The sequence below is a fragment of the Canis lupus genome, chromosome 18, assembly GCF_003254725.2.
Source record: "Canis lupus dingo isolate Sandy chromosome 18, ASM325472v2, whole genome shotgun sequence".
Taxonomy (NCBI): domain Eukaryota; kingdom Metazoa; phylum Chordata; class Mammalia; order Carnivora; family Canidae; genus Canis; species Canis lupus.
This window is the reverse complement of record NC_064260.1, coordinates 6,167,021-6,239,109: the sequence shown is the minus strand read 5'-3', so window position 1 is coordinate 6,239,109 and position 72,089 is coordinate 6,167,021. Positions and strand designations below refer to the sequence as shown.

Genomic DNA, 72,089 nt, shown 5'->3' with positions numbered 1-72,089 from the left:
TGGAAAAAGAATGATAAAAGCTACCTGGCTTACTTCTGGGGTAGCAGAGGCAACCCGTTCCATTATTACAAACTTCTTTCCTTAGAGAATCACCCCTAATTCAGCTCTAAAGGTGACATTGATTTTGCAAACATTTTTTCTGTGTCAGCTGCTCTGCTCAGATTATTTAATTGCCCCCTAACAACCCCATAAGGAAACACTGAATGCGGCCAAGCCCAGACTAGAACCCAGAGTCTGACATTAGAGACTATTCCTATCTCAGTGCCTGTAAATGTTGATGAGCTACTGAATAAAATGTACCTCCATCTCCCCAAGGCACCTTAATGTTACAGCTTCTCTCTGGGTGTGGAATGCAGGAATTTCAGGTGTCAGCATCCTGTGTATGGTTGACTAGTTTTCAAAGCAGGGGAGGTTGAGTGCGGAAGGAAGGAGGGTGGCTTGCTTTGCAGCTGTCCTGCAGGCCCATTGCAGCTCCCATTTCCTTTCTCTTCCCACCTGCCCTACCCACCCAGCTTCTGCTCTTGTTGACCTTCAGGGTCTCTTCTTTCAGAAATGGCTAATATTTGTGATGATAAAACGATTGAGAAACTCTGGTGTTTTGTAAACACTTGACATTCTTCATTTATGAATTTTCCCATTTGACAAAAATAGTAGGCTTTCCATATGGAACAAAATCACAAAACTAAGATGTTAGCAAGACAATTGAAACCAGAGTGGCCTGGGGCATGCAGGGTAGGAAACAGCGCCCATACTTCACTAGTCCCTGTTTGAACACAAGACAGTGATGCTGACAATTAAGTAGAGGGATGTTTAAATTCTGCTCAATTTGTGATGATTGTGGTTGCTGGGCAGTGCTTAGTATAGTTTAGAAAGAGTCCCAGGAAAATTATGGAGACAAAAACTATTGAGGGATCAAAACCACTGGGCCATTCCTGGCCCCTCAAGCCAGGAAAGTGAAGCTGCAGGGTTGAGGGGCACACTTGGGCTCCCTCCCAAAGTCTACTGGAAAGCAGCCATGCCCTCTCTCCACCCCCAGTGTATTTTCACAAAGAGCATGAGATCAAGAGGGGAAGAAACAGCCACACATTTGGGGAAGCCGAAAAGCAAATGGATGAATGATTAAAGACTGAGCAGAGGAAGGCCAATGGGAGGAAGGAGGGGCAAAGTGAGCCCAGAGCCCCCAGCAAGGAGAGCAAGAGACACCTGGCCAGTCACCCAGACCCCACTCAAGGCTTTGGGACTGACAGCTCCAGGCCCTCTGGATGGCAGTGAGGAGGTTGAGTCTAGTTGGTTTTGACCCCAGTCAGTTTTCTAGATGCCTCCTCCATCTACCCAGTGGCATCACAGCCTCCTCCCCAACTCTAGCACAAAGTTGGAAGCTTCTTTTCTTTTTCTTTTTTTTTTAAAGATTTTATTATTTATTTATTTATTTATTTATTTATTTATTTATTTATTTATGAGAGACACAGAGAGAGAGAGAGAGAGAGGGGCAGAGACACAGGCAGAGGAAGAAGCAGGCTCTGTGCAGGGAGTTTGAAGTGGGACTCCATCCCGGGTCTCCAGGATCAGGCCCTGGGCTGAAGAGGGTGCTAAACCGCTGATCCACCTGGCTGCCCAGAAGCTTCTTTCCAAAAAAAAAAAAAAAAAGTTCTGTCTTTGGCCCAGAGGACACTGGATCTAATTGAAGGTCGGACTATCTGATGAAGATAGCCACTCAGCTCACTGTCCCTACTTCCTTCTGCCACCTGCTGGCAGGAGGTGGGGTCATCTTAGCAGGGATTGAGGAGCCCCAGAAACTGAACTCAGCAGTTCCCCGACTGAGAGGATGATGAGATCGTACCACATGGACCAGAATTTCCATCAGTTTCAGTCTCTTGTCATAACTCAGTAGTTTTGGAGTTGATGGGGTTAAGATGGCACAGTAGTAGGGAGACCCAATGCTTGCTTTGTCCCTCAAACACAGCTGGATAAATATCAGATCATTCTGAACACCCAAGAAATCAGTCTGAGGACTGAGAGAACAAACTGCACAACTAGAGTGAGAAAAGAGACCACATTGTGGAAAACAGGATGTGAGGAGACTCATGATTTGGGGAAGAAAAGGATCATGGGTGCTATAGTGGGGAGAGAGCCCTGATTATTTAGAGAGGAGAGAGAGAGACCGAGATAGCAAGCACAGTGCACAGGGGATTGCACAAGAAAAATAATTCCCCAAAACCCTTGACTGGGAAAGCGAGGGGTTGATTATCACACATTTTTACCACCAGTGGAGCTCAAAGACTGAAGCTTTAGAAGTCTCTGCCACGGCCAGTGGTGTTCCTACAGAGAAAGAGGACAGAAGCCTGGGAACAGACAGCATGGTCTCTGGATCCCCTGGGTCACACTGGAAGGATAGTGCCTTTCTTGGAGTGCATTTGGAGGTGTGGCACTGCCTCTCAAGAGATGAGAGTGGTGGGTGCCATTCATTAGCACAGGGGCAGAGCCACCTGCTGAGGGCAGCTAGCCTGGATGCCTGAGTTTTGCTATACTTTAAGCTCCAACCTCCTGTGTATTGGTATGACTACCCTTCTGGGACAAATTGGCACCAGCTCCAGCATGGTGAGACACCCCCCGCCCCCAGAGGATCACAAGTCCATGCTGCCCTGGGTCCCTAAAATTTGGAGTTTTGAAACTCAGCCTGTATGCCTGAGATAAGACACAAGTGCAGTGCACTGCCAGGCAGGTATGTGGCCCAGACAGAGATGGGGTTAAGGCAGGGATCTGAGGGATGCCTGGGACACATGAGCAGAGATTGCTTGCTCTTCTGTGAGAGCTTTCTGCATGGTGCAGGGTGCAAAATCCTCACTCTGGGGACAAGGGAGCAGGCTGGCACCATTTTTCTCCCCTGCCCATCAGCAGACAGACTTCAGTGAGTAACACAGCACCCAGAGTGGAGGCTTGAGCCTCTTACACCAAGCCATGCCCCCTAAACTCTGCAAGAGCTTTGGTACTAGGGCAAGTTTGCCTGAGAGCTAGAGCAGGAGTGGCCCCCAGCACAAACACCCTACATGCCCCATGTCTACTGATCATAGGGGTGACCAGGTGGCTCAGTTGTTTAAGCATCTGACTCTTGATTTCAGCTCAAGACATGATCTCAGAGTTTTGAGATCAAGCCCTTCATCAGGCTCCATGCTCAGCAGGGAGTCTCCTTGAAAATCTCTCTCTCCCTCTCTCTCTCACCCACCACCTGCTCTCTCTCTCTCTCTCTCTCTCTCCAAGATAAATAAATACGTCATCAAAAAGAAAAAGTCTACCAAGTGTAGACTGCTGCAAAGCTTCAGCTCTAGTGGAAATAGGCCCTGGCTTCTTTTAACAAGCAGACCACAGCACACCTAATTAAAACTTGGCACACACTGGACAAGGTCCAAACACCCCCCACTGCAGGCAAGGAGAAACTCTGCAGAGGACTAACCTGAGGGAAAGAGCAGTCAAAACACAGCAGAGTACACACAGCATATACTAGAAAGACTTCCTGAAGGCCCTAGACAGTATATGACCTCTTTTAATATAACTTCCAGATGCAGGAAACATAACAGGCTTTCCTAACCCAGAGAAGCAGAGACTTACATAAAATGCTAAGATGGAAGAGTTCATCCCCAAAGAAAGAACAAGAGGTCATGGCCAGGGATCTAACTGAAACAAATACAAGTAAATATGCCTTATCCAGACTTTAAAACAAAAATCGTAAGGATTCTAGCTGGGCTTGAGAAAAGCATAGAGGACACCAGGGAATCCCTTATCATAGAGACAAAAGACCTAAAAACTAGTCAGGCCGAAATTTTTAAAAATGCTATAACTGAGATGCAAAATTGACTGAATGAAATGACCATGGGATGGAAAAAGCAGAGGAGTGTGTAAGTGATATAGAAGATAAAATTCTGGAAAATAATGAAGGTGAAAAGAAGAGGAAAAGAAAAATATTGGATCACAAGTGTAGGCTTAGGAAACTCAGTTACTCCATAAAGCATAATAATATTGGTATCATAGAAGTCCCTGAAGAAGAGAGGGAAAAGGGCGGGGAAAGGTTTATTTGAGCAAATTATAGCTGAAAATTTCCTAATCTGGGGAAGGACATAGACATCCAATCCAGGAAGCACAGAGAACTCCCATCAAAATCAACAAAAGCAGGCCAACACTAAGACACATCACAGTAAAATTTGCAAAAATACAAAGATAAGAAAAAAAATCCTAAAAACAGCAAGGGAAAAGAAATCCCTAACTTACAAGGAAAGACAAATTAAGTTAGCAGCAGATCTATCCACAGAAACTTGGCAGGCCAGAAGAAAATGGCGTGATATATTCAACGTGCTGAAGGGGAAAATAGTAGCCAAGAATTCTCTATCCAGCAAGGCTGTTGTTCAGAATAAAGAGAAAGAGTTTCCCACACAAACAAAAATTAAGGAGTTCATGACCTACCACTAAACCAGACCTACAAGAATAATTAAAGTGGACTCTTTGAAAGATCAAAAGTGATAGAAAGAAACAGAAAATCTTCAGAAACAATGACTTTACAGTTAGTACAATGGCACTAAATTCATGTCATATCTATCAATAATCACTCCTACTGTAAATGGACTAAATGTTCCAATCAAAAGGCATAGGGTGTCAGAATGGGTAGAAAAACAAGATCCATCTATATGCTGCTTATGAGAGGGTCATTTTAGACCTAAAGACACCTGCAGATTGAAAGTGAGTGAATGGAGAAACATTTATCATGCTAGTGGGCATCAAAAGAAAGCCAGAGTAGCCATACCTATTATCAGGCAAACTAGATTTTAAACCAAACTAGATTTTATAACAAGAGGTGAAGAAGGGCACTATATCATAATAAAAGTGTCTAGAAGATCTAACACTTGTAAATATTTATGCCCCCAACTTGGGAGCACCAAAATATATAAATCAGTTAATAACAAACATAGAGAAACTCATTGATAATAATACAGTAATAATAGGGGATTTGAACACTCCACTCACAGCATGGAAAGATGATCAAGGCAGAAAACCAACAAGGACAAAAGTCCACACTCTTGTCCCACAGCCTGCATGTGTGCCACCGGGGGCCACTGTCCTTGCGGCTGTGGCCTCTTGCTCTGTGTAAGCCTTCTCTCTGCGCCTGCTGGCCGGCAGGGAGCCGGTGAGCCTGGGTTCCCTGTGGGGTGAGGTGCTCACTGACAATGTGGTGCCAGATGAAGGAAAGCAGTGCCTGGACCCAGGGCCTGGTCAAACTTGGCTTCCCAGGCAACCAGTTCCAACATCAGGAATGCCAGGAAGGAGGAGATCTTGAATTCCCTCAAGTACATCCCACCCCCACACAGGTGGTAGTTGGAGCCCGCCTTTACACTTTTTGAGAAGTGTGAGGTGAACAGAGTACACACACACACCCTCTTCACCTCTCTCTGCCCCCAGTGAAAACACCACTATGCTCATGACCCCTCAAGTTCATCACTTGGTCTAGGATATGGCACAACAATGTTGCTTGGAATTTTGAGAAGTTCCCGGTGGGCCCAAATGGTGTGCTTGTGAACGGATAAAGCCCCTGCTTTCCAACCATTAATACTGAGCCTGATGTCAAAGCCCTGCTGTCCCAGGGGCCCAGCTGTGCCTAAGCAACCCGCCTATTTCTGCTGCTTGGCAGTCACAGCACCACCCTCTGGGGATTTCACCCATGATAGTGTTTCCTGGAAATCTGCTTGGAGGAATGCCCAATTTCCAAGAAAATCCCCTGAGATGAGAGCTTCTTGTCCATCCCAGTACCCTCTCCCCAAGCCAAGTCGTCTCTCTAAAAAACTGTTGGATGTCAGGAAAAAAAAAAGAAAAGAAAAGAAAATCAACAAGGAAATGAGAGCTTTGAATGACACACTGGCCCAGATGGACTTAACAGATATATTCAGAGCATTTCATCCTAAAGCAGCAGAATGCACATTCTTTTAGAGTGCACATGGAACATTCTCCAGGATAGATAACATACTGGTCACAGGTCAGGTCATAACCGGTACAAAAAGATTGAGATCATACCATGCGTATTTTCAGACCACAACACTATGAAACTTGAGGTCAATGAAAAGAATAAATTAGGAAAGAACACAAATACATGGAGGTTAAAATAACATCATACTTAAGAATGAATGGGTTAGCCAGGAAATAAAGAAGAGATTAAAAAAATATATATATACATGGAAACTGGGATGCCTGGGTGGCTCAGCGGTTTAGCGCCACCTTCAGCCCAGGACGTGATCCCGCAGTCCCAGGATCGAGTCCCATGTCGGGATCCCTGCAGGGAGCCTGCTTCTCCCTCTGCCTGTGTCTCTGCCTCTCTGTGTGTGTGTGTCTCTCATGAAAAAATAAATAAAATCTTAAAAAAAATACATGGAAACAAATGAGAATGAAAACACAATAGTCCAAAATGTAGCAAAAGCAGTCGTAAGAGGGAAGCATATAGCAATCCAGGCCTTCCTGAAGAAGCAAGAAAAGTATCAATCAAATACACAACCTACCCTGACACCTATAGGAGCTAGAAAGGGAGCAGCAAATGAAGCTTAAAGCCAGCAGAAGAAGGGAGATAATAAAGACTAGAGCAGAAATAAACTATATAGAAATAAAAAGAAAACAGAATAGATCAATAAAACTAGGAGTAGGTTCTTTGAAAAAATTAATAAAATTGATAAAGTCCTAGGCAGACATAACAAAAGAGGGAGGGAGGGAGGGAGAGAGAGAGAGAGAGAGAGAACCCAAATACTTAAAATCATGAATGAAAGAGGTAAGATCACAACCAACACCACAGAAATACAAACAATTATAAGGGAATATTATGCCAAGAAACTGGGCAATCTGGAAGAAATGGATAAAGTCCTAGAACATACAAACTACTAAAACTGAAACTGAAAGAAATAGAAAACTTTAACAGATCAGTCACCAGTAAAGAAATGGAATCAGCCATCAAAAATCTCCCAGCAAACAACTCTGGGCAGCTCTCTGCTGCATATAATCAGAGGACCCTAAAATTTGAAAGGTAAAAACGAAAGCCAACCAATAGAAAAAAGCAACTCAGCTCAACTAAACTAAAAAGCAGGCTGAATGTGGCAGGAGAAAAACTCCCAGGCCACGGACCGGGGCTCACGAGCCTGTGGCCCTGGGGTGGGGGTGGGGGTGACACGGAGTCCTTGCAGGCATCCTGACTCTGCACCCGAGGAACAGGGCACGATCAGCAGTGTATTTCCTGAAGTGTGGGGTGCCTCGGTCAGCAGCACTGGTGTCGCCCTGGGGCTTGTCAGCAAATTCTCGGACTCCACTCAGGCCTAGTGAATCAGGCACTAGCCCAGCGATCTGTGTGTTAACCGGTCGGTCGCCTCGTGATTTCTGAGCACGTGGCTATTTGGGAGCCACTGATGCCTGTGCCACTCCCCTGGGGAATGTCCCCTTTCTCTCCCCTCGTCCCATCCCAACACTACTGCCTCCTCTATCGTCCCCTCGGCAGATGCCGCCTCATTCCCTACTTCGCTGAGAAGACTGAAGAAGTCGGAAGAGGACTTCCACAGCTGCCACCACCTGCCACCCATGCACCAGCACCTGTGCTCCCCGTGGCCAAGCTCCTGTCCACAGCTTACCTGCGCTCAGGCACTGGCTCCCACCTCGTCCACCTCCTGAGGACATCACTCCAGTGCTGCCCCCGGTCTGTCCAGGGGCACTTTAAAAAAAAAAAATCTACTCAATTGTTCACACTCATCTACTTACAAACATGCTATTATTTTTCTGAACTTAAAAGTTTTTTCTTGATCTTATTTCTCTCACCAACTATGGCCCCATTTCTTTCTTTTACAACAAAACTTCTTTATTTATCTTAATTTTATTTATTTATGAGAGAGAGAGAGAGAGAGAGAGAGAGACAGAATGAGCCCAAGCAGGGGGGAGAGGGAGAAGCAGGCACCCCACTGAGCAGGGAGCCCAACACAGGGCTCGACCCCAGGACCCTGAGATCATGACCTGAGCTGAAGGCAGACGCTTGACCGACTGAGCCACCCAGGCGCACCTACAATAAAACTTCTTCAAAGTACTGTCTACACTGCTGACAAATTCACCAGTGGCCTCTAACTAACGAGTTATGACTATGATCAATTCTTAGCCCTTCTCTTATCAGAAGCACGTGGCTCAGTTGCCCTTTTCCTTCAGCACGCACATCCGTTTTCCTCACCACTTCCGGGAAACACGCTCCCTATCCCAGTGACTGCTGCTTCTCACCGTCTTTGGCTGGTTCTTTCTCTTCTCCCAACTTACTGCTGGTGTGGCCCAAGCTCTTTGGCCTCTTATCCTCTTCCCCAGTCTCTATCCTCCCTTCCTGGGGGAGCTCATCCAGCCCTGTGGCTTTCGGGTAACACTGACCTGACTCCAAAGGGACAGCTCCATCCTGGATTTCTCGCTGAACTCCAGACTTTCCAAGTTTGTCACCTCTAGCTCAATACGCTTAAGATGGAGCCCTCCTCTTCCTGCCTGGCCTCCTCCACCCCTGGGCTTCTGGCCACGCCCCACCTCTGCTTCAGGTTGCTCACCGTGATCACCTCACTTCGGAGCTGTCTTTGTCTGCTCTTTCTACTCTGCCGCTGATTAGAGGGGATACAGGGAGCTCTACCGAGCCTTGCTGCAGGATACATCTGGATTCTGGCCACTTCTCACCAACTCCACTGCTCCCCACCATGACGGGGGGAGCCACCGTCACCATTTCTTTCTTGGACTGGCTGCTGATTTCCCTGCGGCTACCCTGCAGCCTCCCGAATGACCCCTTTAAAGCACAGACCAGATAATGTCCTTCCTTCGCTCAAAACTCCACAGTGGCCCTCTGCCTCGCCTGGAGCGAGAGCCGTACTCCCAGGAACGGCCTTCCTGGCCCAGCCCTCCTGTCCTCTCTCACCTTCCTCCTCACTCTTGCAGCCAGGCCTTCTTGTGTTTCCATGAACATGGGCCGCATGCTCCCACCTGAGGGCCTTTGCACGGGGAAGCCTGTCTGCGTGCCCTCCCACCAACGTTCATCTGGCCGACTTCTTCACTTGCTTCATGTCTTGGCTCAAATGTCACACTCTCTAGTCTTACTCTGATCATCCTGTTTAAAATAGTAACATCTTCTCTCTACCACTGTCAATCCCAATTATTCTGCTTTATCTTTTTTCCATATTATTACCTTAACATGAGACAATTTGCTTATTTGTGTTCATTGTTTATCTCTCTTTGCTATACCTCAAACTCCGCAAGGTAGGCATCTTTGCTTTGTTCACTGATGGATTCCAAGTGCTGAGAGTAGCGTGTCTGGGGTTGAATAAGCTCTTAATGACTATTTGTTGGGATGCCTGGGTGGCTTAGCGGTTGGACATCTGCCTTCAGCCCAGGGTGTGATCCTGGAGACGCCGGATGGAGTCCTACATGGGGCTCCCTGCATGGAGCCTGCTTCTCCCTCTGCCTGCGTCTCTTTCTCTCCCTCTGTGTTTTTCATGAATAAATGAATAAAATCTTAAAAAAAATTACTATTTGTTGAATAAGTTAACATCCTCAGAGAAATAAGAAGACAGTACATATATAAGGTACCTTAAGTACAAGGAAACTCCTGGACATGAAGAAAGGAAATACTCAATGGAAGAAGTGGAAAATAGAGTTGAAATCTCTTGGAAAGTAAAGCAAAAGGACAAGGGGGTGTGAAAGGGAAAAAAAAAAAGCTAGAGACCATCATAGGAGGTTTAAAACCCAAATAACAGGTGTTCAAGAAGAAGACAAGGACATCAGAGGAGGAAAAAACATTAAGAAATAAGAAAAGTTCCTAGAATTGAAAGACACACGTTTCCAGGCTGCAGGGACCTACCAAGAGCCCAGGACCTGCTCATTATTGTGACAGAGAGAAGACAAAATCTGCACCTTGCAAAATGATTATGTACAAAACACAAGATCACGCATAAAGAAAACAGGATTACAGTGGCTATGAAATTCTCAGAGGCAACGCTGGAAACTAGAAGACAGTGCAGCAATGCCTTGAAATTTCAGCAGGAAAGTGATTTCCTGTCCAGAATTCTATAAATAATGTGTGATTTCAGTGTCAGAGCAGAACAAGGACATCTCTCAGGCACGCAAGGTCTCAGAACATTTAGCCCAGGTGCCAAGAGGGAGTGTGGACCTCCCTCCTGCCCCTGGTGAGACTCAGGCCTCCTTGGGGCCGGGAAAGCAGGCCTTGTTCCTTCTCCCCCTCCCCCCTCCCTGTTCCCCATGGCTGATACAGAATTTGAGAACTTCCTCTGTGAAGATATGGTTTGAAAGGCCAGCCTATCCCTTCTGGGGACTGTGGGGAGTATTTATTTGGTTATAACGTGTGATGGCATTGCTCAGGACACATTTTATTCTCTTATGGGCAATACTTTAAAGACTGGTGTGAACTCCCCATTGACATGTGATGGGCACTGCTCTGGTGGATGATCCTGTGAAGGCCACCACGGCCAACCGGGGACAGAACGGAAAGATCTCCGTGGGTCACTAAACAAAGTATAGGCCAGAGAAGTGGAAGACCCAACCTCTCTCAAATCTCAGAGGTTTTTTTGTAGGCCTGAGATTGTGGCTTGGTTACTCCTTGCTCCTATGGTACCTCCTCCCCTTGGAAGACCTTGGGGCAGGGAGGTGTGCACTGCACGCGCACGCACACACACATGCACGCGCATAGCTGGCCGGAAGCTCCAGGCTGCCAGGGGCAGCAGTGATACTGCATTGTCATGAAGCGCGGGATTCTGGAGCTGCACAGATCTGGGTTTCATTCCACTACCTCGGGGAGTGAGCCTGTTTCCTCACGTAAAGCTACTACAGCTTCCTTTCCCCCCACAGAGCACTTACATGTGGCCACGTTCTCAACTTAGCTCATTTTAACCCTCCCACCAACCAAATGAAGCGGTCCTGATTATTGCCCTGATTTCCTGGGGAAAAAACACAAGAAACAACCTTGAGGCTCAGGAAATTTGTCTGAGTTCACACAAGTGATTGAATCAGAGGTAAACACAGGCGTTCAGGTTCGTAACCTCCACTACCTAAGCCCCTTGATGGTGGGGCTTGGCCTCTTCTTCACGCCAGAGGGCGTTACACTGCAAGGCTGGGTGGGCACTTACCTGGAATCTTCACCCGGGAGGCCTACTGCCCCCGCCCCACCATTCGGAGGAGCTCTGTGGTGTCCCGCAAAGTGGGGGGCCTCCCGTGCATCTGACCGGTCAAGGCTACTGACTCCCGACAGGTGTTCAGCAAGCTGGACTGTGAACTCAGAGGACTGTGCCCACGAGTGTCCATCAGGTCACTCTCGGCACCTGGCACAATGCCTGGCACCCTGGAGGTGTGCGACAAACCTGTGCTGAACGAAGGATTCAAGCCTCCCATCTCCAAGTAGCATTTGTGTACAGATCCCCAGCCCTCTGGGATCACTGCTGCTTCCAGTGACCTGACTCCAGGGAGTCAGTCTTGGTGAAACGGGGCCTCGAAGGAGCCTGCAACCTTGCTCTGATAGGGAAGGGCAATGATGCGACACTGACTTCCGGGGCCATGTGCCAGATGACTAGCAGGCTGATGGGCATCAGGAGGGGACAGTGATTTTGAATACTGACATCTGCTCTCCTTAAGTCAACGTGCTATGGAAAAATTGAGAACTGTGGGTGGCATCTTCCACTGTGATTGGGGTTGTCCGATGCCCTTGCCGGGCCAATCTTCCACAGCGTCCCTGTTTCGAAGCCCAGCTTGCGGACATACTTTACTCCAGAATCTGAGTTCTTACCCTTTGGAGTCCAAGACCATGTTGAAGCTCTGAAGAAACTAGGAACGCTCTCTCCGGGTAAATATTCATAGGCAGATGCATATAAACCGTCACACACAATCCAGTGGGCTCCTGGCTCCCCCAAACTACCGTGGCCCCATCCCCACGACAACCCAGCTGCAGGCTGGACTTGAGGCCCATGAAAGGGCCCCTCCAAGCTGCAGCAGAGCCGGGGATGGAGGAAGGGCCGTCTGTCAAAATGTTTAGGGAACCTGGACTCAGGTCGGATCACTGCTTTTGTGAATTCGGCAAATGAAGAAATAGATGCTAACAGCAGTACAGTTACACGGAGTCCCCCCACACCCCCGGCCTGGAGGTGGAGGGCAGGAGGCTGGAGCCGAGGACAGGACAGAGAAAGGGGCCCTGCTGCTCCTGTCCTCGTCACATGCTGCTGCTCAAGGGCTCGCCCAGGTTTCAATTCTTACTTTTGGGGGGCGGGGGGCACCTAGGGGAGGGGTAGTGGGTGCAAGTCGGAGTAGGACCACTGGCGAGAACTGTCCGTGTCTGTCCTCCATCCCAGTGCTAACCCTGGGCCAGGCTGCCCGCCTTCCCACAGTGCTGTGTGCCACCTCCAGTGGCGTGGTCGCCGCGTGTCACCAGAAGGCCCCATACTCTGCACCAGCTGAGCCTGTGCTGCTCTTACCATCACTGTCCAGCTTTCAGGGATCCTTGGGGTTCACAGGGGCTGCACCTGCAGAGACCTTCAGTTACGGTTCCACTGAACGATCAGGACGTCGTAAGGATGGCAGCTGCCCTGCGTTTAAGTGGAGAATGAAATCTTCGCAACCGTGACGGATGCCCCTGAACAAACCTCACTCACATGCGCACAGAGGTGAGAACAAACGAGGAGCCCGCAAGTCATCATCGCAAAACTCTTTACTAACAAGACCAAAGAACCCCACACACTTTTTTGTGGCCATTGGCCTTTTTTTTTCTTTCAAATTTTAAAATGGGATTGTGCATACATTTATTTTTTAAATTAAGACACATTTTGGAGGTCACAGACAAGTCAAGGGATCACTGTGAGAGGTTTCGAGATCTGAATTCCAAACACTTAGAACCGTGAGCCTAGCCGTCTGCTCCTTGAAGGAGCTGCCGTTTTCTGCCCTGCCTTCGGGGACAGACGCTGGGCCTGTCCTGCCGCAGCCACGGGGCAGGCGCTAGGAAGCGGGCCTCGGTACATTCGTCAGAAGGAAGCCTAATGCTTACTTGTCATATGTGGTGAGAGGCTCAGGGAAGTGGGTCACCTGCTGTTTCCGGTCTGGAGATACCTGTCCAGGATCAGGGCTTCCGCGCTCCAGATGGGGCAGGCCGTACGGGGCGTGTCGGGGCGCACCCCTGTGTAGTCCCACCGGCTTCCCCTGTGGAAGGAATGAGGTGGGGCAAAGCTCTCAGCTGCAGCCCCGAGGCAGGCAAGGCCTTGGAGGCGTGTGCGTGGTTTGGGTGAGGCGGGTGCGGAGGGAGGGAGCAGTGCTGTTTGGCTGGGCTGTGGGGTCGGGTGAGCACTCCTGCCTGACAGCCCCCCTCAACGCATTCAGGACGACGGGGGTGGGCTGCCCGACGGGGGTGGGCTGCCAGAGAAGCACAGGAGCAGGCCCCGGGGCTGGCTAACACGTGACCATGAGCGTTTATGCTCTGGAAGCCATCAGCCTACCTTGAGAGAAGGCAATCATCTTAGGAACAGTGTCTGGGGGCCCCCTGGGGGCCCAGCGGTTGAGCGGCTGCCCGCTGCCTTTGCCCAGGGCGTGACCCCGGGAGCCCAGGACTGGGTCCCGCATCGGGCTCCCTGTAGGGAGCCCGCGTCTCTGCCTTTCTCTGTGGGTCTCTCATGAATAAATAAAATCCTTAAAAAATAAAAAAACAAAAACAAAAACCCCAGTGTCTGCAGTGAAGGGATCCGTGAGGCATCATTTAGAGATGGAAGGTCACGTTAGGGTGCCGGCCCCACAGACAGGGCTCAGCAGCAGCCTACGGATTGCATACGCGTGAGATTTGTCTTTTACATCGATTTTCTTGCTCCTTTATGATAGGAGTGGAAACAAGGGCTGACACATGATTAGACCGTCCCTCCTAGACAGGGACCACGCAGCCAGAGAAGCCTGTCTAGGCTCCTAGGACCCATGCCTTAGCTCCCAAGAGGAAAAGTACATGGAAAGTCCTAGGCCACTCGTATCGTGATGACAAAATTTTCTAAAAAGTGAAATCCCCATGAGGGTGTGCTTACACAAATTAATGTCCATCTTTTTACATAAAACATGTCAGACCCACAACTTTCTGGGTTCACGTTTTCCCTATGTATAAATGCAGACTAATCCCGTTTTGGCTTAATAGGTTTCAACAAACGTGAGATTTCAATCACCCAAAAGTAGACCAAAAAAACGACTGTATTCCTCCCAAATTTATAGTGTGACAACTCAGGAAACTTTGCAGTAAGTTTAATTGTAAGGACATGGGAACAGTTGACTATCTGCTTATCGCCACCTGGAATTGCATCCACTGAACTTAATAATGTTATGATGTTGATAAAATTGAGGTGCCGTCAATTTTAATACCATAAACCAAATGTAGAATTCCAAAGCTTCATCACTGCTGCTTGACTTACAATGTGGCCATGAAAGGGCTTCCCTTGAATGTTCTCTGCCACCAAGCCCACTGCCCAGGGTGCTGGGACCAAAGGAGCCCCAGGAGCCCCATACAGGGGCCCGACACTTGTGCTGAGGACAGGGAGCCCCGGGAGAGCTGCCCTGCATGCCCGGTGGCCTCGTAAAAACACTGAGGGTGAACACAAGACACAAAGTGGGAGCGTTCAGCTACCCTGTGCAACGGCTCAACCCGCACCCCCAGCCATTCCAGCAAAAGCCCTCTTATCTGTTCTGTTTCTTTTCAGCGTTTGGAACGGTCTCTGCCTCGTGCTTGTCTGAACGGTACTCACAGGAGCGCTGACAAAGTATCACCAGGACATCACCTTCAAGAAGCTTTCTGACACGTAAGAGAGACACCATTGACTAGTCCCTGCCAATACACAAGACACCTCACTTTAGGTATTATGTACAGAGAAGGGGTTGCTGCCGTGCTCTCGCGTACGGCCAGCTCAGGGCTCATGGCAAGAGCAGGGCTTTCTGTTTGGAACAACTTACACCTACAGACAACAAACACCAAGAAACATGCAAATGCTGCGGAAGGCTGGGTGTGAAGAATTCGTATTTTACACCAGTGAGGGGGACACTGCTACAAAACGTTGATGGGATGGTTTCTGTCGTCCATGCTCGAACACGAGGGTCTCTGCAACACAGGGGCCCGGGAAGGTGTGTGCTTCTCCTTTTTTCCTTCTTCAGGATTCACAGTTGGTTCTGTGTCAGGCACTGAGCAATCTGGCTTCTGGTCCGAACAGGTGTCTTAGGGGTCATTTTATATCTTTCTGTCCCTCTGCGGAGGAGCAAGTTCAAAGGCCGGGAACCGTGAGGTCTCTGGTGCCAGGATGTCGGAGAGAAAGTGAATGGCACCGGCCATGCCTGCAACGTAAATGTGGATCCTCTTACTAAAGGGCACATGGGGAGGGTCGGAAACACACTGACCTTTAATCATTTCCTGTACCAGGGGCTGTGACGCTGATGGAAAAGGCGCTGAGGGGGATCCCTGGGTGGCGCAGCGGTTTGGCGCCTGCCTTTGGCCCAGGGCGCGATCCTGGAGACCCGGGATCGAATCCCACATCAGGCTCCCGGTGCATGGAGCCTGCTTCTCCCTCTGCCTGTGTCTCTGCCTCTCTCTCTCTCTCTCTCTCTGTGACTATCATAAATAAAAATTTAAAAAAAAAAAAGATACAATTGTTTCCCTTAACTATCATTGTTTTAAAAAAAAAAAAAAAAGAAAAGGCGCTGAGGACTTTACGAATGACTTCATAAAAAAAACAAACAAGCAGAAAATGGAACGAAGAAATTCTGATATTAGCACCCAGCAGATAACAGTAAGTTTTCTTCCCTGTCTTATTTTTTTAAAAAAATCTGGGCTTTAATCTCCTAACAGAATGGCTCCCTAAATAGTTATGGGTGCTGCTATCCCTATTTCAACAAGAAACTTTCCTTTCTCAAAGCTTTATTCTTAGTCCATACAAAAGGCTGCATTTTGTATCTTCTTTAGATTTTAAGAATGCTACTTTAATTTTTGAGAAAGTTTGAGTTTTCATTTCAGTATAGTTAACATACACCGTTAGCTCCAGGTACAATTCAGTGATGCGACACTTCATACATTACTCAGCGCTTGTCAAGTGGACCCTTCATCCCCAGCACCTGTTTCCCCTCCTCCTGCCCCTCCCTCTGGTGACCAGCAGTGTGTTCTCTATAGTTACGAGTCTGTTTCTTGGTTTGTTTTTCTTTTTTCCCTTTGTTTTTTCTGTTTCTTAAATTCCACATAGGAGTGAAATCACATGGTGTCTTTCTCTGACTGACTTACTCTGCTTCAGCAGAATTCACTTAGCTCCATCTATGTTGTTACAAATGTTAAGATTTCATTCTTTTTATGGTTGAATAGTATTCCATTATTCACACACTCACACACACGAATGCTACTTTAAAATAAACTTGGTTTTTGGGGTGCCTGGGTGGCTCAATAGGTTAAGCATCTGACTTCAGCACAGGTCATGGTCTCAGAGTCCAGGGATCAAGCCCTGTGTTGAGCTGTGTTCAGTGGGGACTCTGCTTGTCTCTGCCCCTCCTCCTGCTCACGTGCTCATTCTCTCAAATAAATAAAATCTTAAAAAAAAAAAAAAAAAAGAAAGAAAATGAACTTTGTTTTCATCAGAATCCCCATTCCAGGTCACTGCAGTCTGCATTAAGATCAGGCTTTAAACTGACCTACAGGAGGGTGGGCGAGGAAGCCTGTGAGCCGGCTCCAGCCTACAGGCCTCTCATCTCCCTTTTCAATCAGAACAATTCTTCCCTTACTGGATTTTTATTTATACTTTTTCTTTTCTTTTTCTTTAAAAAAAAACACTTGAAAAAAAATTTTTAAGACTTAATTTATTTATTAATGAGAGACAGAGAGAGAAGGCAGAGACACAGGCAGAGAGAGAAACAGGCTCCATGCAGGGAGCCCGACATGGGACTCGATCCTGGGTCTCCAGGGTCATGCCCTGGGCTGAAGGTGGCACTAAACCGCTGAGCCACCCGGGCGGCCCTATACTTTTTCTTTTGATGTAAAATTTACATGCAACGAGACACACAAGTCTTCAGGGGACTCCTCTGAGTTTTGACAAATACATACACTTGTGTAAACCAAAGTCCTCTCAAGAGATATGGAATATTTCCATCACCTCCCCCAAGAAGTTCCTGTGTGTCCTCTGTAGCCTACCTCTGTCGCCATCCCCAGCATGGATTAGTCTGGCTTGTTTCAGAATGTCCTTCGAATGGAACCCCATGATACACAGCCTGTTGTGTCTGGCTTCTGCCCTCAATGATTTTGCAATTCATTCATATTTTGTGTGTGTCACTAGCTGTTTTCCTATATTTGGGTTGTTCCCAAAGTTCCCTATACCTTTTTGTTTGAAGAAAAGGTTCTAGTAGCTTAAGAAATCTGAAAACCACTGACTTATTAGAACCTATTAGAAATAGACAATGACTCATGACACCCTAGAGTGGTCCATGCTGAAATAACCTTTGTTTTCTTCTTTGGTGGGGTGGAGCATGCATCCTTCACGAAAAGATTTAGAAATATTTGAAGGGCACTAACAGGTGCACAATATAGGTAAGGCAGAGAGACTCAATATAGTTTTAGCAATAAACTATTTTGTTCACAGTTATTTTACAGTTGTGGAGTTATTACTCAAGTAAGAGCAGACGTAATCGACCCGGTGCCGAGAGACACAGAAGGACCAAATTCACTCAGGCAGAGAGTTAAACAGTGAGTTTTCTGCTCACTCTTACCTTCAAAGAGAGAATAGGGTCTGTCAGGAATGCGGCACCCGTGTGCTCCATATTCTAGACACCACTCTGCAAACTAAGAAGAAACATATTTAAGAGCAGAGATTTCACTTGGTGAAGAGGCAACAACGAATTCACCAAGAACCCAAGGAAGAAGATTCCTGAGCACCAGAGAGGGATCAACATGCCAAGACAGGCCAGGGGTATGGCTATCCTAGAGACACAGGGGAGACCATGGAGGTGGGAAAAACAGGTTAAGAGGAGAGAAGCTGTATTTTTGGATTTTGTGCATGCTCTGGAGTATTCAAAAGTTGCTGGATAAAGACTCCTTACTTTGCAAGCTCGGTAGAGATACTTTTTATCCTGCGTGAGATGGTACAGGGACAGGAAAGAGTAGCCATTCCCAGCTGTCCCGTGGCAGATCCCATAGCCCTTCCGAAGCAAACCTCGCTGCCAAATGACATCGCTACACTCCATGGCATCTTTCAAGTATTTCTCCTCCTTAAAGACCTGGGCAATGAAAAAGCAAAGCAGTGTTAAAAAGAGGTTTTTAGGGACTTCAGGGACACCTGGGTGGCTCAGTGGATGAGCATCTGCCTTTGGCTCAGGGTGTGATCCCAGAGTCCCGGGATCGAGTCCCATGTCGGGCTCCCTGCAGGGAGCCTGCTTCTCCCTCTGCCTGTGTCTTTGCCTCTCTCTGTGTCTCATGAAAAAATACAATCTTTAAAAAAAAAAAAAAAAAAGAGGTTTTCAGTGATGAGTTAGCAAATAGTTTCTCTTTCTGGTGAGTAAATGATACATTAAGAAACCTGAAATAGTTCTGGGGGCAAAACAAAAACTACCAGGAACATCACAGTACAGCACCTCACAATCTGCCCATCTCTTCTCCTTGTTCTCTTTGTTCGAGGTTTTGCAAAAGCAATTCTAAAATTCAGTTAAAAAATTAAAACAAGGGCACCTGGGTGGCTCAGTCAGTTGAGCGTCTGCCTTCGGCTAAGGTCATGATCTGGGGCCTGGGGTCAAGCCCCACATCAGGCTCCCCGCCCAGGGGAGAATCTGCTTCTCCCTCTGCCTACTGCTCTGCCTGCTTGTGCGCTCTTGTTCTCTCTTTCTTTGTCAAATAAAAAAATAAAATCTTAAAAAAAAAAAATGAAAACAAGAGCTACCAGAAACTCTTTGATTAAGAGGTTACGTCACAAATAACCATTCTGTGCTTCCTAGAGCAATATAACCTGTAGTGCTAAAACCTCTGCTTCTGGTCAACTTCTGAAGTCAACTGAGGGATTGATGATTCTGCAATATCCTGTCACCTAGGTCAAGAATCCTCCATATCCTGGGGCAGCTACATTATCCGTAAGACCCTGAGGGCCTGGCACTCTCCACGTTGGGAGTTGTGTCATAATCCATCCCAGGGAAACCTGCACGACGCCTCCTGCAGTTCCTGGAGCAGACTTGCTGGGCTGCAGGACTCACTGGCACTGCCTCCACTCCGTGGTTTACATGCAGAGACACAAATGAGCTCAGTGAAGACAACTGCCTGGCAGGAGGAAGCGGTTTTCGCCTCCTCAAATTACCTTTTAAATTTTCTTCTCTTTCTCCTCACATTTCATTTATTCTGTGTCTCTAGTCCTTCCTTCAGAATCTATCAGTAATCTCCACTTGCTTCGCTCATTCCATGCTAGTCAGTTTTGGACAATGAATTTGAGGCAAAAAGGTCACCAGAGATGATCTCCTTGGGGGTAGCAAACAGGATTCATCTACCTGTGACTGATTAGTAGTGGCCAAAAAAAAGAAAAAAAAAGGGATGAACTATGTGAATCAGTGTCTGCAGAGGGCAGGAGAAGGGGAAAGAGAGAGACATTTGCGTTTTACCCACTATTCCTGATGCAGAATCTATTCACCAGGGTGGGAAGCAACACTCTAACTCATGAAAGCAACTGAGATGGGGACTCTGGGGTCAGAGCGCCTGAGTTTGAATCTCAGCTCTGTCACCTTTTAACTATGTGGCCTGGCCCTGGACAAGTCGCTCAAGCTATTATGTCTCAGTGTTCTCAACTATAAGAGGATACTACTAGTTCTTCATCTCAGTGGCTTGTTACGAATATTGATGACATCAAATCAATCAAATGGGGGAAAATAAACATCTTTTCAATAAACAATGTAGGAACAATCAGATATCCTGATTAAAAAAAAAAGAATCTCTCTTCTTACCTCACATATAACAACCTAATATATAAAATATACATATAATATACAAAACTTATTCAGAGTTCTGAATCTAAAACCTTGCAGTGTGAAGAATATTAACTGTATAACCTGGGGGTGAGTAAAATTTTGTGACATATAAAGGGAAATCTCACTAAGATGGAGGTGGGAGGTTAGAAGGGAAAGCCCGCCACTCTAGTTAGTTCCATAAAGACTTGTCAATTATAGACCCCAACAGAAGAGGAAACAGAACAGAATCACTGATTATAGGCCCCAATAGGGAAAAAGGTCTACTGAATCTCCTACTAGTCGATTTGACTACCCCTGCAACTCTGCCAATGAGAAACTGTCATGACCCCGAACTCCTTTTTTCCAATGGACTTACATTCAAAACAACCTCTCCCCCCTTTTTCCTTCTCCATAAAATACTGTTTGTCTCCTTTGTTTGTTGGATTGGCCTATGGTTTTGTCACAGCTTGTATATCCCAAATGTACTTCTCTGCTATTCTCAAAGAAGCCCGTTTTGCTGGTAAAATAACTGGCTGTTTTATTTTTTAGGTTAACAGCTTCTTAGACAAGATAATGAAAGAAATTACCATTAAAAACTTGATAAAACATAGACTTTATCAGAATTAAGAACTCTACTCATCAAAAGATACCATAAAGATTATGATTAGCCAAAACATATATGCAAAACAAGTATCTGACAAAGACTTATAACCAGGACATATGAAAGACTCTCACAACTTAATAATAAAAAGATAAAAGAAAGAATAAAACAACATGGGTAAAAGAAATGAACAAACGTTCAACAAAGGAAGATATATGAATGACTCACAAACATAAGCAAAATTACTACCCATTAAAAAGTACAATGAAATATCCACCAGAATAAAATTAAAAAGCCTTTCAGTATCAAGTGCTGCCAAAGATACGAACTTTCTTACATTGCTGATGGAATGTAAAAGGTACAACAACTGTTACTTTTTAAAAAGTAAAAGCAGTTTCTTACAGTTCCTCTCTGATCCAGCAATTCCACTCCTAGTTTTTGGTCCAAAAAAAAATGAAAATGCACGTCTACAAAAAGATCTATACACAACAATGTTCATAGCAGCTTATTTGTTAGAGTAAAAAATGGGAAACAACTGGAAAACAAATTGCTAGAGTGTGGTAGATTTATATAAAAGTGATGCTTAAACTTAGGAAGGCATCAAATCTGGAGGAAGAGGGGAAGAAAGTATAATTTGAAAGAATCTCTCCAGCTGATCCTGATACGCACTCCTAGAAAGACAGTCCATGCTTCAAATAATCAACTTACAAATGAGCTTTGGGAACACAGTTTATATGAAAACGTTTTCTGACATATGGTCAACAGTTAACCATCAGGGAGCATTTCTAATACAGCTCTCCTCTGGGGTTTTCAGCTTGGCCGTGTAGGTATAGGCGTGGGGAAGGCATGGTGGCTTCAGACATTAGCACAGAATCAAAAGATTACATCAGTAGCACTGTGGTTTGACAGACATGGTTCTCCTGGGCAGTAGGTTTGTAAATACCTTCCCAAACACAATTTTCACTTGACCAATGTTAGCATTTGTTTATAGTGCCTGAAGCCACAAAACCTGCTAATGCCAGAGGGCCCATAGTGTGCAGTTAGAAGAAGGTAGAATTTGTTATCATTACCTGTAGTTTACTGTCAGATAATCAAGAACTGCTCAGCAAAATAGCTTCCAGCCATACAGTCCGCAATGGACCTTGTTAGAAAATCATTTGCAATTGATAAAAGTCCTAATATAGCATAGACTATTATTAAAACCTTGACATTTTTTTTCAAGGATCATTTAAAATCCCATATAATTTTAAATTAACAAATAATATATGTTCATACAAAGTAGAGTACACCTAACTACACGAATGATTAGCTATAGGAAGGGAAAACAAATTAAGTGAACCTAGACTCAATTTGCAGTTTTCTTTGTGAAGGATATTAGCATTCTTCCAAATACCTGAAAACCTATGCTTTCATAAACATTCTTGAAGTACTCATGAGTTCACATGCCAGCAAGAGAAACTGTTGAAAACTTATTACATAAAATGTAAGCACTTTGTAATTCTGAGAGAGCTTCAATGAATGCAGATGCTTGTAATTTGAGTTAACAATACCTGAGAGTTGGGACGCCTGGATGGCTCAGTGGTTGAGTGTCTGCCTTGAGCTCAGGACGTGATCCCGGGGTCCTGGGATAGAGTCCCGCATCGGGCTCCTTGCAGGGAGCCTGCTTCTCCCTCTGCCTGTGTCCCTGCCTCTTTCTGTCTCTCTCATGAATAAATAAAATCTTTAAAAAAACATAAAAAACCTCAATAACTTGAGAGAAAAAGGAGCCTTGAGCTGTGTTTCTCTAGCTTTGCATTTCCAATCCTCCACCCACCAACCCTGCCCTGTCTCTGCCCGTACCACCCTCTGCCTTGGTCAAACACGAATCTCATACTTCACTCACACCTCTGATTGTAAAACTACGCCATATATGCCTTTTCATTTTTTTAAAAGACTTTATTCATTCATTCATGAGAGACACAGAGAGAGAGGCAGAGACACAGGCAGAGGGAGAAGCCGGCTCCATGCAGGGAGCCTGATGTGGGACTCGATCCCGGGGCCTCAGGATCACACCCCGGGCTGAAGGCAGGCACCAAACCACTGAGCCACCCAGGGATCCCCCATATATGCATTTCCAAATTAAAATCGATGCCTTCTGCCCCCAGAGATTCTGGTGTTCCTTGCCTTCCTCATGTTTGAGAATCTGGATGTAAATGGACAGAACTGAGCTTCATTGGTCTTAGTATGTCTTTGTTTCATGCTTTCTAGGAGAGAACTTTCTGTTTTGGAGTAAGCAGAGCAGGGACAGAGGTTCAAATGATGTTCTGAGCCAAAGCTGGACAGGTAGCAGCTGGTCTGAGACATCTGTGGCATTGCTAATAGCAGAGCTCTGCTATGTTTGCTCCCGGTGTGACTAGCAGTGGTAGAAACAGATGGCAGTGCTGGTCAGCAGGGCTAGTAGAAATGGACCTCCTTACACTGATGGCCCCACTGGAAGCCCCGGCTCCTGATTACCTGCTTACCACTGGCTCAGGGGTAGGGGTGGGGGAGACCCCCAGAAGGCAAGACTATTAGTCATGCAGGGTGCCTCCTTGTATTGCTTATCCTCTTCAGTGTGAAAGACAAAAACGAGTCTGACAAAAGTTTTTACTTTTTATCAGTTATACAATCTTTTTTGAGTATCAAAGGGTCCTTTTTTTGTCAGCAGTACATTCCTATTATGGTTGGATATGTATGATATTATAGATTTATCTCTGTCGCTGAAATTACAACAATGACTCTAAAGCCTCTAAAAAGGGAGGCAGCAATTTGAACAGAATTCTCTTAATTTAAAAACTGAGGTGCTGTTAAGAAGATGAATCATAAAGTTCTTCTGATTTGCAAAGAGTTTATTTCACTGTGTTTTGCTCTGACTGAATATCATAACTTACTGAGTTATTTTCTTAAATGCTCATGCCTTTTATATTTCAATACTTTAGGTGTTACTGTTGTGGGGGGGGGGGTGAAAAATTCTAAAAAATTAGCCTAAATCATGAGTGGTAATTCCCCACAATTTTTCTAAATAATTTATTATGGTTAGTCACAAAGGGAAAATAAAATTGATTCAGAAACTTTTGTTATTTCCAAGTAGAAATATGAATTCTGCTTCATTAATTCTGTTTATTTCTACAAAACAAAGAGACTTTGCCAAGACTAATCATTCATTGTGGTTACTGTTAGGTACTACTGGGCAGAGGACTTGAAAAGACATTCTTGCAAAGAAAACCTACAGATGGCTAACAGGCAATGAGAAGACATTCCACGTCACTAATCACCAGGGAAATACAAATCAAAACTATAATGAAGTATCATCTCACACCTGTCAGAATGGCTAAACTCAGAAAGACAAGAAATCATAAGTGTTGGAGAGGATATGGAGAAAAAGAAACCCTTGTGCACGATTGATGGGAACGTAAATTGGTTCAGCCACTGTGGAAAACAGTATGGAGGTTCCTCAAAAATTTAAAAATAGAGATAAGCATGTGGTCCAATAATTCCACTACTGGGTACTGACCCAAAGAAAACATAAACACTAATTCAAAAAGATATATGCACCTCTGTTTACTGCAGCATTATTTATAATAGCTGAGATATGGAAGCGACTTAAATTTCCATTGACAGATGAATGGATAAAATGTGGTGTGTGTGTTTATATATATATTACTCAGCCATAAAAAAAGATGAGATCATGCTATTTGGGAAAACATGGATGGACCAAGTGGATATTATGCTAAGTGAAATAAGTCAGACTGAGAAAGGGGCAAATAGCATTAAGACTTCCCCCATATGTATTACCTAAAAAAGAAAAATGAATAAACAAACAAAAAGCAGAATCATACCTGTAAATACAGAGAACAAATTGATGGTTTTGGGAGATGGGTAAAATAGGTGAAGGGGAGTGGGCGACACCGGCTTCCAGTTGTGGAATGAGTAAGTTACGGGAATAAAAGACATAGTGTAAGGAATGTAGTCAATGACACTGTGATAGCCTTGCATGGTGACAGACGGTGGCTACATTTGGGAGCACAGCATAACATAGAAGTTTGTGGAATCACTACACCGTATGCCTGAAATTAATAAAACATTGTGTGTTTAAAAATTTTTTTAAAGATTTTATTCATTTGGGAGCTGGAGTATACAAGTGGGGTGGGGGAACGGCAGAGGGAGGGGTTGAGAAGCAGACTCCCTGCTGAGCACAGAGCCCAAGGATCATGAACTGAGTTGAAGGCCAACACTTAACTGACTGAGCCACCCCAGGTGGGCTCAAATAAGAAATTTAAAAAATAAAATGTGGTAGTTTTCTAAAAAAACTTGCTTGAAAACATGTTTTCATGTTTTACACATTCATTTCTTTTTCCAAGAAAGGATAAAAAAACTTAAATGTTACAGACTATAACAATAAGCCGTTTATAATTTCAACTATGTAAAATGTTAAGAAAACACTTAAAAACATGTGAAAAAAAACTAAGAAGCATTGTTTGCTTTCAACTTACAAGGTTAATTCTTAGTCCAGGAGAAAAATCAAAGTATTCTTAATATTGTGTCTAAATATTATCTTGAGACTACCAAAATTAATCAGTAAAGGTACTGCCTATTTTTCTATAACCCTTCATATGTGTAAAACTTTAAACATCACACTTATCCCTTATGAGTGATTTTATAACAATTTTAAACCCTAATTTAAAAGGCCTTGAATAAGCATCATCATCCAATAATAAAGTCTTGACTCAAGCAAGAAAATAAAATGATCTGAAGTCAAAAAAGCATTTGGTTATAAGAATGCCTCTGCCTTATCGGACAGTCATACTCTGAATAAAATCATCACTATGCTGTCACCCAGGTTTTCTTTTACACATGAATATAATTCCCACTAACACACACACACATACACTTACACTTACAGCTCCAACCACAGGGGTGATAAAGCGAAACAGGGAGACTTTGTTCTGTAAAAACATGAATTCTAAAAGGTTTTTAGTTTGCAATCAAATGTGCTGGCCAGGATCAAACTGCAAACCTAGTAGAGGAAAAAGTGGATTTCTAAACATTAAATGCTTATGATACGTGGAAGTTCTGACCTTGTAAGCTTGCATAAGCATGTGGATGACACCTGGGGCACCGTGACACCAGTGGACCAAGCGATCTGTTTCGTTGCTTAATGATGACGGATAATTCCCAGATCGGAATCTTTTGTGGCGCACATAATCAATACTAGGCTTCACCATTTCTGTCAAGGTTTCTTGGTCCACTTTTGCTGCTGGCTTTAAATAAATAAATAAAAACAGAACAATGAATTTATTTTTTCTTAAGTTTTTTTTTTAAGCCTTTGTATTATAGTTAATATAACAAAGCATCAATTACCTGGGCTACTTGAGAAGCATATAAAATTCAAATTAATTCAATTATCTGGGTATTTAAGACTTGGGCAGGTCTTTTTTTGTTTCAGCTTTTTTTGATGCTGGAGACAGAGACTGAAGGGCATCTGCTGGAGAACTGCCTTGCTCAGCGCAGGTCAGGAATTGCTCCGTCCCACTGCCAGGAGGCTGCACTGTGGACGGGCCCTAAGTGCTCAGCAGGGAAGAAGCTCGAATGAGCCAGCTCCAGCACACCACTGTCTAGTGGTCGCTACAAGAAAACTGACACTGATTTATATAGAGAATCTTGACTAAATAATACTTCCACGTTCTTCACTTTAAAAACAGATAAACGGGACAAACTCACTGGCGTTTCTCTCAGGGAAACCCCTAATATCTAACAAAATTAATCTCAACACCTACATCTAAACTAGGTTACGTCTCACTGGTGTGGTTTCCGTATGGTTATGTTCCCCTAACATTATCATTTAAAAAGAAAGTTTCGAAAGCTAGTGGTAAAACATTTTCCTGGGGAAATAGAAAACACACACAAACCAACTTTCCAGAATAATAATGCTATTTCTAAATGAGATAAGGAATTCTAGTTACTTTGGAAACGTGTTAGAAAATTATGGAAACGTGTTAGGAAATTATGCTAAGTGAAATAAGTCAGAGTGAGAAAGGGGCAAATAGCATTAAGACTTCCCCCTATATAAAAAAAATGTCACAAATTGGAATATATTGTTTTACTGTCTACAACAATAAACAAAGACAACTAAGTACCAGAAAAGGGCACATTAGTCCTGTTTAGATATGAATTTCCTTTACTGACAGAATAGGTTTAAGAAGGGAACTTGAAATAAAAATTTTAAAAAAGGAATATATGAGTTTTTAGTAAAAAAAGATCTAAATTCTAATCCATGCTTCTTGACCAGCTTTGTGAGTCTGAACATTAATGAACTACTCTGTTATGGGTGTGGCAGATAAAGAAAGGTATAATTGAAAAAAAAAGTAGGTTACACGTGTACACAGCAGGGGAGGGAACCGCAGGCCACAAGGCTGGAAGCAGAGTGATGCAGTATTCGGGGTGGAGTCTCTTTCTGCCGCACAGAACAGCAAAGACTCAACCCAGTAGATGTCAAGTATGATTAAGAGACGAGTATACACACAATAATAAACTAGTAAAAATTTAGAATACAACTGATAGCAAGTTGGGGGTACCTGGATACGGAAAGTCTCTGCCCCTGTCTGGATTCTGGAGGCCCTTGTGCTCCCTGAAGGTTCCCCTCTATCCAGAGAGTAACTACTTCAATGAGCAGAAAAACATGGACAAAGAAAAATGTAGGCAACAGATACCTAACCCAGTACAAAGCTGCATGCGGAATGTGCTCTGAGCACCTCCCTGCTTGGGGTTCATGAAGCAGAGCTAAGCATCTATGATTCAATGTAGAATCCTTAGTTTATTCCAACCTGCTTGACTTACACTAGAATTTCAGTCCCCATTTCCTCTTTGGTCAAACACTTCATGCCGCAGTCACTATATTAGTATTTCAGAGCATTCGTACTTACCTGCATTAACATGTAGTAGATTCCAGCCATGCCATGGGCTGCTCCTACATACTGCTTCCTGTGCCACTGATACAGCAGCGGACAGCGCTCAGCCTTCCTTTCTTCCCTTGACAGAGTCTTGCCTGATTCAATAATAGCACAGACCACCTATGGAGATAATGAGACCGTGTCAATCAAGACACGATCCTGCTTTCATCTAATACTAACAATTCTGTATAGATTACCTAATTTAAAAATCCTTAAAGTAGCCAGTAGCCACCACTGTTATCGTTAGTTTACAAACTAATAAATAAAGGCAGAGAGAAATCAGAAGACAATCTCGGAGTAGAAAAAGAAATTAGGAAGTCAAATTAAAAGTTCTTTGTATGAACAGTTTACTGGAATCTAGAAAAACTTCCTTATAAAAATCAGACTGAGTTGCCTTGTCACTGCAACGCTTCCTCCAAGACTGGCCGTACATCTTCTAGGAGAGGCTGGAGGAACTGGCCTTATTTATGAAAGGCTAATGAAATGAGGTCTATTGAGGAAAGCGGATTTTAGTTAAATCAAAAGAATATCATATCTGTAATGACTATGTAGCAAAGACACAAATTGTTTCCTCCTATCGTTTCTCCCTTCATACTTCGGTAACCACGCTCCAAGTTCTAGCTGGGCATCGGGCCTCTTCGCTACAAACAGACACAGTCCTTTGACTAAGTTCTGGAAGTAGGATGTGAGCAGAAGCGAAGCAGACAACTAACTTCTGGATCACAGCCTTAAAAAAGAAGATGCTTATCCTCTACTACCCCCTCCCCCCCAGTCTTGAGCCGAAGGGTGCTCAATTAGCTTTAGTCTTGCAGATAAGGGCATGCCCCTAGGATATGGGAGAGAATGAGAGAAGAACCCAGATCCTTAGCCATATTCACTGGGACGGCCTACCAATTCAGATACTTTATGAAAGAGAACTAAATATTCAATCTTTTTGAAGCTGCTGTTGTTTGGTTCTAGTTAAAATGGGTGAATTATCAGGCTAACAGGACAGATTTTTATTTTTTATTATTTTATTTTATTTTTTTTGAGGACAGATTTTTAAAGAACATTCCTAGAAAGGAAAAAAAAAGGAGCTATTTATTGATTTTATGAGCTGCCTTAAGAAATCACTCGTTCTGGGGCAGTCCCGGTGGCGCAGCGGTTTAGGGCCGCCTGCAGCCCAGGGCGTGGCGTGATCCTGGAGACCCTAAATCAAGTCCCACGTCAGGCTCTCTGCATGGAGCCTGCTTCTCCCTCTGCCTGTGTCTCTGCCTCTCATTTTCTCTCTGTGTTTCTATGAATAAATAAATAAAATCTTAAAAAAAAAAAAGAAAGAAATCACTCGTTCCTATCTAGATGCAGAGTCCAGCCACTAACATAGCTCTGTGCTAACAGACGGGTTGGAATGATAGGGATGGCCCCACAGTTGGCGGCAGCCCCACAGTACCTCTTTAATAGCTGACTCACACACGGTGCCTGGACCGATCTCCGTGTTCAGGTAGAGTAAGGCATACAGATAACCTGCCCGTCCATAAAGCAGCTCATCAGGAAGGTCTGAATCGCGGCACACGATGGTTCTCTGGAGCTGCAAAAGTCTACCCAACAAGAAAAATTCTGTTTTCCCAGAGAATGTCTGAAATACCTCTTCCTAAAGCTGTTGGTAACCTAACACTTTAGAAATTACCTATTATTTGTTTTTAATTTAGAACTGATTTCGAGAAATACAAACAAAACCCAAACAACAAAAACCTATGACACTAATTTCTTTCTCAGATGTCACATTAATAACAATACACCCACCCTCTGTTCAAAATATCTATCTTTATATCAGTTTAAACCATGTAAGAGACGATATTCAATTTTGAAACCCAGAATTAGAAGGAAGTGATTTAAAATTTAAAAGAAAATAGTACTAAAATGTAGTCAATGCTTGGGAAATAGCTCGAGTCGCTCTGTCTTCCAGGCAACATCAACTGAGCAGCATGTGCCAGATACTCCGCCAAACCAAGGGAGTAGGCCCTGATTTCTACCCCTTAAAAAAAGAATGTAAACCAATAGGTGCAATAAAAATTTTATACTTTCTAATTGTTCCAAAACAATAGAACCTAAAAATAACTTGGTTATGGTACTGAATCTAAGGCATATGAGTTAATTTTCACGTGACGAAGACAACCAAAAGTTACTTAGGGAAAAGATTAGAGTAACACGAAGAAACATGTTTATTTGTCCCAAAATTAAGGCCGACACAAGCTTGGATAGAAAGGGAGGCATAGGGGATCCCTGGGTGGTGCAGTGGTTTGGCGCCTGCCTTTGGCCCAGGGCACGATCCTGGGGACCCGGGATCGAGTCCCACGTCGGGCTCCCGGTGAATGGAGCCTGCTTCTCCCTCTGCCTGTGTCTCTGCCTCTCTCTCTCTCTCTCTCTGTGACTATCATAGATAAGTGAAAATTTAAAAAAAAAAAAAAAAAAAAAAAAAAAAAAAAGAAAGGGAGGCATATGATCTTATCATTATGTTTAAGGTTAATATACAAACCTCTTCACTTCCCAGAAAGACCTGTTTGCAACAGCAGATGAATTAAAAAATAATTTCCTTTTTCAATGTCTTTCTACATAAGACCTTGAATGGAGAATTTAGACAAAATACTTCCAGTTTTAAAAACTCACTTTGTGATGCATTCCTGGGACTCGCAATCGCTTTTGAGTTTATGATATACCACAGCTCCTACAGCAAGGGGTCCAGCATCTCCACAGAGGAAAGTGACCCTGCGGCCGTTCAGATTCCGAAGTGTTCTCTTCACGTAATCCAGGGATCGGAGCAGGTAGGTCTGGTCGCATGTAACCCGGTACAACTGTAGGTACAAAAGAGCTATGCCTGCAAAATTCCCCCACCCCCAAAGAAAAGCATTATTACCTTTCTTTTTCACTTTCAGGGCATTATTTTATGATCCTATGAAAAACTTAACCTAAACCCTATGTTTCTGAAGGAGCACCATCAAATAAATTACATATGGTACAACTTTTAAAAACAGAAGAAAAAAAAAGAAAAAAAAACCCTCAGGGTAGAGAAAGCTTAAACCATTTAAATTAAATCCATCACCTTGCCAACAGCTCTGATACAGTGACTCAGTACTTCCTAGACAAGGTAAAACTTAACACTTCCCACGCATCCCCATTTTCTGTACATTCAGTTCAAGATTTTATTCCTTCTCTGGATTGTAAACTAACTTGGATCCTTTTCCTTTTACTTCTCATATAATCATTTCCTCCTATCTTATCCAAGTTAAATAATTACTTTCTAAGTTTTACACCCTCTTTCTAATTTTTATATATTTCTCACAATTTTTCAATTTTTTTTAGTGACTAACCTATCCAAATGACCAACCAACCAGTGAGTCAACTCACTGCCTATGGAAATGCCATATGAGGCAGAGCAGGATAACAAACACACAAGGCAGTTTATCACCTATGCAACCTTCCTATCTTAAAGATTTTATTTATTATTTAGGGAGAGAAAAGACTCCGAAGACTCCGAGCTGAGTGTGAGCCCAACAGGGGGCTTTGATCTCAAGACCCTAAGATCATGACCTGAGCTGAAACCAAGCGCCGGAGGCTTAACTGACTGAGCCATCTAGGCACCCCGCAACCTCCCTATTTTGAAGAACAAATCCGGACACGTAAGTGAACCAGAGAGATCTTTTTCCAAAAATCTACAGAGGATGACCTATATGGCTTCTGAAAGAAGCCTATTATTCTTGGACTCCAGTTACTATGATGGTTACATAAAAAAAAATCCATCTGTATAAATATAAACTTAATAAAACATAAAGTATTGAAGGAAATGTTATGATGGTGAGAAGCGCAAACAGAACGTTTATTCATGTTTGAATTGGGATTCTCTAATATTATGTTGTCTAATATCCTACTCTCACTTCTATTATTTTTCATTTTGCTTTTTATTTTGTTTTGTTTAATTTGAGTATAATTGGCACACATTAGTTTCACATGTACAACATAGCATGTTGTACAACTGGTGAACAAGTCACCATCTATGTTCTGCTATGCGTTTTGCTTTTTAAATTTCTCTAAATAGGTAGCTTCTTTTTTCATTAATTCTCCATTTCAGGGTATCCTCTTTCCCTTTCAGATGCTTAACATCTCTCTCTCTCTCTCTCCATACATTCAGAAAGTCCTTTTCGCATTATGCATTTCCTGGAAGTTGTTAAGTAAGACAGATATAAAAGTACGTGTTGTAAAGCCTTGGAAAAGTATCCTTCCATATGAATTACTTATGGGCTCCTGTATTTGTTTTTGTATTCAAAATATTCAAATTATATACATATAGAAAGCAAGTCAGGGGTGCCTAGGTGGCTCAGTTGGTTAAGCAGCTGCCTTCAGCTTAGGTCATGATCCCAGGGTCATGCCCACTGTGGGGAGCCTGCTTTTCACTCTGCTTCTCCTCCTTGCTCCTGCTCTCTCAAATAAGTAAATAAAAATTAAAAAGTTTAAAAAAAGTAAGTTAAATACCTACAAATTTCAAATGTAGTCATTATAAAAGGTTTACAAATAGGTACTTCATGATTGACTCAGAAATCCCTAAAAAATAGAATGATGATGTGGACAGCCTATGAACCTTAAAACCTATCATTATGTATGTATCAAATCTTAAATATTTTAATTACTACATTAATTTTATAGAGGGAGGAAAGGCAGAAGGGAAGATAAGGAATCTTAAGCAGGCTCCATATCCAGCACAGGGCCCAATGTGAGGCTTGATCTCATAACCCCGAGACCATGACCTGAGCCAAAAACAAGAGTTGGACACTTAACTGACTGAACCATTCAGGCGCCCTATTTATTTTTTTAATGTTTTACAGTCAGGTCTTTTTTTTTTTTTTTTAATTAATTAGTTTGTAAGTAATCTCCACACTCAACATGGGGCTCGAACTCTCAATCCTGAGATCAAGAGTCACATGCTCTTACAACTGAGCCAGCAAGATGCTCCAATGCTCAAGTATTTTAAAGCAAATGATAGGCAAAAATTTTTTTGAAAGATTTTATTTATTCATGAGAGACACACACAAAGAGAGGCAGAGACACAGGCAGAGGGAGAAGCAGGCTCCATGCAGGGAGTCTGACGGAGGACTCGATCTCAGGTCTTTAGGATCAGGCCCTGGGCCGAAGGCAGCGCTAAACCGTTGGGCCACTGGGGCTGCCCCGGCAAAATATTTTTAAAAAAACTCATCCTAACATTTCACCTTTAAATACTTCAGTATGATTATCTAAAATATATAAACCTGTTTCTAGAAGTCAAAATAGCACTATAACTATCGAGTGAATAACTGATAAGTGAAACTGAGCTGTGATTTTTTCTTTTTTAAGGAAATCTTTGTCAGTTTTGGTACCACTATCATCCTTGCTTCATAAAAATAACAGGAACTATTCCTTATTTTCCTAACCTCTGAAACGGTTTATTTATTTTTTTAAAGATTTTATTTATTCACAAGAGACAGAGAGAGAGAGAGAGAGTCAGAGATATAGAGAGAGGGAGAAACAGGCTCCCTGTGGGGAGCCTGATGAGGGATTCAATCCCAGAACCCTGGAATCATTCCCTGAGCCAAAGGCAACCACTCAACCACTAAGCCACCAAGACGTCCCTGCCTGAAACAGTTTAAAAGTAGCAAAGAAAAAAAGTAACACTGAGAGTTCCTGTTGTCAATTATTATTAAATTTTTTTTTAAATTCAGTGTAGTTAAGGTACAGTGTTATATTTGTTTCAGGTATACAAAACAGTGAGTCAACAATTTTATACATTACTCAGTGCTCATCACATGTGCACTCCTTAATCTCTATCACCTGTTTCACCTACCCTCCCCCACTTCCCTTCTGGACATATCATCTTTATTCAACAGTCAATGGACATTTGGGCTCTTTCCAAAGTTTGGCTATTGTTGATATAGTGCTGCTACCAACATTGGGGTGTGTGTACTCCTTCAAATCTGTATTTTTGTATCGTTTGGGTAAATACCTAGTAGTACAATGGCTGGATCATAGGATAGCTCTATTTTTAACTTTTTGAGTATGGAGGACCCTCCATACTGTTTTCCAGAGTGGCTGCAACAGTTTGCATTCCCATCAACAGTGTAAGAAGATTCCCCTTTCTCTATATCCTTGCTAACATCTATTGTTCCCTGAGTTATTTTAGCCATTCTGACCGCTGGGAGGTGGTATCTCATTGTGGTTCTGATTTGTATTTCCCTGATGTCGAGTGATGTTGAGCATTTTTACATGGGTCTGTTGGCCATCTGGATGTCTGCTGTGGAGAAATGTCTCTTCATGTCTTCCACCCATTTTTAATTGGATAATTTATTTGGTGTTGAGTTGCATAAGTTCTTGATAAATTCTATTATCCCTTTACAAGTAAGTTGTTTGCAAATATCTCCCACTCAGTACATTGTCTTTTAGTTTTGCTGTTTCCTTTGCCTGTAAAAGCTTTTTATTTTGATGTAGTCCCACAAAAAAAAAGTGGCACAAGCATTTCCTGTTCTTTTAAAGAAATTGTCTCTTTTCATTAGTTTATTATTTGTTTTCCCCTAGTTTTACTGAGGTATAATTGACAAAATTGTAGATATATGTGTACAAAAGGGCGCTTTGATAGACTTATTCATGAAAACATTACCACAATCAGGCTGACACGTCTATTACTTCACATATCATTTTTTAAATGTGTGTGATGCGACCACCTAAGATCTACTCTCTTAGGGCAGTTCAGCAGTTTAGCGCCGTCTTCAGCCCGGGGTGTGATCCTGGACTTCTGGGGTCGAGTCCCACGTCCGGCTCCGTGCATGGAGCCTGCTTCTCCCTCTACCGGTGTCTCTGCCTCTCTCTCTCTCTCATGAATAAATAAAATCTTAAAAAAAAAAAAAAAGATCTACTCTCTTAGCAAATTTTAAGTATACAATACAGTATTATGTACTATAGTCACAATGCTGTACATTAGATCTAAAGAACTGGTATATCTTGTAACTGAAGGCTTGTACTCTATCTCTCCCATTTTCCCCACTCCACAACCCCTGGTAACCATCATTCAACTCTGTTTCTACGAGTTCAATTTTGTTTTTGTTTTTAAAATTCATATTTTTGTGAGATCATAGTCTGGTTTATTGCACATAGCATAATGTCCTCTAGACCCATTTTTGTTGTCACCAATGACAGGATTTTTTTGTTTATTATTCATGTAAACATAGATAGAAATATATAAAAATACCACAACTTCCTTATTCATTCAACCATCATTGAATATTAAGGTTGTTTCCATACCTTGGCTATTGTGAATAATGCTGCAATGAACACAGGGGTGCATATATCTTTGTAAGTTAAGTTTTACTTCTTTGGAAAAAACCCAGAAGTGGAATTGCTGTATCATCTGGTAGTTCTATTTTAAACTTTTTACGTTTACATTTCCACCAAGAGTGTACTAGGGTTCCCCTTTCTCCGCATCCTTGCCAACATTGGCCATCTCTTCTATTTTTGATAAAAACCACCCTAGGGGATCCCTGGGTAGCTCAGCGGTTTAGCCCCTGCCTTTGGCCTGGGGCATGATCCTGGAGTCCTGGGATGGAGTCCCACATCGGGCTCCCTGCATGGAGCCTGCTTCTCCCTCTGCCTGTGTCTCTGCCTCTCTCTCACACATCTCTGTGTTTCTAATGAATAGATAAATAAAATCTTAAAAAAAAAAACAAACACCCTAACAGGATTAAGGTGATATCTCATTACGGTCTTGATTTGCATTTCTTGATTAGTTAGTGATGTTGAATATCTTTTCATGTATGTGTTAGCCATATGTATGCCTTCTTTGGGAAAATATCCAACTGGGTTGTTGGATATTTCTTACATATTTTGGATACTGACCTTTGAGCATAAATGTTTTGCAAATATGTTTTGCCTTCTTTGGGAAAATATCCACTCACGTTGTTGGATATTTCTCATATATTTTGGATACTGACCCTTTAGCATAAATATGTTTTGCAAGTATTTTCTCCCATTCTATTTCTACCTTTTTTGTTAACTGCTTTCTTGCTGTTCAGAACTTTTTAGTTTGATGTAGTCTCCCCTTGACTACTTTTTCTTTTGTTGCCTATGCTTTTGGTGTCATATACAAATAATCATTGCTAAAACCCAGGTCAAGGAGCTTTACCTCTATGTATTCTTTTAGGAGTTTCATTGTTTCAGATGTTACATTTCAAGTCTCTGATCCATTTTGAGTTAATTTTTGAGAGTGGTGTAGGATAGGGGTCCAGTTTTATTCTTTTGCATGTAACTCTCCAATTTTCCCAAAATGATTTGGTGAAGAGATGACTTTTTCCCCACTGTGTGTTCTAATTGCCTTTGTCAAGGATTATTAACCATTTATGCATGGATTTATTTCTGGGCTCTCTATTCTGTCCCATTTCAGCTATTTTTCTGTTTTCATCCCACTACCATATTGTTTTGATTACTATACCTTTGCCATATATTCTGAAATCAGAATTGTGATGTCTCCAGCTTTGTTCTTTCTCAAGACTACTATTCTACTCTGGTTCTTTTGTAGTTTCATGCAAATTTTAGGATTTTTTTTCAATTTCTGTGAAAAATATCATAATTTTAAAACATTTTTATTTGAATTCAGTTCATTACCATATTATGTATTATTGGTTTCAGAGGTAGAGGTCAATGATTCCGTCTTATATAATACCTAGTGCTAATTATATCACATGCCCTCCTTAATGCCCATCACCCAGTTACCCTGTCCCCCTCACCCATCTCCCCTCCAGCAACCCTCAGTTCGTTTCCTATGATTAAGAATCTTATGGTTTCTCTGATTTTGTCTTGTTTCATTTTTTCTTCTCTTCCCCTATGATCCTCTGTTTTGTTTCTTAAATTCCACATCAGAGTGAGATCCATATGATAAATTGTCTTTCTCTGATTGAATTTTCACTTAGCATAATATCCTCTAGTTCCATCCATGTCATTGCAAATGGCAAGATTGATTGATTGATTTCTTTCTTTCTTCTCTTTTTTTGTTTAATGGCTGGTAGTAGTCCATTGTGTATATATATATACCACATCTTCTTTATCTATTCATCTGTTGATGGACATCTGGGCTCTTTCTATAGTTTGGCTGTTGTGGACACTGCTGCTATAAACAGTGGGGTACAGGTGCCCTTCTGATCACTGTATTTGTATCTTTGGGGTAAATATCCAGTAGTGCAATTGCTGGGTTATAGGGTAGCCCTATATTCAACTTCTTGAGGAACCTCCAAACTGTTCTCCAGAGTGGCTGAACCAGCTTGCATTCCCACCAAGAATGTACAGGGTTCCCCTTTCTCCACATCCTTGCCAACATCCGTTGTTACCTGACTTGTTAATTTTAGTCATTCTGACTGCTGTGAGGTGGTGTCCCATTGTGGTTTAGACTTATATTTCCCTGATGCCAAGTGATGTTGAGCATCTTTTCACGTGTCTGCTGACGATTTGTATGACTTCTTTGGAGAAATATCTGTTCATGTCTTCTGTCCATTTCTTAACTGGATTATTTGTTTTTTGGGTGTTGGGTTTGATAGGTTCTTTATAGATTCTGGATACTAGCCCTTTATCTGATGTGTCACTTGCAAATATTTTCTCCCATTCTATAGGCTGCCTTTTGGTTTTGTTAACTTTCCTTTGCTGTGGAAAAGCCTTTTTCTCTTGATGAAGTCCCAATGGTTCATTTTTGCCTTTGTTTCCCTTGCCTTTGGAGACATGTCCAGCAAGAAGCTGCTGAGGGTGAGGTCGAAGAGGTTGCCTCCTGTGTTCTCCTCTAGGATTTTGATGAATTCCTATCTCATATTTAGATCTTTCATCCATTTTGAGTCTATTTTTGTGTATGCTGTGAGGAAATGGTCCAGGTTCATTCTTCTGCATGTGGCTGTTCAATTTTCCCAACACCATTTGCTAAAAAGACTTCTTCCATTGAATATTCTTTCCTGCTTTGTCGAAGATTTGTGGAACATGGCATTGAGGGTCCATTTCTGAGTTCTCTCTTCTGTTCCATTAATCTATGTGTCTGTTTTTGTGCCAGTAGTATACTGTCTTGGTGATTATAGCTTTGTAATAGAGCTTGAAGTCTGGAATTGTGATGCTACCAGTTTTGGTTTTCTTTTTTAATATTCTTTTGGCTATTCAGGATCCTTTCTGGTTCCATACAAATTTTAGGATTATTTTTTCCAACTTTGTGAAATAAGTGGATGGAATTTTGATAGGTATTGCACTGAACATAAAGATTGCTGTAGGTAGCACAGACATTTTAACAATATTTGTTCTTCCGATCCATAAGCATGGAATGCTTTTCCATTTCTTTGTGTCCTCCTCAATTTCCTTCAGGAGTATTCTACAGTTTTCTGAGTACAGATCTTTTGCCTCTTTGGTTAGATTATTCCTAGGTATCTTATGGTTTTGGATGCAATTGCAAATGGGACTGATTCCTTAATTTCTCTTTCTTCTGTCTCATTGTTAGTGTACAGAAATGAAACTGATTTCTCTGCATTGATTTTATACCCTGCCACTTTGCTTAATTGCTGCATGAATTCTAGCAATTCTGAGGTTGAGTCTTTTGGGTATTCCACATAGAGTATCGCGTCATCTGCAAAAAGTGAGAATTTGACCTCTGCCAATTCGGATGCCTTTTATTTCTTTTTATTGTCTGATTGCTGAGGCTAGGACTTCTAGTACTATGTTGGACAACAGTGGACATCCCTGCTCTGTTTCTGCTTAGGGGAAAAGCTCTCAGGTTTTCCCCATTGACAATGATATTTGCTGTGGGCTTTTTGTACATGGCTTTTATGATATAGAGATATGTTCCCTCTATCCCTATACTGTGAAGGGTTTTAATCAAGAAAGGATGTCGTACTTTGTCAAATGCCTTTTCAACGAGGTCTTTCATCTCATTGATTAAATTTATTCCTAAGGATTTTTCTTTGATGCTATAATAAATGGAATTTTCTTTTTAGTTTCTTTCTCCAGTAGTTTATTCTTAGTCTACAGAAACACAACTGATTTTTGCATATTCATTTTGTACCGAATTTGTTCATCACTTCTAACAACTTTTTGTTAGGATCTTTAGGGTGTTCTCTTATATAAGATCATGTTACCCTGCAAACAGAAAAATTTCACTTTTTCTTTCTGATTTTCTTTTCTTTTTCTTGCCTAATTACTCTGGGTGCATGTATATATTTGTTATTTCTTCTTGATGAAGTAACTTTGGGGGGGGAAATGCCTGCTGTCCACCCTGCTAAGGATTCTGAGGCTTTATCACAGCTTCCCTACAAATATGCCTACTCCGAACTTCTTGTTCCCTCTTAGGGGTGAATTCTTAGAACTGTATGCCTTCTCGTAATTCCATAAAGCCAGGCTATTTGCGGAGTCTCCTGTTTGCTCTCGCTAAGGAGTGCTGAATGCTCAAGTTTGTATGCTGTCTTCCAGTTCTACAGGGTTGAGCTGGCTTTCTACTTAATTCTCAGTAACTGTCCACAAAGACTTGCACTCATTGCTCTCAGAGGCACATGCAACTATGGGGTGGAGTATCCTGTGGGTAAGGAGAATAATGCTAGAAATGCTTGTGGTCAGCTAGAGGGATTCAAAGGCCAAGTGTCCCCAGCAGCTTGTGGTCAGGTTTCCTAATGGAGTCTGTGAAGTGGTAAGACCTGTGTAACTTGAGTTTGAGGACTGGCGGTTAAGTGTAACAGCACAGAATCTCCCTGCCCCTCAGTCATGTAGATCATCCCCGTATTTTGAAAGAGTAGGAAAGAAGCGGGTGTCTTTGACAACATCCTTTATAGCTGGGGAAGTTGGAAACTCACTCACATGCTCTCACTTTACCCTGTGGGAAAAACTGCAGGCCATGTTTGTCTCTTTTGGCACAGAGCTGTGCCATCTTGGAGATGCAGTGACATAGGTGAAATGAAACTTTTCTGCTTACCCTCTTCACTCTTTCCAATCTCAGATTTTTTTTGTCCTCCCAATGGTGTGCTGAACTTCTCTACTGGATTCCTGGGTCCCATAAAGGTACTCACAAAAACTTATCAAAATCAGTGTTCTTTGGGGGGAAAGATGGTAGATTGCTGAATTGCTGATGCCATTCTCCTTGGATTAACTGTTCTTTCAAGGTTTGATAAAATTTCCCAGTGAAATTTTAAGGGTAGATCTTTAACAATATTCTCAAGTTTTTATTTGGAAGTTTGTCTATTTTGATATTCCATCTCTTCTAGGGTGAGGTTTGGTAGATTATGTATTCACAAAGAATTATTCATTTTATTTACATTGTAAAATAAATTTATATACAGTGAAATGGAGTGTGGCTTCTAAATTTCCTGTTTCAATAGTTTCTGCATCTCATTAATAGTGTTTCTGTGCCTTCCTCCCCTATCTGCAAACTTCTGTTTGGAACTTAATTACATAATTAAAAATAATCAATGTCACTATAAGCTTATGCTGGTTTCCCCAATCATATCTTGGCTATGGATTCCTCTGCTGTGGGACTGGAATAGTACTTTTCTTTTCTTTTTTTTTTCTTTTTTTCTTTTTTTTGGCAGAAAGGGCCAGATAGCAACTTTATATTAAAGTCCCCATTCAGGGCAGCCTGGGTGGCTCAGTGGTTTAGTGCCGCCTTCAGCCTGGGGCATGATCTTGGGGTCCTAGGGCTGAGTCTCACGTCGGGCTCCCTGAATGGAGCCTGCTTTTCCCTCTGCCTGTGTCTCTGCCTCTCTCATGAATAAATAAATAAAATCTTTAAAAAAATATAGAGTCCCCATTCAGTCTCATTGCATGCTCTTCTGTTTATTTCAAAATTCTTTTTTTTTTTTTTAATTTTTTATTTTATTTTATTTATTTATGATAGTCACAGAGAGAGAAGGAGAGAGAGGCAGAGACAGGCAGAGGGAGAAGCAGGCTCCATGCACCGGGAGCCCGACATGGGATTCGATCCCGGGTCTCCAGGATCACGCCCTGGGCCAAAGGCAGGCGCCAAACCGCTGCGCCACCCAGGGATCCCTATTTCAAAATTCTTAATATAAATATATGCTAGCAGTGAGAGCTCTGGTTGCTCCACATTTTCACGAGGAATTGGTATTGTCAGTGTTTTGGATTTTGTCAATTCCCTAACAACATACGATGTTGACTACTTTGCATCTGTATTATCTTCTTTGGTGAGGGTCTTTTCAGGTATGTTGTTCATTTTGTAATGGGGTTTTTTTTTCTTATTGAATTTTAAGAGTTCTTTGTATATGTTCCATAAAACAGATAAGTCTTTGCAAGTATTTTTCTTTTAAAAAATGGTATTTATTTATTTGAGACAGAGCACGAGCAAGAAAGAGAAAGAAAGCATGAGCAGGGAAGAGAGACAGAGAGAGGGAGAAGCAGGCTCCCCACTGAGCAGGGAGCTCAATGTGGGGCTTGATCCCAGGATCTGGGATCATGATCTGAGCCAAAGACAGATGCTTAACCGACTGAGCCACCCAGGAGCCCTACAAACATTTTCTTCTAATCTGTGACTTATCTTCCCATTCTCTTGACCTTATCTTTCACAGAGCAGTTTTTAATTTTAACATAGGCCAGATTACCATTTATTTCTTTGACTAATCATGCCTTTGGTGTCATATGTAAAAAGTCATTACCATACCTAAGGGCATCTAGGCTTTCTTCTAGGTTATCTTCTAGTTACATAGTTTTCCATTTTATATCTAGGCCTATGATCCACTTTATTACTTTTGAGAGGTGTCTAAATTAATTTTATTGCATGTGCATGCCCAGTTTTCCAGCATCACTTGTTAAAAATAACTATCTTCCATTGTATTGCTTAACTCCATTGTCAAAAACCAATGGAGCATCTATAGCAGACTAGATTTAAGTGAGTCTATTTCTGGGCTCTCTATTCTATTCTCTCCATCTATTGGTCTATTCTTGCACCAGTCCCACACTGTTTTGATTACCACAATTTTATAATATAATTATTATACACACATGTGGACAAGCAGGGGGAGCAGCAGTGGGGGAGGGAGAAGCAGATTCCCCGCTGAGCAGGGAGCCTGACCTGGAGCTTGATCCCAGGACCTGAGCCAAAGGCAGATGCCTAACTTACAGGTGCCCCTGTGTTGTGTTTTGTTTTGTTTTTTAATGGAACATTTCATGATTTGTGTGTCATCCTTGCAGAGGGACCATGCTAATCTTCTCTGTATACTTCCAATTTTAGTATATGTGCTGCCAAAACAAGCATAAATGGTATTGTGTTTTTAATTTCAAATCAAACTTACTCATTGCTGTTACATAGAAAAGTGACTTACTTTCCTGCTTATTAACTGATATTTTTGTTATTTCTGATTTTCGACATAGAAATATCATGTCATCCACAAAGACAGTTTTATTTCTTCCTTCCCAATCTATATAACTTAAAAGCAAAAGACAAAAAAGTCTTTACTTACAAGGGAAAACCCATAAGGCTAATAGGAGACTGTTCAACAGAAACATGGCAAGCCAGAGAGGAGTGGAATGATACATTCCAAGTGTTGAAGGGAAAAATACGCAAGGAGCTCGACACGGGACTCAATCAGGAGATCAGGCCCTGGGCTAAAGGCAGTGCTAAACCGCTGAGCCACCCCGGCTGCCCCTAGACCCTTTTAACAGTAAGACCAAAACACACCCAGGATCTAGTTTTTTTGTTTCTGTTTTATCTTTTTTCTTTCTTTTTCTTTCTTCTTTATTTTATGGACAAAACGACAAGATGGATAAATTCACTCCAAAGGAAAGAAAGTAGAACTCATGGCCAAGGGCTTAATCAATAAAGATATTAGTAAGATGTCTGAACTAGAATTTAAAACAATGATTATGGGATGCCTCGGTGGCTAGTGGTTGAGCATCTGCCTTTGCCCCAGGGTGTGATCCTAGAGTCCAGGGATTGAGTCCCATATCGGGCTCCCTGCATGGAGCCCGCTTCTCCCTCTGCCTGTGTCTCTGCCTCTCTCTGTGTGTCTCTCATGAATAAATAAATAAAATCTTAAAAATAAATAAATAAAAATTTAAAAACCCAATGATTATAAGGATACTAGCTAGGCTTGAAAAAAGCATAGAAGACACTAGAGAATCCTTTATTACAGACATAAAAGAACTAAAATCTAGTCAGGTCGAAATTAAAAATGCTATAACCAGGCTGCAATCCCAAATGGAGGTCATAAAAATGAGGATGGATGAAGCACAGGAATAATACTGATATAGATGATAAAATTATGAAAAATAATGAAGCTGAAAAAACAGGGAAAGAAAGGTAGTGGACCACGAAAGTAGACTTAGGGAACTCAGCAGCGGATAAAAATGTAGTAACATTTGTATGATAGTAGTCCCAGAAGATGAAGAGAGAGAAAAGGGGGCAGAATGTTTATTCAAACAATTGATAGCTGAAAACTTCCCTGAGGGAATGACACCGATATCAAAATCCAAGAAGCACAGAAAACTCCCATGAAATTCAACAAAAGCTGACCATCAACAAGGCATATCATAGTCAAATTCACAAAATACACAAACAAGGAAAGAATCCTGGAAGCAACAAGGGAAAAATAAGTCCTCTATCTACAAGGGGAGACGGATCAGGTTCATAGCAAATCTATCCACAAACAGGAGTGGATGTAAATGTACAACGTACCGAATGGGAAAAATATGCAGCCAAGAAGTCCTTATCCAGCAAGGCTATCATTCAGAATGGAAGGAGAGATAAAGACTTTTTCCCAGACAATCAAAAACTAATGGAGTTTGTGATCTCTAAAACAGCCCTGCAAGGAATTTTAAGGGGAATTCTTTTGAGTGGAAAAAAACAAAACAAAAACAAAAACAAAAACAAGAAAAACTAGAAAGGATGTAAAATATCACCAGAAACACCAACTTCACAGGTAACACAACACAATGGCACTAAATTCATCTTCCAATAATCACTCTGAATGTAGTAAATGGACTAAATACTCCAATCAAAAGACACAGGACATCAGAATGAATAATAAAAAAAGATCTCTTTATAAGCTGCCTACAAGAGACTTATTTTAGAACTAAAGAATCCTGCAGATGGAAAGTGAGATGGAGAAATCATCTATCATGCTAAAGGATATCAGAAGGAAGCTGGGAGTGGACAAACAAAAAGAAATAAAAGGCATCCAAATTGCAAGGAAGGATAAAACTTCCACTCTTTGCCGATGACATGATGTTCCATGTAGAAAATCCGAAAAACACCACCAAAAAATTGCTAGACTACGTGAATGCATCAAAGTTGTAGAACATGAAGTCAATATGCAGAAATCTACTGTATTTCTATACATCAATAATTAAGAAGCAGAAAAAAATCAAAGAATCATCCCATTTGCCCTGAAAACAATAAGAACCTAGGAACAAACCTAACTAAAGAGATGAAAGATATGTACTCTGAAAAATGATAGATTGCTTATGAAACAAATTGAGGAGGACACAAAGAATGGAAAAGGTTTCCATGCTCATGTATTGGAAGAACAAACACTTTTAACCTGTCTGTGCTACCCAAAACAATCTACACATTTAATGCAATCCCTATCAAAATACCATCAGCATTTTTCAGAGAGCTAGCAAACAGTGCTGAAATGGATGTGGAACCAGAAAAGGGCCCTGAATAGCCAAAGCAATTCTTAAAAAGAAAAACAAAACTAGAGGCATCATGTATTCCAGATTTCAAACTATACTACAATGCTGTAGTCATTAAGACAGTACGGTACTGGCACAAAAACAGATACATAGATCAATGGGACAGAAGGGATCAGCTGGCTAGAGATGGGTGCTGGGTATTAAAGAGGGCAATTGTTGTGATGATCGCTGGCTGTTGTATATAAATGATGAATCACTGAAATCTACTCTAGAAACCAATATTGCACTCTATGTTAACTAAAATTGAAATTAAAAAAAAAAGAGAAAGGGACTATATAATCATATATAAGGGGGACAATCCAATAAGAAGATATAACAATTGTAAATATTTATAAACTCAATATGGGAGCACTCAAATATATAAAACAATTAATAATAAACATAAAGGAGCTAATTGATAATAATACAATAATAGTAGGAAACTTTAACACCACACATACATCAATGGACAGATGATCTAAACAGAAAATCAAACAGAATTCAATGGCTTTGAATGATGCACTGGGCCAGATGGATTTAACAGATATATTCAGAACACTGCATCCTAAATCAGAATACTCTGGTGCACACAGAACAGTCTCCAGAACAGATCATGCATTAGGTCACACAATAAGCTTCAAGAAACACAAAAAGACTGAAGTCATACTATGCCCCTTTTCTCACCACAACACTATGATATTAGAAGTGAACCACAAGAAACTATCTGCAATGGCCATAAATACACAGAAGTTAAACATGCTGCTAAGCAATGAATAAGTGAACCAGAAAATCAAAGAAGATATTTAAAAATACATGGAATCAAATGAAAGTGAAAGCAAAACAGTCCAAGACCGTTGGGATACAGCAAAAGCTGTCCTAAGAGAGAAGTATATGGCAATATAAGTTTACCTTAAAAAGGTAGAAAAACCTCAAAGAAACAACCTAACTTAACTGAAGGAAGTAGGAAAAGAACAACAAACAAAGCCTAAAGCCAGCAGAAGGAAGGAAATAATAAAGATTTGAGCAGAAATAAATGATATAGAAATTCAAGAAACCAATAGGACAGATCAATGAAACCAGGAGCTGGTTCTTAGAAAATATTAATAAAATTGATAAACCCCAAGCCAGACTTATCAAAAAGAAAAGAGAAAAGACCCATATTAATAAAATCAGAAATGAGACAGGAGAAACAACAATGAATACCATAGAAATACAAACCATTTTGAAAAACAGACAATCTGGAAGAAATGGATGAATTTCCAGAAACATATAAACTACCAAAACTCAAACAGGAGGAAATAGAACAATTTGAACAGACCAATAACCGGCAAAGAAGTTGAATCAGTAATCAAAAATCTAAAAAGACTAGGACCAGATGGTTTCAAAGGAGAATTCTACTAAACTTTTAAAGAAAAGTTAATACTTATTTTTCTCAAACTATTCCAAACAATAGAAATGGAAGGAAAACTTCCAACTTCATTCTATGAGGCCAGCAATACCCTGCTACCAAAACCAGATAAGGATTCCACTACAATAGAGAACTACAGGCCAATATCCCTGATGAATATGGATGCAAAAATTCTCAATAGAATAATAGCCAACTTAATCCAACCAAACATTAAAAAAATCATTCATCATCATCAAGTGGTATTTATTCCTGGGTTGTAAGGTAGTTGAATATTCACAAACCAATCAGCATGATAACATCACATTAATAAAAGAAAGGATAAGAACCGTAAGATCCTCTTAATAGATGCAAAAAAAGCATTTGACAAAGTACAGCCATTCATGATAAAAACTCTCCAGACAACAGGTTTAGAGGAAACATATCTCAATGTAATAAAGGCCATCTATGGAAAACCTATCGCAAACATCATCCATAATGGGGAAAAACTGAGAACTTCCTCTTAATGATCAGGAATAAGGCAAAGATGTCCACTCTCACCACTGTTATTTAACAAGAGTACTGGAAGTCCTTGCCACTGCAATGGACAACAAAAAGAAATAAAAGGCATCCAAATCGGCAAGGGAGAAGTCAAACTTTCCCTGTTTTTATTTTATTTTTTTTTAAGATTTTATTTATTTATTCATGAAAGACACAGAGAGAGAGACAGAGACAGAAGCAGGCTCCATGCAGAGAGCCGGACACGGGCCTCGATCCCAGGTCTCCAGGATCACACCCTGGGCTGAAGGTGGCGCTAAATCGCTGAGCCACCCAAGGGATTCCCACTTTCCCTGTTTTTAGATGACACGATAATCTAGATAGAAAATCTGAAAGACCACCAAAAATTTGCTTGAACTGATACATGAATTAAGTAAAGTCGCAGGACACAAAATCAATGTACAGAAATCTGTTGCATTTCAATACACCAGTAATGAAGCAGCAAAAAGAGAAATTAAGGAATGAATCCCATTTACAATTGCACCAAACAATATCAAGGAATAAACTTAACCAATGTACTCTGAAGACTATAAAACACTGATGAAAGAAACCATGATGCAAAGAAATGGAAAGACAGTCCATGCTCATAGATTGGAAGAACAAATATTGTAAAAATGTCGATACTACCCAAAGCAATCTATATACACATTTAATGCAATTCCTCTCAAAATAGCAACAGTTTTTTTTTTTTTTTTCAGAGCTAGAAAAACAATCCGTCAATTTGAATGGAATCAGGAAAGACACCAAATAGCCAAAGTAACTTTAAAAAGGAAAAACAAAGCTGGAGGCCTCACAATTCTGGACTTCTACTTATATTACAAAGCTGTAGTCATCAAAGCATGTAGTACTGGCACAAAAACAGATACACAGATCAATGGAACAGAATGTAAAACCAAGAAATAAACTCACAGCGGTCAATTAATCTTCAACAAAGCAGGAAAGAATATCCAATGGGGAAAAGACCATTTGTTCAACAAATCATGCTTGAAGAACTGGACAGCAATATGCAAAAGAATGAAACCAAAATAAATAATAGAATAAATGCAAAAGATGCAAAAGAATAAATGCAAAATGAATGAAAGACCTATATGTGAGAGCTGAAACCATAAGAATCCTGGAAGAGAACATAGGCAGTAACTTGTGTGACATTAGCCATAGCACCTTCTTTCTAGATATGTTTCCTGAAGCAAGGACAAAAGCAAAAATTAACTATCGGGACTATATCAAAATAAAAAGCTTCTGCACAGCAAAAGAAACAACCAACAAAACTAAAAGGCAACCTATGGAATGGGAAAAGATACTTGCAAATGAAATACCTGATAAAGGGTTAGTATTCAAAATATATAAAGAACTTATAAAACTTAACATCCAAAAACAAATAATCTAATTAAAACATGGGCAGAAGACACGAACAGACATTTCTCCAAAGAAGACATGCCAGACGGCCGACAGGCACAGGAAAAGATGCTCTATGTCACTTATCATCAGGCAAATGCAAAACAAAACTACAAGATATCACCTCACATCTATCAGAATGGATAAAATTAACAACACAAGAACAACAGATATTGGCAAGGATGCGGAGAAAGGGGAACCCTCTTGCACTGTTGGTGGGAATGCAAAGTGGTGCAACCACTTTGGAAAACGGTATGGAGGTTCCTCAAACCTAGAATTATCCTATGATCCACAACTGCACTACTAGGTATTCACCCAAAGGATACAGGAACACTAATACAAAGGGATATGTGCACCCCAATGTTGATAGCAGTATTATCTACAACAGCCAAAACATGAAGACAGCCCGTGTCCATCCACTGAGGAACAGAAGGTGTGGAGTACATATGTATAATGGAATATTACCCAGCCATAAGAAAGAATGAAATCTTACCACTTGCATTGACATGGATGGAGCTAAAGATATCATGCTAACCAAAATAAGTCAGAGAAAGACAAATACTATATGATTTCACTCACGTGCAATTTAAGAAAAAAAAAACAAGCAAAGTGGAAAAAAAAGAGAGGAGGGCAAACAAAGAAATACTCTTAATTATGAAGAACAAACTGATGGTTACCAGTAGGAAAGTCGGTGGGGGTGTTGGTTAAACAGGCGATGGGGATTACGGAGTGAACTGCTTGTGATGAGCACTGGGTGTTTATGGAAATGTTGAATCACTATACTGTATACTTGAAAATAATATTACACTAACTGGAATTTATTAAATAGAGACTTAATAAGAAAAAACATTTCCATCTTTCTAGTTACATTATTAATGTATTCTTACATGTTTACTTTTTTCACTAAAACCCTTAGCATATTAATAATAGTATTTGAAAGTTCCTGGTTTGATAATTGCAACATTCCTGCCATAGTTGATTCTGGGTCTGATGTTTACTTAGTCACTTCAAACTGTTTTAATTCTTTCTTTCTTTCTTTCTTTTTTTTTTTTTTTTTTGCCTTTTCGTATTCCTTGTAAATTTTTATTGCAAGCTGGACATAATGTACTGGTAAAAGAAACTTCAGTAACCAGTCCTTTAGTAACGTGGCGGTGAGGAATAGGGAAGTAGCAGCATCCTATGGTCCTATGATTAGGTCTCATCTCAGTCTTTTGGTGAAGCTGTGCCCCTGGACGATGACCTTTTACTAGTGCTTCTCAGTGTTTTCCTCCCTGTAGGTTGGACAGATAGTAGTTACAAGGGGCTGGAGTTGGGTTTTCCCCAGACCCAGCCAGAGCAGGGTGGAGTCAGGTATTTCCCTCCCCGCAGGGATGTCTGGCTTCAATAAAATTCCACTAGGTTAGGCTCTGGTAAAACAGTTTTTCCTGAGGGTGGGTCTGGTGAAGAAAAACAGAATGCTCTGGCATATTCTAAAGGATGCCTTTCCAGCCCCCTCCAGAAGCACAAAGGGATTCTCCCCAGTATCAACAGTGAGAACCTGAGAGAACTTCTTGCAAAAGTAAAGAAGCGTCCTTATAACTGGGTATACCTAGAGGCATTTTATTCTCCTGCTTGTTCACACTCAGCCTCTAGCAATTCATCAATTAACCTTTAAATCTCTTATCCCCATGCTGGTTCCCACGGACGTTCCTTCTTGGGGATCTCTGCTCCAGGAAATTGTGATTTTCTCCAGTAAACTCCTGTGTTTTCTTTCTTCTAGTATCAGTTCTTTCTTCAGCCCCTTGTCACTTGGAATTCATTTTTGAAGTGATTTTACCTTTTCCTTCAATTTCTTAGTTCTTTCAATTCCCATTTCACATCATCTTACTGTCTTGCCATTTCCTTTCTGGGCTCCTTTACTTCTGTTTTGTGATTCAACTGCTTAATTAAGTTCCAAAATAAATGTTGGAAATGCTGCAATTCTTCCCCACATTGTAATGGCATCTTCCTGGTGATTTTTCTTCTTCCATTGCCGAAATGTGATATTCTGTTTTCTTCTAATATTATGTATACAATTGAATTTTTTCTTAAGTTTGAATTAGGTGAGTTTTTCTGAATTAACTATCAATAGGAAGACTCTCTAAAAAAGGGAAAGTGTTAGGATAGCTTTCTTAGTTTTTTTCATCTCAAAGGCATCCTTTTCTTACTAAGTGACAGTTTATTTGTGTATGGTGACTTGTGGTGACCAGATTTCCTTTGGTTCTCATAACCTTACTTGTTTCTCGAGGGCTCCTACCACTGATGTTTCCTTCCTGATTATCCTCTTAGCCAGTGCCATAAGGGATGTAGTTCCTGCCGCATACAATAATCCCCTTTTGTAGAAGGATGCTGTTTAAAAAAATTCTATGACCTCTTTTCCCTGAATGCTCTCCAAATCTTTTTTCTCTGCCTCTCTTGTCCACTTTACGTTCAGATATGCCCTCAAAAATTCCCCGAGTGTGTGTGTCATCCTTCTGAGAATAATTATTTATTGACTTGGGAGAGGGGGAATTGCAGAATACATTTTGCTACCTATGGGTCACTTGGTGGCTTTCCACAGTGTTTTGGATTTTATTTGTTTTTTTATTATTATTTGGTATATTCTCTATCTCACAATTTTGCCAAAAAAAAAGTTGTGAGTGCTTCATTCATTCTTCTTGTATTGATTGCATGGTTTTAGGAAGAAAGGTAGGTGTGGGTGTAAGTAGATTCCATAGTGTTACCTGAATTCCAAAGCCCTAAATATTATTTTTAACCATTCACACAAAACACCTCCATGCTGGCTCTATCACTGATTCCAAAAGATGACAACAAATGGGGATTTTTAAGAAATACTGATTCTTGGACTCCTCTGCCAGAGATCCTCATGTAGTTATTCTGGGATGGCTGCTGATAATATGTTGTTTATTATAAAGCCCTCTGAGTGTTTCTGATGCACAGCTAATTTAGGACCTAATAATAATCATGGATTTAAATCCCCTATTTCAACAAGAAATGTTTTAAGTAAAATACTTTTTAGGGGAAATCTATGCTAATAATATCTATGTTATTTTTAATAATATCCATCCTGGGGTACCTAGGTGGTTCAGTCAGACTGAGCATCAGTCTTCGGCTCAAGTCATGATCTCTGGGTCCTGGGATCCAGCCCCATGTCCTGCTCCCTGGTCACTGGGGAATCTGCTTGTCCCTTTCTCTCTCCCTCTGGTTCTTCCCCCTAGCTTGTGTATTCTTTCTCTCTCTCAAATAAATAAAATCTTAATAAATACATAAATATGTCCCTCTTTGCTTTTAACTTCAAGTTAGCTAAAATTATCTAAATTTACATTTAAGATAAATTTCTTTGGCTCTTTAAGTTGAACTAGATCTATGTCTTTCTGGGTTTAATAGTTGGGAAAATTTAATTCTAATGTCTTTATGTAAATGCTGTATTCATAACAGGGAAATACAAATAAAACATCACAGAAATAAATATAAAAATGAAACAAAAAAAGATCAAGGCTGTCATGTTTGGTTGTACACTGTGAAAGCAGGTACCAGTTCTCAGTGATTCTAACATGAAAACTTATGTCTATGCTGTTGATTGACTAAACCATAAAAACTTAACAAGGGCTATATATTGATATGTAAATTGTTAATAACGGTAATCATCCTGCAGTCTAATCTCTCAGAAGAAGGTCTTTTATTTCTTTTATACTCCCTAAATAGTTATTACAATGTTCTGGTTACATGATAAAATAATAAGAGTAAAGATTAGTTATGGAAATCTAATTCTGAAATTAAGGTTTTTGACATAGGGTACGACAAGTTGCTTATTCAATTATCACTAAATTCAACATCTTTATGCGTACAAATGAGTCAAATGAGTACAAGCAATAGGTTAAACAGTTTATGCATAAAAGAGAAGTCATATCCTACAACTTGTTGCAAAGATCAAAGTAATAAAGGCAAACAAAAAACTGACCCCAGGGCAAGTTTCTCTTATTATGCATTTTCAGAGATACCCATATATTGGGCCAAATAAATAATGCTATAAAAATATATATACTTAATATCAAACTTCAAGCAGAAAAGATTTCCTTATAAATAAAACTCCGAAGCATCTTGTCACTGAAGAAGTTCAAGATTTCATTTAAAGAATATAAAATCTCACCATTTTAAAAGAAGAAAAATTTTAAATTCTTATAATCACAAAATAGAGCATACCAATTATTTGTATCCCACATTCTTACCTGTCCAACCAGTATAAGCAGAGCAATCATGGGGATCAGCTGTTTTTAGCCCTTCCTCCATTTGCTGTAGAAGATCTTTGATTTTGGTCTGGATTCGCTTTGTGAAATTCTGAACAATCTGAGAACCAAAAGAACATAGATATTTAAATTGCATAACAATATGGCAATACTGTAATGAATACTTTAATAATCTAAATTGTTGGGCAAAAAAAAAAAATAAATAAATAAAATAAATTGTTGGGCAACCCAGGTGGCTCAGCGGTTTAGCACCGCCTTTGGCCCAGGGCATGGTCTTGGGGATCCAGGATCCAGTCCCACATTGGGCTCCTGCATGGGGCCTGCTTCTCCCTCTGCCTGTGTCTCTGCCTCTCTGTGTCTCTCATGAATAAATAAATAAAATCTTTAAAAAAAATAATCTAAGTTGTCAGAATATAAGAGAGAAAAATTGTATTAACTGGCCCACTTCAATCTTTTATAGGTTAGAAGGTGTCTACCTTGCTTTTATATGGTAAGTTTTTAAATAAGATAATGCCCTATATAGACTATAAGGCATTGGCAGGATTACAAAAAATTAGTTATAGAAACCAAAGTAAAAAACCATTTAAAAAAGATGGATTTGACTACACAAACATGTTAACTTCTATAATTTAAAGAATGTGAGAAAGATGACTTAAAAATTAATGACAAGGGGGAAATATCTGCAATATTAAACATTTTAAGTAAAAAAAAAAAAAAAAAGACCACAATACCAAAATAGACCTAAAATTATTGATGTACCTTAAAAAAAAAGAAAAAAATCAAGTAACATGCAAAAAAGGTTAACTTAGCAATTAATGATATGCAAATAAATAAAAGTACCATAGTTTGCATTATTAGAATAATAATAAAAAAATTTAAAAATATCAAGTCCCAAGGCTGCTAAGAGCTAAGGAAACAAGTATTCTTATTTACTGGTAGTCTTTCTCAAGAGCAATTTAGCAATATCCTTAAATAAGTAGTTGATAGTGGTCAGATTTTTATGTATTTGATTTTTTAGAAATCTGCTGCCAATGAGCACTGGGTGTTATATGTTGGCAAACTGAATTTAAATTTTAAAAAATGTAAAAAAAAAATCTGCTGCCAGAGAAACTGCTAAAGTATCCATGACTATGATCACAGAATTTTCTATTTATCCCTTTAATGTCTATCTTTTGCTTTCCTGTATTTTGTAGTTCTGTTATTAGCACAAATTTATGACTGAAGCGTTTTACTGATGGACTCACTTGTTAAAATGAAATTTTCTCTGTAGTCTCATAGGGGGACATGTTTTTGTGTTACTGCACAGCTAGAGCTGTCAGGGAAGATTTTACTGAAATTTGGGATTTTAAACTAAAAGCAAGTATTAGAAATTAAGTTACAATTGTATATGCTGTAAGAAGTCCAGAGAGGTTTACTGAACCCAGGAGGTACGTGTTTATGTTTCAGGGGGATGAAGCTCTAGAACAGGGAGACGTTTCAGAGTTGCAAAACTGAAGACAAACAGGCTTATATTTTTCATAGAGAGATTTATTTACATTCCAAAGACTCAGAGTATAATATTTCCAATGAAACTCTCCCAGAAGGAAAAGGGAAGACAATTTTCTCTTTTCCATTTGTAAGAAGCAGAGAGAAGTTAATTTTCTTCATTATTTGCCTACAACACATAGACTTTGTGTATGGAGGACATTTGACCTGGGTGCATTGTGTTGTCCCACAGGGAAGACCTGAAGCACATGGAGCCACTTACAGGTAGGTTATGGTCTGTCTGATAAATAATAAATCTCTGAACCAGAAACTTCTTGTGTACATTCAGGAAAAAATTAATAGATAAACATTAAAGACCTAAACCAGGGTGACATCAGCATCACTGCAGCATTAAGATTAGGTATCCCTTGTTTTTGTCCTCCCTTTAACAATAAAAATCAGGCATCCATCTACAAATAGAAGTGCTTTTGCGTGAGTTGTCGAACCCAACACGTTACACCAAGGGACCTGTGGCAGGTCTAGCCCACCAGTCTATCTGGAAATAAGCAGAGATTCTGGTACTGGCTGTGGAACCTACAGGAGACTGGACTAGCTGTTTCCCCTGCCCCCTACCACCCTACCCCAGCAGTGATCTGAGAGCACATACAGAACCATGAGCTGAGCAATCAATTTCAGATCAGAAAACCTTTGGGGAAGTGCAGATTTTCAAAGGAAAAGTTCAGTCTATTAAAGAGCAAAAAATGAGTTTGTATACATTAAATTGGGTAAGACCTTGTCTTTATTAGCATCATCTCTTCCCTAAGGTGGAACATTATAGGATTAAATAGATGGCCTACTGTTACCTCCATGGGGAAAAGGGAGAGAGCCCTTGAATGAATGCCCAGTTTTCAAATCTCTGCAGGACTCTGCTTGAAGAGACTCATTTTTTTTTTTTTTTCCTCATGGCATCCAGAACATTACTGAGAGAGAGTTCCATGACTAGGGAAAAGAGGAAATTTGGGGCAGTGGCATACAAGATTCCCAGAGCAGAGGGCACAAAAGATTACAGTTCTTGCAAATGTGTTCTGGAGTCCATCAGGTTAATGAAAAATCAAGGAAACATGGCATAGCCAGAAGATCACAATAATCTTCCACTAACCACACCCAAACACATGAAAATGTATGATTTATCCAATAACGAATTCAAAATGGCTGCTTAAGGAAATTTAGAGCTACAAGAAAATATAGAAAGGACAGAGGGGAGGCAAGAAGGTGGGAAGAGTAGGGGACCTTGCTTCATCTGGTACCTTAAATTTAGCTAAATAACTATCAAATAATTCTGAACACCTATGAATTCAACCTGAGATGTAAGAAAAGAATCGCTGGAATTTTACAAATAGAAAAGTGACACTTTTTGCAAGGTAGGAAGTGCGAAGAAGTGAATCTGAGGGGATATCAAGAAATAACTGACAGGGAAAGGGAGGGAACCTCCATAAGCCGGCTACCAGAAAGTGATGCAGCTGAGGAACATGAAATCAGAAACTTTTAGAAGTCTGCTCCAGTGAGAGACATCCCAGCCTAAAAGGTGCTCAGGTGGTGAAGTGGGGCAGGATCCTAGGTAGGACAGTGTGGTCTCAGGATCCCTGGGGTCTCAGAAAGAATGGGGGTGCCTAAGCTGGCAGAGATCCCAAGCATTGAAACAGGGAAACCAGTTAGGGTCAGCAAGTAGGGGTGGGGAGGGGGGCCCTCTCAGCTCAGTTTGCCATAAACTGTGAACCAAGGCATGACTGAGCGACAGCTCTCCCTCTGAGAGCCCTGCAAAGAACAGAAACACTGCCACCCTTCACCTTCCCCCGGGGAGGATCAGTGTGGGCATGCACCAGAAGTGAAGACTGCTTATCCCTGAGGGTTTACTGAAGAAAGGGGACCATGATCTCTCAGCTCTGGGGCTGGAGATCAGGCCTGGCCGTTTTTATTTTCATCCTCTAAAGAGGCTCAGAAAGTCTTCAGGGAACAAGAGCCACATAGAACAACCAGTAGCAACTCACACAGAGCCTGGCCCCCTGGCAAGGGGCGGTGCAACTCTGCCCAGGCAGATACCTGAGAATCAGCACAGCAGGTCCCTCCCCGAGAAGACCAGCTGGAACAACAGGGAATATCAAGTTTACAGAGCACACAAGACTGTAAACTCCAGCGCTTGGGGAAAATACTGTATAGAATTTGAAGATTTTTCTCATTTATTTATCTTTCAGATTAAAATTTTCCTTTTTCTCCTTATCAACTAGTTTATCAATTCTTTGTTTTTAAGTCTTAACTTTCATTTTTTTACATTTACATTTTATAGATTTATTTTTTGGCTTCCTTTCACTGTATTCAACTTTATTTTTGTATATATGTAAGTTTGCATTTTTTACAATTTTGGGACTTAATGTCTTCTAACACACGGACCAAAATAAACCCAGGACCAAGTGGATCACCCTGTTTTGTCCACCTTTCTTATTTCTTTTTCCTTTCTTTTTGGCTTCTGACCTCTTTGGATTTGTCTAGTGTGTATTTCACTTGAGTCATGGTTGATAATTTTTATTTTGTCTTGTTGTTCATCCATTCCTCTCTAGGCAAAATGACTGGAAGGAGGAATTCACAACAAAAGAAAGAACCAGAGGTAATACTCTCTGCCACAGATCTAACTGATATGGATATAAGAAAATGTCAGAGATGGAATGCAGGATAGCAATTATAAAGTTACGAGCTGGGCTTGAAAAAAGCATAAAAGACACCAGAGAATCTCTTAGTACAGAAATAAAACCTAATCAGGTCGAAATTAAAAATGCTTTGAGATGCAGTCTGAATTGGATGCTTTAACAGCTAGAGTAAATGAAGCAGAATAGAAAATAGGTGACATAAAAGACAAGTTGATGGAAAGGCAGGAAGCTGAAGAAAAGAGGAAAAAGTAACTGATAGACCATGGGAAGAGGCTTCAAGAAATCAGTGATACCATAAGATGAAACAGTATTAGCATTATTGGGGTCCTCGAGGAAAAAGAGAGAGAAGGACAGAAGGTATATTTAAGCAAATCACAGCTGAGAACTTCCCTAATCTGGGAAAGGAAACAGGCATTCAAGTCCAAGAGGTAGAAAAGACCCCTCCTAAAAAATCAATAAAAACAGATCAATACCCCAATATATAATAAGGAAGCTTGCAAATTTCAGACCTAGAGAAAATCCTAAAAGCAACTCATGGCAAGAGGTTCTGAACCTACAGGGGTAAAAACATTAGGCTGACAGAAGGCCTATCCACAGAGACCTGGCAGGTCTGAAAGGGCTGGCATGATATATTCAGGGCACTAAATGAGAAAAATATGTAATGAAGAATACTTTATCCAGCAAGGCTATCATTCAGAATAGAAAGAGATAAAGAACTTGCAGGACAAGCAGAAATTAAAAGAATTTGTGACCATTATACCAGCTCTGCATGATGTATTAAAGGGGATCCTATAAGAGAAGAAAGAGCCCAAAAATAACACGGACCAGAAATAAACAGAAACAATCTGCAGAAACAGGGACTTTACAGGCAACACCATGGCACTAAATGCATATCCTTCAATAGTTACTCTGAATGTAAATGGGCTAAATGCTTCAATCAAAAGACACGGGGTATCACACTGAATTAAAAAAGCAAGACCCATCCAAATGCTGTCCATGAGAGATTCATTTTACACAAAAAGACACCTACAGATTTAAAGTGAGGAGGTAGAGAACCATTAATCATGCTAACAGACCTTAAAAGACAGCTAGGGTAGCAATCCTTATAAAAGAAAATTAGCTTTTAAACCAAAGACTATAGTAAGGGATGAAGAGGGACACTATATCATACTTAAACGGTCTATCTAACAAGATCTAACAATTGTAAATATTTATGGTCCTATGTTGGGATGGGTCAGTTACATCAACCAATTAACGACTAAATCAAAGAAACACATTAATAACAATACAATAATAGTAGGGGACTTCAACACCTCACTCACAGCAATGGACAGGTTATTTAAGCAGCAAGGAAACAAGGAGTTTAAATAACACACTGGACCAGACGGACTGCACAGATATATTCCATCCTAAAGCAACAGAATACCCATTGTTCTTGAGTACACCTGGAACATTCTCCAGAATAGATAACATACTGGTCACAAATCAGGTCTCAACCAATATCAGAAGACTGGTACTATTCCATGCATAGTTTCAAACCATAATGTTTTGAAACTTGAACTCAATAAGAAGAGGAAATTTGGAGGAATTTTGGAAGAAATTCAAATACTTGGAGATTAAAGAGCATCTTACTAAAGAATGAATAGGTCAATCAGGAAAGACGTCCTTCACCCAAACCCCTGTCAGTAAGTGCCCCTGAATAAAACTCTATAAACTGTATAAAGTCACCTGCTTTGTTTCCCAGTCTCAAAGTCTCTTCTCCAGTTGGGAGATACTTTACTGTCCCTCTCTCACCTTCTAACACAACACAAAGAGAGAAAAGATTATATATAACCTACAAAGGAACCTCCAGTAGGATATTAGTGAATTTCTCAGCAGAAATCTTAACAGGCTAGGAGACTAGGATGATACGTGCCAAGTGCTGAAACTCTGAGACACTGATTACTGAACATATGTTTATCTTTCGGCTTCTTATTACAAAGGAACTAAAGATACTTGGGGTCCATTGGTAAATAGGTTTGCCACATTGAAAAATTTACAATGAGGAAGAATTTACTTCTAGAAATTGTGAAATGTATTCATTAAATAACAAATTCACAGAATGTTTGTGGAACAGAATCCATAATTGTCTACTTCTTAGTTTTCACTAGAAATTAATGTCCCTATGGGTTAAGAATTCTTATCGATACATGTCATTAAGACTAATAGAACAAGGCTAAAAGGAAACAATTGTATTAAAAGTAGGCTAAGAAAAAGCACAATGTATTTTTTTTAATAAGGAAAGATATGAAAAATAGGTTTTTTGTTAAAGAAAACCAGTCTGTGTGTGTCCTAAAGTAAAATGACAGGTTGTTCCAGAATAAGAAAGAGGTAAAACCTGAATGGATGAGAAGGCTGTGGAAAAGGAGTCTTGGGAAAGGAATTTTTTGTGTGATCAAGTGGGCTAGGGCTGGAATGAATTTAAGTCTTTAAAGAAGGAGTCTAAATATCAAAAATACACATGCAAAATTAGAATTTGGTTTTCTCCCTGTTAAAAGGACATGCTTTCCTTGGACTGTTGGGTCTACAGAAAGGATGTGAAAGGTCTGTTTTTATGTTTTAAGTAATCGGTCCAGAAAGCAAAGACTCTGTGTCTTACCAAAGTAATTTTTTGTGCTTAATGTTTATCTGTAGCAGGACTTTGATTACTTGCAAGAATTGAGTCTTCAATATTACAAGAGTGAAGTTTTGTTCCCCACTAGGTTACCTTCTGGATTTGCCTTTAAAATCGTCTGTTGTCCTTTGGTTATGTGAACCACTAAGTATTATTTCATAATGATCTGTGATCCTATTAATCTATGTTCAAAATTTCTGACATTTTGATAACTTTCAAAACCAAGTTCTAAATGGTGTCTTTGACATCAAAACAACTTAGATTTCTCTGAGGGTCCCTGGAAAATCTCAAAGGATTTGTCTCTCACCTTGTAGGAGAGGTAAAAGTAGATATTTTTATTTGTTATGTTAAATTACATGGGAAGCACTGACAAATAAATGATGATAAACCTTTTTAGGGTAGGTAAGGGCCAAGGGGAGGCAGCCCCAAAATGGGCCACTTTGGCATGATGAACATTTTGAGTTAAAAGTAACCAAAACTCAAAACTCAAGGGGTGGCTGGGTGGCTGGGTGGCTCAGGTTTTGATCCCAGGGCCCTGGAATGCAGCCCCACCCTGGGCTCCCTGCTCAGCAGGCAGTCTGCTGCTGCTACTTCTCCCCCAGCTTCCTCCACCCTGCCATGCTCTCTAATAAAAAAGAAAAAAAAAAAAAGTAAGCAAAACCCAGCAGATACAGGAAAAGCTCTGCCTCCCTCACAATTGCCTACATTTTCATTGGAAAGGAGAGCCCATGGGGATCCCCTGGGTGGCTCATCGGTTTAGTGCCTGCCTTCAGCCTGGGGTGTGATCCTGGAGTCCCCGGATCGAATCCCACATTGGGCTCCCAGCATGGAGCCTGCTTCTCCCTCTGCCTGGATCTCTCATGAACAAATAAAATAAAAATAAAAATAAAGGAAAGGAGACCCCATAACAGGAAGAGAGCTATGACGAGACCTCCCACCCTTTTACCTAAGGAACTTATCTGCCTAATAGGGCAACTTTGTTTTTCCAAACATCTCCTTTAGCTTTCTGGCAATGGCTTTTCTTCCCCTTGGTGTCCTCAGACAATCCCCCCCTCCCCCAACCTCTGCTTATCTCATATAAGCTTCCGTTGCCTCACCGCCTTTGGAATGTCCTGTCTGCATGGATTCCCTGTAAGTACACCTGTGAAATTTGATTTCTCTCCTGTTAATCTCATGTCAATTTGATTCTAAATCCAGCTGGAAGGACCACAGGGCGACGGAAGGTCTTCCTCCCCAACAGGTGTAGGTGTAGGGATATACGGACCAGTACGTCCAATTACCCTAAACTGCCTCACAGCACGGAAATAATCACATTTCTTTATCAAATGAGTTCTCGTCCCATCTTTTAACCATGGTCACTTTTTCAGTCTTTCGTCATTTACAGTCATGGATTTACTCTGATGCTTTTGCAACCGTGCTTCGTCTCCGGAGAAGGTCTGAGGGTACAAAGCCTAACCAGTCGTCCAGAACACAGATTGTACAGGACTTTAAGATCGTAAAACGTAACTAGGTAAGATTTTCCAGAACTAATGGGAAAAAAAAAAAACAAAACAAAAACCAGTATGCAGACAGAACAAGAATTAACAACACGGAACCAAATGAATGGAGGATGATTATATACATATATATTTTTTTCCAGGCCGCCCAAGTGGCCCAGCGGTTAAGCCCAGAGCGTGACCCCAGGGTCCCGGGATCGAGTCCCACGTCGGGCTCCCTGCGTGGAGCCTGCTTCTCCCTCTGCCTGTGTGTCTCATGAATAAATAAATAAAATCATAAATAAATAAGTAAGTAAATAAGTAAATAAATAAATAAATATATTTTTTCCTTTGCGACTTTTTTCTTTGAAACAGTGCTGATTCCTTTTTTTTTTTTTAAATTTTATTTTTTCCTCTCCAGATTTAAGAAAACCTCTTTCTTTACTCATAAGCTACTTGTGACTGCCGGTAAAAGTACAAAATACATAGCGAAGCGGGGAGAACTAGGACTTGGAACACCAAAAAAAAAAAAAAAAAAAAAAAAGACTTGGAACATCGACGTTAGTGGAAAAAAAACAAAAACAAAAACCGAGCCCCCTGCAACCTAGCAGGTGATCGTGTGCTCTTACCGGACCCGGGCCGTCGCGCGGACGGCCCCGGAGTGCCTCGGGCCCCACCCAGGGAGCTTCTGCTCCGACATCCCGCGGCCTCGTCGTCGGCGCCCACAGCCGCTCCGCACCACCCGGCTGACGGGGCGCCCGTCCGCGGCCGCGACGCCGGAGGCCGCGCCCCCCAGGCCCGCGCGCCCCCGGCGCCCCCCAGCCCCGCGCGCATCTCGACGGCAGCAGCGGCAGGCAGGCGGCGGCCGGAGGGACGCGGCGGACGCCACCCAGCCCGCCTCGGGGAGGAAGGGCCCGCGGGTGCCGGGCGCCGGGCTCCGGGCTCCGGGCTCCGGGCGCCGGGCGCGGGGCGCGGGGCGCGGGCTGCTGACGTCACGCGCCTCGGGGGCGGGGCCGGCGGACGCGACCATCGGCAGCCCCCCCCGCGCGGCCCGAGGCCCCGCCACCCGCCGACTCACCTTTCCGTCGTCGCGAAAAGGGAGGCCGAGCTCGTCGGTCGCGGGCGGGGGGCGAGCGCAGCCCGCGTCCTCGGCCCCTCCGGTGGCGGGCCCCGCGGAGGCGGCGGCCTCGTAGTCCGGGAACGGGTTGCCGAACGCCCGCTCCTCCATCTCCGCCTCGCCGCCCAGATGGAACTTGAGTCTCCTGGACATGGTCTCGCCCATCTCAGCCGCGCGCCGCTTCCCCGGCCCCGGGGCCGCGCGGTACGGCGGGCGCGCGGGGACAAACCTCCCGCCGCCGCGCTCCGGCCCGAGCCCCGCGCCGGCCGCCGGGGAGCCCGCGCTCGGCGGGGCGGGCGCTCCCGCCTCGGAGGCCGCCAGCTGCGGGGGCGCCTCTGCGGGGGGCCGGCGTCGCGGCGGGGGCCCGGCACATCTGGCGGCGGCCCGCGCGCCCCCCGCCCCCGCCGCTGCCCCGCCCGCTGCGGCTCCGGGGGCTCCGGGGGCTCCCGGGGCGCCGAGCCCGCCCTGCGCTAGCAGCCGCCGAGCGATCCGCCGCGTCCTCGGGCCCGGGCGCCGGCCGCGCGAGCAGCAGCCGCAGCAGCCCTGGGATGGATGGCGGGGGGGGGGGTGGGAGTCTAGGAGAAAAAAATTACCCTAAAGGAAAGACTGTCAAAGCCGCCCACGACACTGCAAGGATAGTGCCTCCCGGGGGCAGGGGGGAAACACTGCGTCCTGTTCATCCCGGGTGGGGGGGTCGGAGGAGGAGCCACAGGCCGCTCCCCCCCCCCCCCACCGCCACGTCTCGTTTCAGCCCCTTGGTTTCAATAGACGGATCCTCGGTAGCGGGAGGTGAACGTGGAAGCATCATCGACCTCAAAGATTCCCGCAACCTTGATCGCGGGGGGGAGCGTCACCTGCCTCGTGAAAGGACTCAGCAAACAGACCTTGCGGTTTACGTAACTGTGGACCGAGCCCATGCAATGATTTCTTTCTCCTGGAGGGGAATATCCTCCCCCCTTCCTCCCCCCCAACCACCACCACCCCTCCCCATTTAAATATCCGATGCAATAACAAATAGATAACAAGAAGATAGTTTATGCCCTACGGGTTACAAGTCCGTGCGGGAGAAAGGTCAGGGTTACGGTATAGGAGGATAAAGATTTTTTTTTTTAATGGAACCAAGCAGTATATACCTTAGTATAATGAAGAGGGATGCGATGGAGGAAAACACTGTCCAACAGGAAAGGACACTGGCTCCCCCCCTCCCCCAGCTGCACAAGGCCCTGCAGGTGAAACACCCCCTGCAGATGGGAGGGAGGACCAGGGGCGAGTACAGTGTAGGAGGAAATCATTCCAATGGGGTTTTTTAAGCAGAAGGATCCTGGGAGTTCAAGGAAACTGTCGTCTAATAAAAGTGTGCCTGGGGGATCCCTGGGGGGCTCAGCGGTTTAGCGCCTGCCTTTGGCCCAGTTGGCCCAGGGCGTGACCCCGGGGTCCTCGGATCGAGTCCCGTGGCCGGCTCCCGACGTGGAGCCTGCTTCTCCCTCTGCCTGTGTTTCTGCCTCTCTCTCTCTCTCTCTCTCTCTCTCTCTCTATGTCTATCATGAATAAATAAATAAATCTAAAAAAAAAAAGTGTGTGTGTACAGCTGCATCCCTGTCCACTTTGTGCTCCATCTCCCTGTCCTGGGGTCCCATCCCCGAGTAAGGGAAATCTTGCTGCTCCCGATTTTCATGCTTTCACCTGAAGTGAATGTAGTCCTCTAACTACTGATGCCCACTTGCCTTGGGGACCATAACCCTCCCACCTCAGGGACTTCATAGAGAAGATCATCCACGGCACATGTTCCCCGAGGCCTGTGTCATTTAGACCAGAAGGCCACAGGCAGGTGTGGCAGAAAAGGCCACTGCTGGCTTTGCTGTGGTAAGGCTGGTGACCTTTGCTCTCTCTCACCTATTTGCTGTCAGGTGAAAAGAGTTTTTCTTGACTCTTCTTCGTAGAATTCGGTGCTTACCTGGGGACAACCGTTGGCAAGTCCACAAACTAACCCCAAGGACGACCAATATATATTCAAGGACCCAAAAATTCAAAGGCAGTTTAAGGAACTGGCGTGTCTTCTTAAATATTGTCTGAGCTGCAGGTCTGCTGTTAGCGGAGATTTCACTTACGCTATTTTGCAGAGTTGTGACAGTCCTTCCTTCATGCTCCTGTTTTTCCTGGAGGCTTTTTAAAAATAACAGGAGGTGTGGGGACTCATTTTGCTGCCCTTCCAAGCTGCGGGACTGTCTTCCTCTGGTGGCCACGCTTTGGTAGCACGGACTTGGAGCAGTGCCTTGAAATGATGACTTTTACTTGCTTAAGGCCAAACCAGATTCTTAGGGTGTCCTTCCCCACTCATCTAGGTAAGTGAGCGGGGACAGTGCAAGGATTAATGTCAAAAACGAACAGCTAGGAGTGGTGAGGACAACTGGCAATTACGAGCAAAAGAATCTAGCAGAGAGGGGAACATCTGTTCACCTGGCTGATCCTTGGACAGCGCTCAAGGCTGGGAACTCTGAGAGGGCCCAGGGAGTGAGTCTTCCTCCTGCAGGAGACAGGTTTTCCTGGGAAGGTGAGCAGGGCTGCAGGACAGAAACTTCCAGGGCAGCGTGGATGTTGGCAGAGGGCCAGGTGAAGGAGATCTATTGGGTACAAGTAAAGTCCCAAGGTTTTGTTTGCTTGCCTTTTGATTAATTAAATAGCTTTTTAATTTATTCTTCACTTGTGTGTCATAGGACAAGCTTTTATTTATTTTTTTGAAAACTTTTATTTATTCCTGAGAGACACACACACAGAGAGAGAGAGAGAGGCAGAGACACAGGCAGAGGGAGAAGCAGGCTCCATGCAGGGAGCCCCACGTGGGACTCCATCCCAGGTCTCCAGGATCATGCTCTGGGCTACAGGCAGTGCTAAACCGCTGAACCACCCGGGCTGCTCAGGACATGCTTTTAGATTTGTCTGTGTTCCTAAGTCACTGACTGAGTCCTCCAGTCCTATATGTGTTGGCCAGCACTGCCCAAGCCTCCGTGGAAGACCTTTCCTTTGGGAAGTACAAGGGGAAGCCCCAGTAAAGTCCCTTCTTCTTACACTGCAGTTCCCTTTTGAGGTTGCCCTACACTTTGTCCATCCATCAGCATCCAGGTCATTGGCTCGTTGGGGAAGAAACAGGCTTGCCCAGGGGTACAGAGGAGAGATTTGCTTTACCCTCATTCTCTCTGATACGTAAGATGGCACCTTCCAGCTGCAAGCCTTATATGTGCTACAGCTTTAGTTTAAGACAAATTTGATCCCTTAAGCCAGTAACTGGTGCTCAAAGTATCATCAGAGGCCTTTTGGGGCAGCTTTTCCTGATTTTTAATTTTGAGAGCAATTTAATATGTTAACTTCAACATACAACTATATTCTGATATCATTATTTGAGATATAAGGAAATAGATCCTCACAGAACCAACCAACAGGCCACGAGGTTTTGTCCTTTTCCTTTTCTTTCAATTTAAACACATTTGTACTATGATATAAACAAACAAGGTAAATGCCGTGAATGTGAAAGCTGCAGTTTTCACTCTACCCCATCTAGAACCCAGGGGAGTGCGTTAGAAGTGGTAGTCATCAGGATAGCGTAAAGAATATAGTCCATAATATTGTAATAACTGTATGGTGACAGATGGTAGCTGTATTTATCAGGCTAAGTGTTACATAATGTATACAATTGTCAAATCACTGTTCTGTGCACATGAAACTAACATAGCATGTCAACTATACTTAAATAACAACAACAAAAAAAAAACCCCCACAAAATCGATTAGGTAATATCATGAAAAATTGGTTTACGGTATCAAAACTGCCTAATTAAATTTCTTTTTTCTTAATTATCAGAAGTCTCATATTTTCTCCTGTTTCTTCATTGTATTTTATTTGAAATCCATCACCGAATGGGAAATTTTTGGATCATCAATAATCGTAGCACACATTGGGGCTGTCTTTCTGGGTGTGAAGGTTTACTGTAGATTTGCTGCAATGATCTTTAACATAAAATCTTTGTGAATTAGATAAGCAATTGCAGCTCTTTTAGCAGCACTGGTGACTCCTGAGATCCACTCAGCTGGTACTCTGGAAGTCAGATTCACTGCTTGCAAGGGTGCACACAGGACACTGAACACAAGTAGGCTTAGGTAGACAGTGGAGACAAGATGTGAGAAGAGCTCCCATGCATTCTTTGCTTTTTTTCACTACCATTCTCCATGAGTGTACAGTGGGTTTTCTAAAGGCAACATGACATAAGATGTCATAGCAAGCAGATTTGATAGAGAAGCAAATATGAGGATTTAACTATCTTCTCTTTGCCAGGTATAGAAAAAATTCGTAAAAAATGTAAAACAATGCCACTTGTGCTGTTTTTTTTGGTTTAAAAAATAGCTATCTTTCATAAAATATGTTGTTCACATTAACCTATAGCATGTAATTTGTTATGTTGCCAAATTTAAAAATAATTAAAATTTTTCAGTACTTCCAAATTGGTACATATTAATAGATATTGTCCATACAAAAATTCTTTAGGATTCTCAATATATTTTAAATGTAAAGGGATTCTGAGGCCAAAAGTTTAAGAATTACTGCTTTCAAACCTATGGAATGAGAGAAGATATTTGCAAATGACATGTCAGATAAAGGGCTAGTGTTCAAAATCTATAAAGAACTTATTAAATTCAATACCCCAAAACCAAAAAATCCAATTAAGAAATGGGAAGAAAGCATGAACAGACATTTCTCCAAAGAAGACGTACAAATGGCCAACAGATATATGAAAAAATCCTCCACTTCACTTGGCATCAGAGAAATACAAATCAAAACCACAATGAAATACCACCTCACACCTGTCAGAATGGCTAAAATTAACAACACAGGAAACAACAGATGTTGACGAGGATGTGGAGAAAGGGAAAGCCTCTTCCACTTTTGGTGAGAATGCAAATTGGTCCAGCCACTCTGGAAAACAGTATGGAGGTTCCTTGAAAAGTAGAGCTACCCTATGACACAGCAGTAGCACTACTGGGTATTGATTCAAAGGATACAAAAGTAGTGATTTGAAGGATCACATGCACACCAATGTTTATAGCAGCAATGTCCACAATAGCCAAATTTGGAAAGAGCTGAGATGTCCATTGACAGATGAATGGGCAAAGGTGTGGTTATATGTACATATACAATAGAATATTACTCAGCCATCAAAAAGAATGAAATCTTGCTGTTTGCAATAACATGGATGGAAGTAGAGGGTATTATGCTTAGCAAAATATATCAGTCAGAGAAAGACGAATACCATGTGATTTCACTTATAGGTGGAATTTGAGACAAAACGAATGAACATAGGGGAAGGAAAGGAAAAATAAGAGGGATGCCTGGGTTGGTCAGTGGTTTAGTGTCTGCCTTTGGCTCAGGGTGTGATCCTGGGGTCCTGAGATCTAGTCTCGCATCGGGGTCCCCACAGGGAGCCTGCTTCTCCCTCTGCCTGTGTCTCTGCCTCTCTCTGTGTCTCTGAAGAATAAATAAATAAAATCTTAAAAAAGACAAAAGGAAAGAAAAAGAGGGAGGAAGGGAGGCAAACCATAAGAGACTCTCAACTCTAGAAAACAAACTGAGGCTCCCTGTAGGGGTGAAGGGTGGGAGGATGGGGTAATTGGATGATGAGCAGTAAGGAGGGTACTTGATGTAAAGAGCACTGGGTGTTATATGCAACTGAGGAATCATCAAATTCTACCCCTGGAACTAATAATACACTTGAAAAAAAAAAAAAAAAGAATTGCTGTCTTCAGCAAGCTGTTCCATTAGGCACACTTCATTTCAGAGATACAGCGGATACTGCAAAGTATACCTGGCAAAGAGCACTTTCCTCACCTGCTGTTGTCTGGTGTCATTTTTACGGTGTCTCCCAATGGCAGCTCACTTATTTTGATATCATTTATATAATTATTTGCTTTATGGAACTCAATTTATGACTGAAAGGTGATGATCAAAGAAAGGCTAAGTGTCTTTTCACACATGTCAAAGGAGAGTTAGAGGATAATGACCCAAATTTTGTGCCTCGTCGTGGAAGTTTCAATAGATTTAAAGCTTGTGCTGAAATTCAGAATGTAAGTTGAATGCTGGTGCTTACACTATACTAGTAGAACCCAAAAGCATTTTAGATTTTAATCAAGTTTAGGTTCTGTAAGCATTCCCAGGAAGAGTTGATGGCGCACTGGAGAGCACCTGTTTCTGCTTTTGTCCCTTGGTGGCTGTCAACATGAGTTCTCTGCGACACTGTGCCTGGTCTAGTGGGGTCTGCTGAAGAGGTTCTTAACAGAGGAGGGCTTGGTCATCTCTTCATTTGATTTCTATAGGAAATCTAGTTTCTCTAAGAATTAGTGAGGATTTAACTTGTTTCAGACTGAGGGACAGACAGGAAGGCAGAAAGGAACCAGAAGTTGCTTAGATCCCAGGAAAGGCTATGAGGGAGCAAGAGGCATTGGTAAGGAGCAAGCGCACACGTTCTGCAGGACTCGGTCTGGGCACTGCATCTCATGCGGGCTTCTGTGGAACATGAGGTCAGGACCTAAGGTGGAATGAGGAGCTGAACTTAGAACACTGTGCTTATGAAATGCTGGTAACTAGATTTCATATGGGAGACTTATACTAAAGGTTTGTGGTGACGCTATCATCTCTATCCTAGTCTCTTGCCGAGCATGTGTCTGTGGGGCACCTCTCCTCTGCTGTCCTTCTGGAACCTGGCCTTAGGAGAAAGGCCATACTGAGAATGCTTTCCAGGCAAGGCCTACAAAGGCCAGGCTTTCTAGGCAAGCTCATCTTGAGTGCTCCTAAATATAAGAGACATAAGGATTTACTCAGATAAGAATGTAAAGATACAGCAGGGATCTCACTGCTGGAGTTCAGATATCTCTGAGAAGGTCTGGGGACTTGCAGGCAGCCCCAACACGATGCTGTTTGCAAGAGTTTATCTTCTCTTTACCCTCTGAGAGCCAGATATAACCATCTGGCCCAGGAACAAAACTTCAGTTGTTTGCAGGCAGGGTGTGATTCTGAGAACAATGTGGGATTGGGGCTTGTCCTCAGCTCAACCCGTGATGGGTGGTAGAAAAAGAGAAAGTCACATCGAAGGGAAAATGGGCTCTAGCAATCCTGTGCATTTCCAACTGCATTTTCTCCTTCTTGCTGCAGACCAGACATATAGCCAGTCAGGTGGCAGACACAGTGTGATGCCCTGCAAGGTAGAGGCAGCACTCTTGGGAGCTGATTTATTCATGAACATGGGAGACATACTATGACAACTCCCGTATATTTGGGAAGGGTCAGTTTGCAGTTAATGAGCCAGTGAAATATGAATAACTACTGTTCATGTGACCTTATTCACAAGATGGGGGGATCTACCCTACGTGGAACACAGAGCAATCACAGAGGTAAGGTCTTTCTGGGAAAAAATACAGTATTTTTTTGTTAACGAATACGGTGAAATAACTTCTCTACTCAGATGGTTGCTCTGCCTCTATATAGAAAATTTTTTCCTTAGCTCTTCTCCATGCAAGAAACAGGCCTCTCCTGATGCAGGCTGAACCTCATTTGAGACAGCCCTCCCCACCATTTCATTTATGAAGAAAAAGTTGACTAACTAGTTAACCCCCTGACTTCCTAAGCAGATAATGACATGGAAAGCTCTGCCTCCTACCCTACACATTGCATTCCATTTATATGAACTACTCAGGATAGACTAATCTATAAAGACAGAAAATGGCTTAGTGGTTGTGTGGGACTTAGGCAAGTGGAGATTAGGAAGTGATGGTTAGGAGGTACAAGGCGTCTTTTTGTGACAGTGAAAATATTTTCAAATTGGTTGTGGTGATAGTTGCACAGCTTTGTGATGTACTAAAAACCGCTGAGTCATACACTTTCAATGAGTGAATGATATGGCATATGCATTACATCTCAATAAAGCTGTTACACACCAAATACAATGGAGGGACTGATAGCCAATTCCTAGTAGCAGAGTGCTATGATCCCACTGTCCAAAATTATAGGTAAAAAAGGACTGTTCTAACTTGCACTGTGTGGGGTAGGGAGACTCAAGACACCTGGGCTCCATATTGGGACACAGGTTTGTTATTGATCATTGCCCAAAGAGAAGGCTGTGAGAGTAGGCATTACGTGGCATCATTCAAAGTGCTCTGATGTGGCCCACATGAGATTTAGCAGGGTGATGGATAACATAATACCTCCCTAGGCCCTTCCTCGGAATTTTCTAAGTTCCTCTTCCATCCTAGGATTGGTGAAGGCTGGCAGTGCCATCTGGGTGGGGAGACCCAAGCCCTGACAAAACATACAAGGGGCCACTCTCATTTCTTTTCTTCAGAGCCCTTGCCCCTGCAGGGTAAAGACCAGATGCCCCGTGAGCTCCAGGAGTAGTAGCTGTGGTGTTTTCCTAGGGTCCCCATGCCTGACCCAGATTCTAAAAGAGTGGCCTAGAGAGTGATGAGACCACAAGAATGATGCTGATACACTGATGTGGGTGATTCAAATTGTTTATGTAAATTGTGACCCTGTAAAACACACCCTAAAGGTATACCCTCCCCAACCTCAGAAATAAGGTTAGCGGAGAAGGAGGAATGTCATGGGGCTCTGTCACAGACAATACATGCAGTCAGCTGATCTTCAACAAGGGTGTCAAGAATATACAATTTCTCTTCCAGAAACGGTGTGGAAACATGATAGCCACATGCAAAATCTTGTACCGTACACAAAAATCAACTCAAAATGATTGATGACTCAAACATAAGACCCAAACTGTAAAACTCTTCAAAGAGAACAGGTAAAGAGCTTCATGACATTGATCTTGGCAAGGATTTCACCAATGTGACACCCAAAACAGGCAAAAATATCAAAAATAAGCAACTAAGGCTGTATCAAACTTAAAAGCTTCTGTACAGCAAAAGAAACAATCACCACGTAAAAAGGCAAACTATGGAATGGGAGAAAAATATTAGCAAACCATAAATCTGATAAGGGATTAATTTCTAAAATATACAAGGAACTCCCACAACTCAACAGTAAAAAATTAATAACTTTTATTTTTTATTTTTATTAAAGATTTTATTTATTTACTCATGAAAGACACACACACAGAGAGGCAGAGACACAGGCAGAGGGAGAAGCAGACTTCACGCAGGGAGCCTGATGTGGGACTCGATCCTGGGGACTCCAGGATCACATCCTGGGCTGAAGGCAGGCGCTAAACCGCTGAGCCACCCAGGGATCCCAATAACTCTATTTTTAAAATGGACTAAGAACTTGAATAAAATAGTCAAATTCATAAAATCAAAAAGTGAAATGGTGGTTGCCAGGGACTGAGGGAAGAGGGAAATGGAGAGTTAATAATGAACAGGCATCATGTTTTAGTCAAACAAAACGAATAAGCTCTAGAGAGCTCCTGCACCACTTTGTACCTGTAGCCAAAAGTAATACATTGTACACTTAAAAATTTGTCCATAAGGTAGAGCTTGTTAAGTGCTTTTTTCACAATGAAATAAAAACAACAGGGATCCCTGGTGGCGCAGCGGTTTGGCGCCTGCCTTTGGCCCAGGGCGTGATCCTGGAGACCCGGGATCGAATCCCACATCGGGCTCCCGGTGCATGGAGCCTGCTTCTCCCTCTGCCTGTGTCTCTGCCTCTCTCTCTCTCTCTCTGTAACTATCATAAATAAATAAAAATTAAAAAAAAAAACAACACAACAAACACACGGTATGTAGTTCAGTTACGTCTCCCCTATAATTTGTGTTGTTAGCATGTTTACATCGTCTACATATGTTATAAACATCACAATGAAATGTTGATCTTCAAAAATACGTCTTTAAAAGAAATTAATAAAAAAATTCAAATTCTGTTTCCTCTGCAGTGAGCAGCAGCTGAAATGTCTATCATTTTCATTTTCAGCTGTTAATTTTTTACTGGGCTCACTGGAGTCTCCCTAGGCATATGTAGTTTAGCAAATCAGCCAAGACTTTGGGCTGAGTTTACAATCAGATTTTGAGGTTTATCTCTTCTGTCTACCTGTCATCCAAGATCCTTCAGGCCAGAAGCTGCATAACTGCAAATCTCTTACCTATTGGGCTTCCCAATTTCCAAAGAAAAATTACGCTACAGCTTCTGCATGCTTTGGGTCCTACTCCAATGCCTATACACATTTAAAAAGACAATTTTAAATTTTGTGCTCAGATTTTATAACAGTTAAAGAGTTGTAGTTTAGCAAAATCATTCCATTATAGCAGCCAGAACTGTTAAACATTCTATAGCATGATTTTACTGGCTGCATAAGATGCCACTGTAATGCCTACCTGAATTTATTTTACCAATCCACTGTTATTAGACATTCAGTTGTTCCTGTTTGTTTAATAAGTAATAAATAACAAGAAAATGTTAATGACTACCCAGGTCGCCACCAAAGTGATCATGTAGCAATACCACGGCATTGTCCAACTTTGGGCGAGGCCACTCACACTGTTTTATACTTGAACATCCCCTGGAGCACCACTTAGAATGTGCTTGGCACACTGTGCTGTGGCTATATCCAGAAGTCCCCAGGGCCCTGCCAGAGAAAAGGAGGATATGAAACTCTTGGGGATCCCAGTGAAGTTGTGAGTTGAAGTCTTGGAACTAAATAATACCTTTGTTGTTAATCCTGAAATTACCAGGCATGCCCTTGTTTGGCTGTCTAGGTCCTGTGCTGCTGCGGAAAGCATGGATTACATATGGTATCAGACTCACTGGATCCTTTCTTCTGTTACTCATACCTGCTTTGTGCTTAGGTTCTTTGGTCT

At 41.9% G+C, this 72,089-nt stretch overlaps 1 protein-coding gene, 1 long non-coding RNA gene, 1 other non-coding gene and 1 pseudogene across 3 annotated transcripts; 2 read left to right on the top strand and 2 right to left on the bottom strand.

Moving 5' to 3' along the window:
* Positions 1 to 2,508: 2,508 nt before the first annotated feature.
* Positions 2,509 to 5,754, top strand: LOC112661369 (glutathione peroxidase 1-like; annotated as a pseudogene).
* Positions 5,755 to 12,712: 6,958 nt separating this feature from the next.
* On the bottom strand, positions 12,713 to 61,444 carry LANCL2 (LanC like glutathione S-transferase 2). Its single transcript, XM_025449344.3, has 9 exons — positions 61,210 to 61,444; positions 51,820 to 51,937; positions 30,199 to 30,406; positions 28,982 to 29,129; positions 27,526 to 27,672; positions 25,681 to 25,863; positions 18,103 to 18,279; positions 17,773 to 17,845; positions 12,713 to 15,366 (listed from the first exon to the last, which is right to left on the bottom strand). Exons 1-9 carry the CDS (start codon positions 61,411 to 61,413, stop codon positions 15,263 to 15,265), a joined length of 1,362 nt encoding a protein of 453 aa, XP_025305129.1. The 5' UTR covers positions 61,414 to 61,444; the 3' UTR covers positions 12,713 to 15,262.
* LOC112661545 (U6 spliceosomal RNA) lies at positions 41,713 to 41,818 on the bottom strand. The gene has a single exon (XR_003137777.1). It is a non-coding gene; the product is annotated as a U6 spliceosomal RNA (small nuclear RNA).
* Positions 59,754 to 60,477, top strand: LOC125752907 (uncharacterized). The gene is made up of 2 exons (XR_007403495.1): positions 59,754 to 60,166; positions 60,296 to 60,477. It is a non-coding gene; the product is annotated as an uncharacterized LOC125752907 (long non-coding RNA).
* Positions 61,445 to 72,089: the final 10,645 nt, after the last annotated feature.

Bases quoted from the DNA above. Each gene is read 5' to 3' on its own strand.
- LANCL2 (XM_025449344.3), bottom strand. From the start codon at position 61,413: ATGGGCGAGACCATGTCCAGGAGACTCAAGTTCCATCTGGGCGGCGAG. The intron at 51,938-61,209 runs GTGAGTCGGCGG...TTTGGTTCTCAG, and splicing joins CTTTTCGCGACGACGGAAAG to ATTGTTCAGAATTTCACAAA. The intron at 18,280-25,680 runs GTCAGAACTTCC...TTCATTGCCCAG, and splicing joins TGCTTATGCAAGCTTACAAG to GTCTTTAAGGAGGAGAAATA.